Source organism: Haliotis rubra, unplaced genomic scaffold (genome assembly GCF_003918875.1).
Source record: "Haliotis rubra isolate DU_JTF1 unplaced genomic scaffold, ASM391887v1 Scf255, whole genome shotgun sequence".
NCBI classification, from domain to species: Eukaryota; Metazoa; Mollusca; class Gastropoda; order Lepetellida; family Haliotidae; genus Haliotis; species Haliotis rubra.
In genome coordinates this window covers 876042-948130 of record NW_025766614.1, presented here as the reverse complement: position 1 = coordinate 948130, position 72089 = coordinate 876042, and the positions used below count along the sequence as shown (strand labels likewise).

At 40.5% G+C, this 72089-nt stretch overlaps 4 protein-coding genes across 4 annotated transcripts; 3 read left to right on the top strand and 1 right to left on the bottom strand.

Annotated features, from left to right (window-relative positions):
• Window positions 1–14717: 14717 nt before the first annotated feature.
• On the bottom strand, window positions 14718–20448 carry LOC124279721 (uncharacterized protein C3orf14 homolog). The gene is made up of 4 exons (XM_046715582.1): window positions 20238–20448; window positions 18999–19131; window positions 16014–16088; window positions 14718–15123 (listed from the first exon to the last, which is right to left on the bottom strand). The coding sequence occupies exons 1-4, from the start codon at window positions 20324–20326 to the stop codon at window positions 15040–15042; spliced, it is 381 nt and encodes a 126-aa protein (XP_046571538.1). The 5' UTR covers window positions 20327–20448; the 3' UTR covers window positions 14718–15039.
• A 1206-nt stretch (window positions 20449–21654) lies between these two features.
• Window positions 21655–43293, top strand: LOC124279720 (neprilysin-4-like). Its single transcript, XM_046715581.1, has 24 exons — window positions 21655–21716; window positions 21900–21937; window positions 22447–22494; window positions 22804–22836; window positions 23229–23390; window positions 23642–23725; window positions 23820–24019; window positions 24424–24603; window positions 24913–24999; window positions 25463–25596; window positions 25926–26019; window positions 26380–26508; window positions 26747–26845; window positions 27067–27141; window positions 28166–28269; window positions 30043–30101; window positions 31591–31642; window positions 32099–32169; window positions 32378–32508; window positions 32601–32666; window positions 33725–33823; window positions 34324–34400; window positions 34882–34998; window positions 42979–43293. The coding sequence occupies exons 1-23, from the start codon at window positions 21667–21669 to the stop codon at window positions 34979–34981; spliced, it is 2172 nt and encodes a 723-aa protein (XP_046571537.1). The 5' UTR covers window positions 21655–21666; the 3' UTR covers window positions 34982–34998; window positions 42979–43293.
• A 4688-nt stretch (window positions 43294–47981) lies between these two features.
• Window positions 47982–52996, top strand: LOC124279718 (hyaluronoglucuronidase-like). Its single transcript, XM_046715578.1, has 10 exons — window positions 47982–48207; window positions 49802–49962; window positions 50100–50273; window positions 50602–50746; window positions 50983–51033; window positions 51180–51380; window positions 51558–51672; window positions 51793–51905; window positions 52337–52480; window positions 52716–52996. The coding sequence occupies exons 1-10, from the start codon at window positions 48020–48022 to the stop codon at window positions 52864–52866; spliced, it is 1443 nt and encodes a 480-aa protein (XP_046571534.1). The 5' UTR covers window positions 47982–48019; the 3' UTR covers window positions 52867–52996.
• A 241-nt stretch (window positions 52997–53237) lies between these two features.
• LOC124279719 (heparanase-like) lies at window positions 53238–67720 on the top strand. Its single transcript, XM_046715579.1, has 10 exons — window positions 53238–53452; window positions 53866–54029; window positions 54286–54459; window positions 55031–55190; window positions 55771–55821; window positions 57671–57872; window positions 58729–58843; window positions 66196–66308; window positions 66943–67080; window positions 67520–67720. The coding sequence occupies exons 1-7, from the start codon at window positions 53277–53279 to the stop codon at window positions 58738–58740; spliced, it is 939 nt and encodes a 312-aa protein (XP_046571535.1). The 5' UTR covers window positions 53238–53276; the 3' UTR covers window positions 58741–58843; window positions 66196–66308; window positions 66943–67080; window positions 67520–67720.
• The last annotated feature ends 4369 nt before the right edge of the window (window positions 67721–72089 follow it).

Here is a 72089-nt window from a genome sequence, read left to right as displayed (position 1 = left end):
CACCATACCGAGACCATCTCCTGTCACTACAACACGTCATACACAGACCATCCCCTGTCACTACAACACACCATACCCAGATGATCCCCTGTCACTACAACACGCCATACACAGACCATCCCCTGTCACTACAACACACCATACCCAGACCATCCCCTGTCACTACAACACGCTATACACAGATGATCCCCTGTCACTACAACACACCATACCCAGATGATCCCCTGTCACTACAACACACCATACCCAGATGATCCCCTGTCACTACAACACGCCATACACAGACCATCCCCTGTCACTACGACACACCATACCCAGACCATCCCCTGTCACTACAACACGTCATACACAGACCATCCCCTGTCACTACAACACACCATACCCAGATGATCCCCTGTCACTACAACACGCCATACACAGACCATCCCCTGTCACTACAACACACCATACCCAGATGATCCCCTGTCACTACAACACGTCATACACAGACCATCCCCTGTCACTACAACACACCATACCCAGATGATCCCCTGTCACTACAACACGTCATACACAGACCATCCCCTGTCACTACAACACGTCATACACAGACCATCCCCTGTCACTACAACACGCCATACACAGACCATCCCCTGTCACTACAACACACCATACCCAGATGATCCCCTGTCACTACAACACGTCATACACAGACCATCCCCTGTCACTACAACACGCCATACCCAGATGATCCCCTGTCACTACAACACGCCATACCCAGATGATCCCCTGTCACTACAACACGTCATACACAGACCATCCCCTGTCACTACAACACACCATACCCAGATGATCCCCTGTCACTACAACACACCACACCCAGATGATGCCCTGTCACTACAACCCCGATACAGCATGTCATTGTGTAGCGTTCGTATAAACCGTTATTCTGTGACCGCGGAATCACGCAATTCCTAGTTCTCGCCAAACTGTCAATACATTTAACTCCATTTATGAACTCGATTGAAATTTGAAAGTAGCCCAAGTGGGATTCGCGATTCAGAACTTGTACCTGACGGAAGTCCAGGCTTGGCGTGTGCATTACGGGCGGTTTCACTCAAAATACCATATATTACTTAATGTGAAGCCTGGTTCCTCATCAATCAACATGCTTGTATTACCCCAACACTGCCAGCACTGTAGAGAGTAGTAGCAGTCATCGCGCACGTCTGTGGTGCTGCCGTCATCACTGTGTCACATATTTCACTCTGTATAAACAACTGTCTCATAGATCCAAGGGGATTATGTTGTGTAAATACTGCGGTCAGTTGACCTGAGTGGATGACCACATGTACGGATCTCAGCGCATGGCCGGACGCACAAATAACAGGAGGGTGTGTTTACATTATAGGCAGATAGAGGGTGATAATTAATGGTAATTTTATGCTCTATTTTCACTCTGACCTTTTGGGGTCAAGTCATGACCTCTCGTGACACTAGGAGCACAGCTTGGTATTTCATCACAGCTGCCAAAATACTTCGCTATAAAGCACGCAACAAGCAAACCGTAGCTCATATGGCTATATATAGATGGTAGTCGTATAACAGTGTTGTTACTCTGTGCTTTGTCGCGATGCACCTACTCATTATGGTCAAAAATGGATGTGTCCCCAATCTACTAGTACAGCTATCTCTGTCCAATACGCTCATGTACCCAATACTGTACAGACATATCTTTCCAATACGCTCATGTACCCAATACTGTACAGCTATCTCTGTCCAGTACGCTCATGTACCCAATACTGTACAGCTATCTCTGTCTAATACGCCCATGTCCCAAATACTGTACATCTATCTCTGTCCAATATATTCTCTTGTACCCACTACTGTACGGCTATCTCTGTCCAATATATGTTCTTGTACCCACTACTGTACAGCTATCTCTGTCCAATATATGCTCTTGTACCCACAACTGTACATCTATCTCTGTCCAATACGCCCATGTACACACTACTGTACAGCTATCTCTGTCTAATGTAGTGTATGTGAAATTACGACAGACACCCAAATTTATTAGACTCATGGATCGCCTTCAGTACACAGCAATCAGACACACATACACAATCAGTCATACACATTCTTCAGATACACGTCCGCAGTCATCAGACGAGCATAAACAGTCACCCGACACAGCCATCAAACAGATATGTAGTGGTCTGACACACTGAACCATCAGACGAGCATTCACATTCATTAAACACATACATAGTTACACGACACACCCATCAAACAGATATGTAGGGGTCTGACACACTGAACCATCAGACGAGCATTAACTTTATTAAACACATGCATAGTTACACGACACAGCCATCAAACAGATATGTAGCGGTCTGACACACTGAACCATCAGACGAGCATTAACATTCATTAAACACAAACATAGTTACATGACACAGCCATCAAACAGATATGTAGGGGCCTCTGACACACTGAACCATCAGACGAGCATTAACATTCATTAAACATATACATAGTTACTCGACACAGCCATCAAACAGATATGTAGGGGTCTCTGACACACTAAACCATCAGACGAGCATTAACAATCATTAAACACATACATAGTTACACGACACTGCCATCAAACAGATATGTAGGGGTCTCTGATACACTGAACCATCAGACGAGCATTAACATTCATTAAACACATACATACTCACCCGACACAGCCATCAAACAGATATGTAGGGGTCTCTGACACACTGAACCATCAGACGAGCATTAACATTCATTAAACACATACATAGTTACACGACACAGCCATCAAACAGATATGTAGGGGTCTGACACACTGAACCATCAGACGAGTATTAACATTCATTAAACACATACATAGTTACACGACACAGACATCAAACAGATATCTAGGGGTCTGACACACTGAACCATCAAACGAGCATTAACATTCATTAAAAACATACATACTCACCCGACACAGCCATCAAACAGATATGTAGGGGTCTGACACACTGAACCATCAGACGAGCATGAACATTCATTAAACACATAGATAGTTACACGACACAGCCATCAAACAGATATGTAGGGGTCTCTGACACACTGAACCATCAGACGAGTATTAACATTCATTAAACACATACATAGTTACACGACACAGCCATCAAACAGATATGTAGGGGTCTGACACACTGAACCATCAGACGAGCATTAACATTCATTAAACACAAACATAGTTACAAGACACAGCCATCAAACAGATATGTAGGGGTCTCTGACACACTGAACCATCAGACGAGCATGAACATTCATTAAACACATACATAGTTACACGACACAGCCATCAAACAGATATGTAGGGGTCTCTGACACACTGAACCATCAGACGAGCATTAACATTCATTAAACATATACATAGATACTCGACACAGCCATCAAACAGATATGTAGGGGTCTCTGACACACTGAACCATCAGACGGGCATGAACATTCATTAAACACATAGATAGTTACACGACACACCCATTAAACAGATATGTAGGGGTCTCTGACACACTGAACCATCAGACGAGCATTAACATTCATTAAACACATATATAGTTACACGACACACCCATCAAACAGATATGTAGCGGTCTGACACACTGAACCATCAGACGAGCATTAACATTCATTAAACACATACATAGTTACACGACACACCCATCAAACAGATATGTAGCGGTCTGACACACTGAACCATCAGACGAGCATTAACATTCATTAAACACATACATAGTTACAAGACACAGCCATCAAACAGATATGTAGTGGTCTGACACACTGAACCATCAGACGAGCATTAACATTCATTAAACACATATATAGTTACATGACACACCCATCAAACAGATATGTAGGGGTCTGACACACTGAACCATCAGACGAGCATTAACATTCATTAAACACATGCATAGTTACATGACACAGCCATCAAACAGATATGTAGGGGTCTGACACACTGAACCATCAGACGAGCATTAACATTCATTAAACACATAAAAAAGTTACACGACACACCCATCAAACAGATATGTAGTGGTCTGACACACTGAACCATCAGACGAGTATTAACATTCATTAAACACATATATAGTTACACGACACACTCATCAAACAGATATGTAGCGGTCTGACACACTGAACCATCAGACGAGTATTAACATTCATTAAACACATACATAGTTACCCAACACAGCCATCAAACAGATATGTAGGGGTCTGACACACTGAACTATCAGGCGAGCATTACCATTCATTAAACACATACATAGATACACGACACAGACATCAAACAGATATGTAGGGGTCTGACACACTGAACAATCAGGCGAGCATTAACATTCATTAAACACATACATAGTTACACGAGACACCCATCAAACAGATATGTAGGGATCTGACACACTAAACCATCAGACGAGCATTAACATTCATTAAACACATACATAGTTACACGACACACCCATCAATGAGATATGTAGGGGTCTGACACACTGAACCATCACACGAGCATTAACATTCATTGAACACATAGATAGTTACACGACACACCCATCAAACAGATATGTAGGGCTCTCTGACACACTGAACCATCAGACGAGTATTAACATTCATTAAACACATACATAGTTACACGACACAGACATCAAACAGAAATGTAGGGGTCTGACACACTGAACCATCAGACGAGCATTAACATTCATTAAACACATACATAGTTACACGACACACCCATCAAACAGATATGTAGGGGTCTGACACACTGAACCATCAGACGAGTATTAACATTCATTAAACACATACATAGTTACATGACACAGCCATCAAACAGATATGTAGTGGTCTGACACACTGAACCATCAGACGAGCATTAACATTCATTAAACACATACATAGTTACACGACACACCCATCAAACAGATATGTAGGGGTCTGACACACTGAACCATCAGACGAGTATTAACATTCATTAAACACATACATAGTTACACGACACAGCCATCAAACAGATATGTAGGGGTCTGACACACTGAACCATCAGACTCATACATAGCCATCAGACACCTACACAGTCACACCTTCAAAACAATCAGAAACTTAAAAGGCAGTACAGATTTCTTTAATAACAACTCTTGACACAACAATTCTATAAATCCATTGCTGCCTCATGTTTGGCCAAAACGTTCGGGAGAAAGCTGCACACCGTTCTTTACCGTTTCCTGGTTATCGTTCTCAGTGAATTGTTACAAATAAGTAAACAAAGAGTCGCTTTTCGACAGATTTTCTGGTCGAGCGAATTGACCCTAAAATGTTAATGATAATGGCTTGTCATGAATGATGAAAGTCGGACGCCAGTCCATCTTGCCAACCCAATAAACTCTATTGTCCAGTTCTGCCATGGTCAAGGGGGGGCCGCAGTGTCTTCAGCCAGACATGTGGTTATCTCTTTGACCAAACTGACCACAATATTTACACAAACATAATCCTGTTAATTTTATTATACGGAGTGAAGGGTTTGACGCATTTCGAGCGGACAGTGTCAGGGGTCATGGCCTCGCTTTGCTTTTCACCATTATCAAAAATATGATTGATATCGTCGTCTCGTCTCAATCATTGCTGAGCTGACAAAAATTAATTAGCTGTCTTGGTCTTGGTGTTTTGACTGCTGTTTGGCTGATTGCTCACGCTTTCGTCAGTGAAGATATCAGAAATTGATGACGAATTCTTTATCCTTTCACAATCAGAGTGCCATCGGCGACCTTGATGCCAACTGGACTATGTGCCGGGGTTGTAACCTTTAAATTGATTTTCCTGCGGCTCTGAAACGTGAAGGCTTTTGAATTTAAACACGGTATCAATTAAACAGATCATTCCGACCTGAATTAAACCGTCGGGGAGGCATTGGCTTTGAAGATAAGTGCATTGCGCTATTCCTGGGATATTGTCAACGGGGTACCTTTGAGTCACAATGGGTCTAAGCCATTGTTATTAGTAAAAGATCACAAAGAGACCCGTGTTAAAAGATGAACGACAATGCCAGTCTGTCTTGTAAGGTCATGACAGTTATATGTCCAATGTCTGCCGGAGATATGTAATTAGTATTATGAGCCTGTCGCTTCGGACAATGTCGTACCACATGCTTCAATGTGTCTGATTATAGCGGTATTACCGCAGTGGGGCCACCTTCTCCTTATACACGGTGGTGCTGGATCATGTCACGGAGCACATGCAGATTAGAACTGACCGGTCTGGCACGGCTCACAATGGTAAATAGTGGCACTGGTTATGCTGAATCCTAAGCATTACTTACTGTATAAGTTCTTTGTGGCTACCTTAACAGCGATCAATATATCATATACAAACATCATATTACTCGAGTCATTACCCAATTGTGCAATGTGAGGCAACGTCTGACTTGGCCCTCCATGTTTGCCAGAGCAGACAAATCCCTTGCTTTCAGCGCTAAGTGAGCTGCTCAGCATCACTCGCTCTACATCTATTGTGTGGGTCACATGCGGTTCAATCCTTCCGTTGATTGCTGCCTTTGACGGACAACACAGCAACTGAAGTTCGTGCAGTTGATTCGGGAACTTCAATTCCGGAAAGATCATCAATCGGGACTTCCACAACCGCCATCTTGAAATTTGGGGCTTAGGCACGTTTCATCTTTTGATTGGGGTCATGGCCTCAAAGGGGAGGTCATATGGCCCTCACAATTAAGATGATGATAAAATATGTGATTGATGATAGTGCCGTCATTTTATCGTAGACACGCTGTGAAAAATGCGGATTTCATACATCCTTGATGAGTGAAAGTATAGATGATGTGACATCATGGTCCCCGCATCCTCGGGGCTGTCGGATGCTGGAGTGATGACAGTGTGATGTGGGGAGGTCGCGGTTGATGGGGCCTTCCTGCTTACACGTGGTTATTACAGAGTGCTTTTGGTAACACGTGCTTGAATAGTGCATGTAGTTACACAGTGCTTTTTAATGTATGCTTGTGGTCAGGCAAACATTAGTGGTTAACCATAAAGGAGTTTGTGGTTTCAAAATGCTTTACCAACCAGGGCACCACGATTGTTGTGTTTCGTTGACACAGTTCCAGCTGTAAGATGTTCTTCACAATCCATTAAAGCAGAGACCATATAATATAAGGTCTCTGATTAAAGCTTGTTGTAGGGGTTTTACAAACGTTTTAAAAAGTTTGTTTGTGGATCTGCACAGTTTGTTGAAGACAGCTTGTGGCCCCACAATGATGATTGAGGACTAATTTCACAATGCTGATTGAAGCTCACTTGTGATTTAACAAAGTTGGTTAAAGAGCACTTTTGATTCCACATGGTTGGTTAAAGAGCACTTGTGATATCACATAGTTGGTTAAAGAGCACTTGTGATTCCACATGGTTGGTTGAAGATTGTGGCTCTTCGTGTTTGGTTAAAGGTTCCTTGTGTTTTAACAATGTTGGTTAAAGAAAGATCTTGAAGATTGCTTGTGGCTCTGTGCAGGTGGTTGAAGATTGCTGTTGAAGAAAGCTTGTGTGTTGCTGATTCCACAGAGTTGACTGCAGATCATGTTTGATTCTTCCTTTGTCTAATGAAGACCATTAGATCATTAGTGTTGATGTAAGATTGCTTCAGATTTCACACCGTTGACAGAACTGCGCGTTTAATTCTCAGTTTTGGTTTAAACTCGTGGTTTAGAAATGTTGGTTAAGATTGATCGAAATTGAACACAGATGATTGAAACAAGCTTGTGACGGTTGGCTACAGATTGTTCTACACATTCTATGCATTAATAAGATTTGTGTTTGTGCTGTGGTCTGGTCTGATGTTAACAGGTCGTGGATCAGGAGCTAAGATATATGGCAGGAGACCCTGTCGGTGGGTAGATTCAATGTCATTTTAGAAAGAGCCAGCAGATACATACACGCGAAATATGTTGATTCGTACTAACTTAAATTACACTGGTCTGATGGGACGGCGCACACGATTCGGAATGTTTTAGAGTAAATGCGTATTTAATAAGTTTCAAATAGTTAGATGTTTCATGACTTGAGTATGTTATGGTATGGGTCGTGATTGTACGACTTGCTTTACAACAGGTCTTGCTATTAAGCATTAGTTATGGCCGTGTAAATGGCGAGACATTAATATACAATTTGGCCTTGTATTTGTTCGTTCGTTCAGGCCACACTCGACAATATTCATGCTGTATTAAGGTGATCGGTTGATAATCGAATCTGGACGAATAGAGCTGATGGACTGGTTGGTTGCTTGATTTGGTTCAGACAATCCAGTGGTTGATATTATAAGCAACGCTGTCGGGGAAACATGACGCGCGATTAACCGACGACGTGACCGATCCGTGTGGTAGCCTACTGCGACTAACATTGGTTTCAATTCTTACCAAGAATATCTACGATGCCCATGATAATCCTTGTTCTAGTAAGTAAAGAAAGGGTTGATTGTGTGTCGGCTTGCCCAGGAAGTGACGACTGGTGTTTGTAATCTCAATCAACGGCTGGTGTGGTCCATATTACAATCTTTACAGGCCTCTGTCGTATTACTGGTAATCAGCCAGAAGAAAGTGGCGAGTTTCTGATGTAAGGGAGACAACCCCCGCCATAAGCGAAAAACATCAGCTGTCTGTGAATCAGTTTTTGCTAATACAATATACAATATTTCTTGCAATTTAAAGGATGAATTTGCACTGAACTTCAAAAGCCTGCTTTAAACGCGCATTACCTATTATCATGGGCAGGGAACCACTCACTTATCAAACATATTAACCATGCATTATTTTGCATAGTTTTTAAAGACTAACCATTTGTGTTTTTCCCTTCCATTGTGCTCTGAAGCTCACATTTAAGCCCTAACAATTCAAAGTGAACAAGTATGTGGTAAAAAATACAGGTAAATCATTCCATAAATAAAGATCTGGGCCCTGGCCCACAAAGCCATTATATTTCCCATACTTCAACATAGTCGGGTCACAGTTGTAGCCCTGGGGCTGTTTTATGGAACGCAGGGCTGTTATTGTCATTATTGTTCCATAGTCCTGTCCAGGGGAGGATACAGCTTTTTGAGACAGAGGGATGGTGGTGGTGGTTTGGGTGTGCATGCGTGCGCACTTCATTTGGTGTCGTGCCGGGAAGGCTAAAATTTATTTTTCGGATGTCCCGGGAAGGCTAAAATGTATATTTCGGATTTCCAGGGAGAGCTAAGTTCCAAGGGAGTTGGGGAGTACCGCCGAAGCTAAAGATCCGGTGCCGAGAAACATAATCCATGTCGGGGGGAGGGGTTAACGCGCCGAGTAGCTAAAGAATATTTAAGTGGCGATTGATTTTTACCACATACTTGTTTTTGTAGCCCTGGAGCTGTCCAGGGGTTATTGTCATTATTGTTCCATAGTCCTCTCCAGGGGAGGATACAGCTTTTTGAGACAGAGGGATGGTGGTGGTGGTTTGGGTGTGCATGCGTGCGCACTTCATTTGGTGTCGTGCCGGGAAGGCTAAAATTTATTTTTCGGATGTCCCGGGAAGGCTAAAATTTATATTTCGGATTTCCAGGGAGAGCTAAGTTCCAAGGGAGTTGGGGAGTACCGCCGAAGCTAAAGATACGGTGCCGAGAAACATAATCCATGTCGGGAGTAGATTTGGAGGGGTTAACGTTGGCTTCTGGCTAAGCCAGTATCGCCATTTATTTTTGAAACGTTAGAACTTTATTTAAGTGGCGATTGTATTTCAGATGTGTTTAATCATAAAAAAACATTAGAATAATAGTCACTAGGCACAATCCATGAGGAGATAGATTTCTTTTCAAATCATTGTTATAATCTTCACTTGTTTACGGTTCGGGTTACCGAAAGGTTGTACTCTACTTTAGATAATATTTTTGTTTTTAATGGATTAATTGATACACTTAAATCTAAGAAGAAAAAGTTATATAGTGTTTTTATAGACTTTCAAAAAGCCTTTGATAAAGTCTGGCGTGTGAGACTTTTGCAAAAAATTGTTGAACACTGAATTACTGAGTAAATTTTAAAGGTTATTTATAATAATTATGATAATACCAAGTGTTTCAACAGGTGGAAATGACTCTACCTATTTTGACTGTTGTAAAGGTGTACGCCATGGGAAAATTTATCGCCTCTCCTTTTTTCACTGTTTATTAATGACATTGAATCATATCTAGTGACTAATGTCTTTGATGGAGTAGAATTTGATGATATATTTGGATTTGTTGAGATTTTTGTACTGTATGCTGATGACATGGTCTCATTTGCTGAAAGTCCGGATGAGTTACAGCATAGTATTAATATTGTCTAAAGTGAAAGTTAATATTAAATATCGAAAAGACTAAAGTAGTCGTATTTGGCTTTGGAACTGCATGGTTCATTTTCAAAAACATTATCTTGGTGATTTACCTTTGAGCATGTCTGATACTTATACTTACCTTGGAATACATTTTCATAAGAATTTCTTTTCAAAACATTGCTATAATGTTATATTTAAGTTGCAGTTAAGTAGATTGACAGAAATGTGTTTTTCCATGGAAAATGATAATTTAATGTCGAATTAAAGACAATGCATAATGAAGAATAGACATGAAAATGAGTAAATAACTGTATTTATATTTGTATGTGTGCCCAGATGAAAGAGCGTCCACGTTAATCCTGTTTTCTTTGTAATTTGTCAGAGCCTCCGAGTGAGGAGCGCCGTGTTCATTCAGCCATAACATTGCATTGCAAGTACCGAGAAGCGTCGCGATTTTAGCCTTCCCGGCCATGAACCTTTCATTTCACCCGTTTTCACGTTTAGAAAGCAATGCAATATATGTACAAGTTGTGTTTTATCCTGATTGCTTCCAGACAATATATCCCGAGATTTCCCTTTCACCGCCCTTCCAGATGTTGTCAGGTTGAACATACACTGTCACCACCAACCTCCCAGATGAGGTAGGCCCTGGTCAAACACTGATGGTCAATATTGGCAAACTGTTTCACAGACGACAAATAAATATGAATTTATAAAACCTAAAAGAAAAAACAACAACATCAGAAAGAAAGCTAAACTGTGTTACAAATAATATCAGATTTATTACATATCTTTCAAACATGAGATCAAGAAAAACAACTATATCTTCACGATCAAATAAGTCATTAGGCCTGATGACTTGCTTGCTAGAATGTTGCTCAGTCCGATGATGGACAACAAACAAAACTTTACATTGACAGCCATGTTTTCCTCCCTGTTAATCTGTTACTGGTAACTGCCACACGATAAACATTTGTACTTCAACCAATAAGTTTCATTGTTTTGAGATGTACTATATATATACTAGTACCTCTAAAATACCTCAACCAAACATGTTTCATCATAGAGTGAGTGAATTTAGTTTTACGCCGCTATTAGCATTATTCCAGCAATAGCACGGCGGGGATACCAGTAACCCAGATAGCATTCGGAGGTTGGCCCAACGTTGGCAATGTTGGCAAAACCATTGCCAACGTTGGGCCAACGTCTGAATGCTATCTGGGAATGGGCTTCACACATTGTACCCATGTAGGGAATCGAACCCGGGTCTTCGGCGTGACCAGCGAACGCTTTAGCCACTAAACTACCCAACTGCCCCGTCATAGAACCAGCCTGCTAAGTTCAGGGTGCTGTAGCGGACACACAATTCTTCTCGCAGAGGTCTTAGGGGATTTTACACATCTTTTAGGTGGATATGAAGTCAATAAGCCAGCAAAAGTTATTTCCCTTACACCATGAACCCGATCTGGCGGAACAGAGAAAACGTTTTCCAGAGAAATTGCACAAACTGTAACTCGGCCACGGTCCGGTATTAAATTTGTAGAAACTCTTCATGTTCTTCAGATGGCAAACATTTTCTTAAACGTTTTAACGTCCATGTATAAAGATCGTTTAGTGCCATGTTCACATAGTATCAGTCTATTCTGGTAAAGACATGACTGAAGAAGGTTTTATGTCTGGACAACTGGGATCCATTACATGATTGTGATCCTTAATCCATGATCCCAAGTATGGATTTAATCACTGGATCAATGCATGCATATTACTTCTAGCTATGTCAAGTGAACTGTAGTGGACAGCATGGCCACCCATACCCACATCCACTGGGTGGCATGCTGCCATAGAATATTCACACCTAACAACACTGAAACTGTGTCAAGTGGCCAAATACACTTTCTATGCATCTAGTTTTACGATTGGAACTAATATTTGGAGAGATGTGTCTCTCCTGTATAGATGGAAAAAAATACAAAAAATCTACAGAGAAGTCACCATTTGACATGAAATATATATTTATATTAGCAGTTGCTCTTCAGAGTGATTCCTTCACATGGTACATGATTTATAGCTAGGCTGGAAATGACCAACAACAGAATCAGTCTCAATCTTTAAAATAGTCCTCAAACACAGTCAAAACATGGTCCCATGTTACATCACTGACTGCACATAATGACAGCGTTTCTATTTAATGTCTACATGACAGAATCACAACTCAACTCGTATCACATTCTGTATGTGTTCTGTTCAGTCAAACTGATTCACAACTGGCCACATCTTAAATAATGTCTGTTCTCTTACCTCAGTCAATGTGTCTGTACAAGCAAAGTTCACGACACATGACTAACGTTGCTGTTTGTGAAATGTAAGCTGGACATTGATTGGGTAATACACAGCAATTGCTGGCTTCCTTTCCACTGAAATTTGGTCACTTTGGTTAACAGGGATTACTCAGTAAAGTGGGCACATCTATTCAGGAGGATTATCCTGTACATGAACCAATGAAATATTGCATAATATGCCAAGTTTTTCAGGGATGGTTTTCAACATTTATCATCAAGTGTTGATTTATCTTATAAAGTATAACTGTAACAGTAAAAACAGCAAACCTTCTGTGAAAAGACTTTGTGTGGCAGTCACAGATGTGTGATTGTGTCACCTGAACAAAAGTGAGCACATTGGAGATTTAGTATCAATATTAATATCTGCATTTAGTAAATGACATTAGTTTTAATATGAGATTAGCATTTAGTTATTAGTATTTGAGTGAGTGAGTGAGTTTAGTTTTACATCGCTTTTAGCAATATTCCAGCAATATTACCACGGGGGACACCAGAAATGGGCTTCACACATTGCACCCATGTGGGGAATCAAACCCGGATCCTGGGCATGTCGAGCGCACACTTTAACCACTAGGCTACCCCACCACCCCTAGCCATCAGTACACTAACAAGCCACTGACAAGTTGATGCATTTACAAAATATTTTACTGTCAAGGTATACAACTAGATACATAAATATACATATAAATATGTTTTTTCATACATAACAAAATATAAAACAGATGTAGGCTAAATACTATATTCTCCATTCAGTGTGAGATTAAGTTGATGGCTTATTCTGGGGGACAGGCAATTTTTGGAATATGTTTATGAAGCTTTTATCATGCATATGGTAAATGTAACTAACTGTAAATGTGTAAACGTAACTGTAAGTGTGTGAACATTTATGACAGTGCTAGGATATCTGGCATTTTGTTGTGGTTAATGAGTGCCCAATGTTTAGATCTATAGATATGTATTCAATGTGGCACAAATGTGGTCCTCACACTTAAGAGTATTTAGTAGGGAAGCTAGTTTCATTGTACATTTAGTATTATTATGTTTCCGTGTTTGTTGGTATAATGATAATACACTGATTGGCCCTGAACATGTAGGGGCGGAAGATATATAACCTACATCTAGAGGCCATACTTCCGGTATTTTTATATGTAATGATATATTATTAGGTAGGTCGACTGTTTGTGATTTTACATGCAGTAAATGTGTTCATTTGACATTGATATGCATCTCCCCTATATCTGTCTGATATTCTCATGACAGTTATACATACACTCAGCTGTATGTATGTATGTGGTCTGTATATATGTCTGGCATGTCAGATGTATTGGTATTATATCATGTGTATTCGTTATACTTTTATGTGAATCATGTTACTATGTATTTCTAGGTGTGAAAAGAACACAAATGGTTATAACACAACTCTGCTACAAAGACTAGCACCTATGCTTGTACTTGAAGAGATTTGCGTCCACTCTCCTACCCAGAGTTCCATGCGGCAAGCCAGCATAGTACCTCTGCCACAGGCCAGAAAAATGTGACGATTCGTCACATCTTGCAATGTTCATTCATATAATGTACAGATTTCTTTTACTCTTTTATTTTTGACGAGTCTACACATCTAACTAAACAGCTTTAATAGAATGGTTTAGTTTCACTGACAAAATATCCAAAACCATGTAACACTATTTCGATTTGCGTAGCGATCCTTTGTTTACATAGGTTGTACGGCTCCACGTGCTGTCATCGAAGCCGACGGAGAGCAAACGATGCAGCTAGTTTGATATCTAAATATGTACTTTTATAGACCTAACTGTCGCAGTTGTGGAAGAATATATATGTAACAATGTAAAGCATTATAAAGAGAGCGCCGAAAAGCTTTCGTGAGTCCAGTCTCTTCTTATTATGAATATGCGCGTTTGATTACAAACAAGAGAAAAGTGCCACAGGCTAATGATATGCAAATTAGCCTGTGGCAGTGATGTTATGTTAAGTCATCACTGTGCCGAAGTGTGATTTGCGTCTATATACATTATACCCAAAGACACATCGGTCAGTGGGACTACTTGTATATCCACTTCAGTGTTCTCAATGTCTACTGACAGGTGGTATCTGAAAGGAAAGGGGGCTTAGGGACACTTTATGCTCTGTTGTTGACTTCGAAACAATTTTAAACTTTCTTAGGATGTATTGGACATTTCTGTTTCCAGGCCTGTATGGCAGATTATGTCTCCATGAACAATGTGTTGATAGGCCACACTCTTTTGTCTTTTATCTTCTTAATACACCTCTTGCTAATGTAGACATATCGTTGGCAGTTATGACAGATATGGTGTCTGCCACTATGTGGGAGGCCTCACACCTGCCTGTGCCATGCCCTCCTTCCATAGTGGCTCCATGCTCCTTATCATTGACCAGTAGTTACTCTGCAACACCAAGCTTAGACAGTTAGTTAACCATACTTAAACTGAAATAAATCAATTACATCAAGATTTTTACCCCATACTGTTAAAAAATAAATTCCTACAGATTGTAGACTGTTTGCGCCTGGGTAATGAGAGACTGTAGTGCCTAGTGGAGAACTAGACTGTCTGTACCTGCAAATTGAGAAACTAACTTGTCTGTACCTGAAGAATGAGGAACTAGATTGCCTGTACCTGTAGAGTAAGGTACTAGATTGTCTGTACCTGAAGAATGAGGAACTAAACTGTCTGTACCTGAAAAATGAGGAACTAGACTGTCTGTACCTGAAAAATGAGGAACTAGATTGTCTGTACCTAAAGAATGAGGAACTAGATTGTCTGTACCTGTAAATTGAGAAACTAGATTGTCTGTACCTGTAGAGTGAGAAACTAGATTGTCTGTACCTGTAGAGTGAGGAACTAGATTTTCTGTACCTGTAGAGTGAAGAACTAGATTGTCTGTACCTCTCGGTGACAAACTAGATTGTCTGTACCTGTAGAGTGAGGAAATAGATTGTCTGTACCTGAAGAATGAAGAATTAGATTGGCTGTACCTGTAGAGTGAGAAGCTAGATTGGCTGTACCTGTAGAGTGAGAAAATAGATTGTCTGTACCTGTAGAGTGAGAAACTAAATTTTCTGTACCCACAGAGTGAGAAACTAGATTGTCTGTACCTGTAAATTGAGAAACTTGTGTGTGTGTACCTGTAGAGTGAGGAACTAGATTGTCTGTACCTGTAAATTGAGAAACTTGTTTGTGTTTACCGATAGAGTGAGGAACTAGATTGTCTGTACCTGTAAATTGAGAAACTAGATTGTGTGTACCTGTAGAATGAGGAACTAAATTGTCTGTACCTGTAGAGTGAGGAATTTTGTGTCTGGAGGCTTCCCTGCTTCCTGTGCCAGTCTCCATTCCGTGTCACGTAGATCCTGTCAACACAGAATTTCTGTTTCTGTTCTCATTCTACATAATACTCATCTATTCATAATATTCTTGAATAATATGTATGTTAATTCACCGTCAATAGGAAATATTAAATATTGTTTGATAAAACACACTAAGGATGAAGTTTTACTAAAATAACAATGATTTTTAATTTATATTTGCAGACAGCTAATATGATATATGATTTCACCTTAATTAAAACCATGATAAACAAATCCAAAGCAACATAGTCACAACTCCTTGGAACTATCACCATGTAATAACATCCATACATCAAGCTATTTACTCATAATCCCTAAAGGAGCTGTCACAAACAGGAATTGCTGCCATCAGACAAATCTTACCATTGAGAATAAGTTGTAAAGATTAAACTAAAACTGTTTTGAATATCTTGACCCACATCCACAGTAGTGTTGGGAATTGGTTGAAATCTCATAATTGATGAGGTTCTTGAGAGGCAATTGATGCTTCATTACAATCATAAAAATAGCTGATAAGCATCATATATCAAAGTTTCCTGTGATGGTTGTTCTTAGTTCTTTTTTTTTATTTGCAAATTGCACAAAATGCATTTGCAAATTTTGTTTTCAACTTTAAATGATGCAACTTGCATCTTTAAATTCCCGATGACTAATATGTTAGGAACAAAAACATCCTGGGGTCTTTAAGAAAAATTCAATCATGACTTGGAATGAGCTGGTAGTGCTTATGAAATGTTCATTTAATGACAGACAAAAACAACCTTGGGACAAATATTTTGAGTACAAAATCGTTTGTGTCGTACATTGAGAAAGCATGATTGACTGGTTGGTTGTTTAGTCACTGCGATCGATCTTTGATTATTTCACTTAATCAGAGCACCACTAATCCAAAGAGCAGACATTTCTCTTGTGACCAAGAGAAATTACTTTGTATATTCAAATGTAGACTAATGTGGAATCTAGGAAATGGATGAATAGGGCATTTGTGTTAAATGATCTGGATATTTAGAAAAACCAGGTTAACAAAACTGAAATATGTTTTCGTCATTAAATCCTTCTTTTCACAAAGTCTTGGAGAATAATAAAGACACCTACATTGTTTTATACTCATTTTATAGTCAGTTTTACGGATCCGCCGGTTGTATTTTTTCAATAATAAGAAAAAAAAAAAAAATTAATTTTCCCCGCTCAAAAAATAAAATCCTCATGTTTTTATTGGCAAGAATTACATTCTTTGCCAATAAAAACTATGAGGATTTTATTTTACAACTTACAAAAAAAAATAAAATTACATTCTTGCCAATAAAAACATGAGGATTTTATTTTACAACTTACAAAAAAAAATTTTTTATTGTTTTTTTTGCCCCATATACACTTCATAACTTGCCAAAATAAAAAAAATACTTTTAATATGCAAAAGGAATAATACTTTGACTATTGATTGTTATTTTTTATTTTTTTCCCTCCTGCCTTTAGGTTTTCGGAGGACAAAAATCTGTAAAACAAGAAATAAAATTGGTCTGGCCTCACAATAAAATAAAAAAATACAATTCAAATTCAAATGTTTGTCTAATTTAAATTAAGTTAATACCATACATCTTAGCAGAGTTGTAGCAGGGTAAATAATAAACATAATTATGATTATCATAATCACATTAACTAAATACAAACAAGAAGACAGAGTAAGAGTAATTTTACTAGTTTCGTATTTTTGTCAAATACGAAACAAGTAAAGCTAAGGTTTTGTTTAAGTTTCATATCATAACTACAGACAAACAAATACTTTAAAAAGGGCAGGGGTTTTTTCAACACTGAAATGCCATATTAGTCATCTGCTAGAGGTGATAAATGGTCTGTGTTGTGAAGGCTTCTGTCAGTGAGGAGAAATAGGTGTATTACTCTTTTACACTTTTAAACAGAGGAGGGTGGCACCTTCCAAGACATTCAGGGTTTCGTATATCTTTGTGAGCAATAATATTTACCGACATCTTTTGAGCTGGTTTCGGACAGTTCTCCCTGGGCATTCTAGTCCTGTCTGTTCGTAATGTTTAAACCAGTGAACAGATCTCTTTGATCAATAACCGAGAGTCATATGCTGTACATTGAATCTGATTCTTAAGTGTTTTCTGTACTAGAAGCTGCGAACACTTCTACCAGCCCATGTTACCATATGCAAACATAGCACTTTTGTGCCTTCCTTGCTGTACATTTCATGCATGCATAATGTCTGCTTTTAATCAGTAAATACATACAGTGGAAGCCCTCTAAACCAGCAGCCCTCCAATCCGGCATGCTCTCAATATCGACACTAGAATTTGGTCCCAACAGAAGCTAGTTCATTTATGATTATTTACACGCCCTCTAATCCGGTGTCAGTCTATTTCATATTTCGACACAACAAAGACCGCCCAATTGACTGTTTGTACAGTAATTAACTCTCTCTAAACCGGCATGATTGTTTTTCGACTGCCTGCTGTAAAAACATGCCCATTTCTGGTCCTATTTTGAAAGAGAAAGCTATTCAGTTTGCTTCAGAATTAAATGTCAACAAGTTTAATGCCTCATATGGATGGCAGGCACGTTGGAAGACACAATACGACATCAAACAGTTCAAAGTGAGCGTCGAATATGATTACTATCAACACGTTGTTTAACTCGTATTTTACGACATACGGAAGATCGTTCTCAGGTTGAAAAGGGAAAGTTCTCTAAACCGGCACACCCTCTATACCAGCATTTTTTGTCCTTCCCAACGACTGCCGGTTGAGAGGGCTTCCACTGTATGTATGAGACATTTGGGAACACAAGCTGGAAAAGGGAAAATGTGTAAGTATGTACATAGTTATCATACACCTGGGTTTTGAAATTTTTAATAATTGATTTTATGACATATGCAGATATGTATGCCCTGACCTTTATCAGACGTTCATTCCTCACTGTGATCTCATCTATGGTCTGAGTGTTAGATGGAGCAGGGCCCCTCTTGTCAACCTGCTGCCGGAGGTAGGCACCAGCTGAGTGCAGGAGAGACTCTCTTTTAGCAATGCTGTCAACAAAAACAATAAGTTTCAGCTAAGTTAATCAGGTCATGGTTGGTGTTGCCCATATAAAAAAAAAACTCAAGTGATGAACATGGTGAATTATATTTACATGATAAATGTGAAAATGTGAGCCAATGCAAACCAGCTCATGAGCATTCATCATGATGTAAAGCACTTATTCCACACATATCATACAAAAAACACAAATCAGTGATGTCATGATGGTATTACTGAGTGGCATCAGCTTTTGTCAAAAGTGGCAATGGGCCAAGTCCAGCTAACCAGTATCCGGAACTGATGTATTGTATAATGAATTATATGTCAACAATGTAGAAAAAATAAGAAGAGACAGTATGGTTATGACAGATTTAATAGGTCAGTTCACATACAATCGATTAAGCATACCATGCTAACAATATTATAACTTGACAGCAGAAATTCAAACTTTTGCTACAGAGAACAACATTGTTGAGGTGATCTGATTCTGTCTTCCTTCACTCTTAGATGGATCTGTCATCAGATCACTTGATCTACATCTTCAGAATGGGGCAGGTTCTCAGATATATAAGGTGCATACAGTAAGCCTTTAAGTCAACAAACAGGTACCGAAGGTTTTTGTGCAACTTCAGTCCAGTGTGCTACTGAAAGGTTTCACAGGACACAAAATCGATTAATATTCAAACCACCCTTCTACTTTAGTGACGTTTACACTGGCATCCATTTTCTGGAAATACCTATTTTTGTTGTTTTTGTTTTAACAGTGTTTGTTGCGGATGGGGTAGGATGTAACTGAGATGAAAATCTTTTTACATGTTTATTTAAAAGGTGAGTAGAGGACGGCAACATATGACAGTTTAACGAAGACTCACCCACAAACATACAATGTCTACAATAATCCTCTCCCAACTGATGAGTTGGCTAGTCGTTTCAGGTATTCACTTTCTAGAAGTTTACAAAAGGGTAATACTCGTACATACATATGTCATCTCTGCCAAAACAAACTTTCATTACAAATAAACATTAGAGACTCTAATGAGAGTGTCTGTCGTGCAGATTTGGTGTTTTGAATGTGAACTTCCCTTTTGACCACAACAAAAGTACCGGCCCTTACATTTCCTCATGAAGTCTGTTCAGCTGCATTTCTTTCATGGTCCATTTCTCCACACGTGAGCCGTACGTGTCCTCTGTCATCGGGGGCATGACTTCGCCTCATATGTTTCATTCATTTAACTTTGCCTTGATGCTGAAGACATTTATTTGGGAGACTTCTTGTTCGTTGTCGACGACGCTTTCCTATAGATTATAGCCTCTAACAACAACTGTGATTTGAAAAACTCAAGGTACAGATTGGTGACCGCAAACGTATCTTTGAAACGTAAATATAATTAAACAATACATAGCTAATAATATCGCGATTTTAACAAACTTAACGTATTGAAATCAGTAACAAATTTTGTTTAAAACACTGATAAGTGAGAATACTAGTAATTAGTATTGAGGAAAGTACCTTGTATCATTACGAGCCTCATTAAACTGGGCCCCGTTTCGCGTATCGCAAGCAGCCGCAAGTTGGCGCGCGCAAAGGAAGCCAGGGACCAGCTTTAGCATTGATTCGATACCCCCAAGCTCCTCACAGCGCTAGGCCATTCGCGGAGCTCATTGTCACTACAGTTGTCACTGATTTATAAATACATAGTCACCATAGATCCCCTGTTTCAGATCGGGCCTTTACTTCATATCTCAGTCTTTTAGCATACATTGGGCGAAGCCAGAGTGTCTGATGCTCGTTCTGGAATATCCTCGCTACCACAAAGCAACAAAACGAAAAAATACACTTCCGAGCAATCGACTCCATTCTTGTCTTGACTGGCAGTGACATTCATGTGAGATATTTTAACGCCCAGTACCTGATGAATATAGTATTACGACACAGTGTTATTGTTACTGACGTAGTCCGCGTCAGTTATTTGTCATGTAAAAACTGTTTGTGTAGAGTAACTTATGCATACTTACGCTAACACCTCTCCTATTGAGAAACTAGTGCACAGGATGCAGTCAGATAGTACACGTGGTTGTATGTCTGTCAGTTGAAATATGAAATCACAAGAACTAAATGAAAATGTGTATATCTTTACAGATATATAGTGTCATATAATCGTAAGGATTTATATTCACCTTATGCGAGTTCATTGGGGTTTGTCGGGACTTCAAAGAGTGAAGGCCAACGTCGCATGACGACATCAGAGAGTTGGGAGCGTACAATTTGGCCTTCACTGTATGAAGGCTCACACTCCAATGAACTCACATAAAGTGAAGTCAATTATTCACTAAATGTTTGAAATTACACTTTTCACGGCACATGTCGAGCTGCTTCCCATCTCGTGTTGAGAATACTGATAGCCTTAGATACACACATCATTCACGTACTCAACTGCTGACATTTCCCCAAGTCAATTATTCTTGACATTTGAGAGTTAGTCTCCCGAAACGTCCTAGGATCCTGCCTTCGTTTTACAACCACCATAACAGTGATTGCCGCCATGTTGTCCTCTCTCGGAGTCGCGCTTGTCTTCCTGCAGAGCTGTGCAAGGTAGGATGTTGTACGTCTTGGACATTGAGAAGTCACCCATACTCAGACATGCACCAAACTGGCTCTTGTCCAGGACATTTTTATCTTGCATGATACATGGAAACATCACATATATCGGGCATTAAAAGTCGTTGTTTTGAGAAGTGACTCTTGAATCATATTTTTGTGTGGTATTTTTTTCAGTTTCCACACTGTTCATCGGTGTGTCTACGGTCCTCTAGGTAAGTTAAAAAAAGATCCGGGTTAAAATTGATCTGCAGCAACCCAGGTTTGTCGTAAGAGGCGACTAACGGGATCGGGTGGTCAGACTCGCTGACTTGGTTGACACTTGTCATCGTATCGATCCCAATTGCGTGGAACAACGCTCATGATGTTGATCACCGGATTGTTTGGTCCAGACTCGATTCCTAACAGACCACCGTCAAATAGTGTTAATATTGCTGATTGCGGCGTAAAACTAAACTCACTCACTCTAGGTAAGTACAGTGTGTAGTTATGCTTGTTATGAGGCTGGAACAGTGTCGCAAGTGACGTAAGACCATACTCATCCACGCATTTCTCGCTATAACGTGCCTAATTTTATTGTGAGCATATTTCTTCATGGGTTTGGGTTGGGTTTTTTCGTTAGAGTTAAGTTATGGGTCTATGTGTTAAGAAGTATGAACAAACGTGCCTGCCAGAACATGGCAAAGAGTGTTCATGTATGACTGTCCGATTGTTTCTCTGTCAGAGGAAACACGACGATTTGATGAAAGGCAGCGACGACAACACACTCCGGGTATGACACTTCTATATTTGTCAGGTTTTACTTGTTTATATAAATTTAACATAAACTTTAAATTACATTTTATCTTTATTTTATTAACTATTTCCGTCACCCATGTTTTCTTTTTTATGAAGTAGCTGCTCTCTCGACAGAATCAGATTTGGTATCGGTATTCCCATGTTCATCTTCGTTTACTATGATGAAATTCATCTGTCCAGTTACTCCTCATGGTATTACTGCTGCAGGCGATCTACTCCACTATCATAAAACTATCACTGTAGATGCTTTATTGATGATTTGGTTATTGTGTTGTTTCTTCAGGGATGTGCCTCACAAAGGAGTGTATACAACACGGTCAGTATATTTACTTTGCACGGTATGAATGTTAAATGACTGTGTCAGTAATATCTGTGTTAGTATTGAACTTTGGTTTACCAAAAAACAATTACGGAAAGAACTGTCACTTTCCCAGGCTTAAAGAATGTGTACATCTATATATTTTGCGGTTTTGTATCTGAAATAAAACGGATCTAATCTACTTTTGTAAGTTTCATTTTACCTGGATGGGAACTTCAAATTGCAGAATAGCGTAACATAGGTGTGTCAGGAAGCTATAATCCAAGTCCTTAACCTATGTACCTTTGGGGTATCCCTTCCATTTCCAACTGAAACCCATGATGTTACCAGAATACTGTTCAAGGCAACGTAAAATCCAATTCACAACACTCTCCTGGTTTGTTGGACAGCGAACCAGGTCTTGAGTCGCCTGAACAGAAGCGCCGACCCATGTGAAGACTTCTTTGAGTATTCCTGTGGGGGCTGGGTACGGAGCCACGCCATCCCAGATGACCGGTCATCCTACGACGCTCTGTCACGTCTCCACGACGTGGTCCAGCACCAACTCAGAGGTCAGATGCACACGTGGTTTATGTGCGGCATGATCTCGCTTTATTCTCCAATGGCCGACAGCACCAACGTGTCTATGAGTCGTTAAGACAAAAAACTAACCACATATTGCATTTTAACACAAAACATCATCTGCGCATATTCATCAACTCCACGAATGACAAGATCGTTCTAAAACGTATCCGGTGTAATGTGTACTCGTGCATTCTATTGCTTTACTAGCGTCATTGCAGTATCGACTCTTGCTGTTCAGATCTGATGGAGGCTGAAGGTTCTGTGGGAGACCCCGAGTCCATGCAGAGAGTGCGGGCTCTGTACAACACATGTGTGGATGAAGGTATTACCAAGCTAGGAATAGATAGACAGACAAACATATAGAAACACATACAGACAGATAGCAAAAGTATATATACACTGCCATATGTTTACAGATACAATTGAATCCAAAGGAACGGTCCCCGTTCTTCAATTCCTCAGCCAGTATGGCGGGTGGCCACTGCTGCAAAGGGGAGATAACCTGCCCATTACATTAGAAGAATTGATAGCTACAGCTACTAAAGATTTCATGAACGTTCTTGTCACCATAACAGTGTCAGAGGATTTAAAGAATTCATCACGGATGGTCATTTACGTGAGTTTTGGCAATTTAGTTACACTTTTCAGTTCCTTTATACCCGCCGAGGTGTACTGACGACAGTTTGTAACCTGCCGCAACTAAAAGTAGAACCCGTTACAGCCTTGTCATCAAATTTGATTCTACATCAACACTCAGCTCTCCAAGAGTTCGCAAGGACACAGACGGCAGTATGCCTTCTCGGCTTCCTGTATATCCTTGCCTGCATCAGGAAAACACGTGACCGACAGCAAGAACCAATGAGCCGACCTCCGATCCATTCTTAGGCGTAGGTTATCTGGGATCACCATGAGATTCCCCAGGATGTAGCGATGGTCATGTGCAGCTTTATGAAATAGTGTAGACTGCTTTAAATATCAGATGGTCGTCAAATGATAACCGCAAGTGCTATATGTTGCTAGCTGGACCAAACCTGGCTGGGGTTGCCCAACCGGCGCTATTACCTGAACGGTGTACAGGACAAGTACGTGGTGGCCTACAAACAGTTCATCAGGGATGTTGCCACTGAGCTAGGGGCTGCTCAAACCACCATTGATACTGATGTTGACGACTTGATAGACTTCGAGATGAATTTAGCTCATGTGAGTACTTACCAGAGATTCTGACGTTCTGCAGTATTTGCAAGTGTTCAGATATATATTTCATTGTAATAAACTATATACAGACTTACTTTCTGAATTATTTTCTTGAGAATTGTGTTTTTATATATGAAAATTGTGTATATATCTTTGAGAATTGTGTATATATCTTTGGGAATTATGTATATATCTTTGAGAATTGTGTATATATCTATGAGAATTCTGTATATGTCTTTGAGAATTCTGTATATATCTAGATAACATCCATGAGTTATTGGCATTCCACGCAAAATGTAAACAAATGTACTTCAGATAACAACGCCAATGGAACAGAGGCGGGATTATAATGTATTATACACCAAGAGGACTGTTGGGGAAATGTCGAGATTATACCCAGGGGTAAGTAGGTTTCCAACACAACAAAAACATCCTTTGACCTGATTTATGCACGTGTACAAAAACATCATATTACCTGATTTATGCACGTGTACAAAACATCCTATGACCTGATTTATGCACCTGTACAAAAACATCCCATGACCTGATTTATGCATGTGTACAAAAACATCATATCACCTGATTTATGCACTTGTACAAAAACATCCTATTACCTGATTTATGTACCTGTACAAAACATCCTATTACCTGATTTATGTACCTGTACAAAAGCATCCTATTACCTGATTTATGTACCTGTACAAAAGCATCCTACTGAATGCAAACTAAGATGTTTGACCTCGTAGTAATCAGTATACTCCAGTCCTTTGTCCTCCCGATAAAACAGACAGCTGAGCATATAAACATATTGTGTAGCCTCGTAGAGCCGTTGTAAACAGTACCACAGTGTTATATTTCTGTTCAGATCAACTGGCTGTCATTACTACAACTTGCGACGGGCAGTGCTGGAGTCAGTATCAGAAAAAAGGACGATGTTATAGACTTTGCTCAGAGTTACTTCCAACAGCTTGGTCCCTTGCTACAAAATACTCCGCATAGGTAATGCTTGTAGTTGGGTAATGTAATTCATTACTTGGGTAATGGCTCTGTAATTCACGTATTCTTAACATTTGTTGGGGAATTTTAAGCGTACGTTTGAATACGACTGTGCGTTACAATTTCCTCTCAAACTTTGCAAACTTGAGCGAAGGTCCTTGATGGTGATCACATTCACAGAGATCGGTTGAATATGGTTTCTTGGCAATGTTGGCAATCGTTGATTAAGTTACTGGACGAAATGGAAGAGTTCGATTTTGTACATACAGCCTTGTTGACAAACATGGTCTCTTCACGTTAATGAACAGCATCTACATGCATCTTTATTTAAGAGTGATCCAGAATTATGTTGTGTGGAGATTTATACGCAAACAGATGACGGCTCTACCGCAGGTTTTCCAAACTTATGAAGAGGAATTCAAAGAGGTTTGTATCCATCCCAGAAAATGACCATACATGGCACAAGTTCACTGACACCTGTCCATAAGTCTGTCAAACAGGCCTAGAAACATATTTTTCCAATCCAGTATATGGAAGTCTCTACTTTATATTTGGCAAGTCTAGATTACTGCAGCTTCAGAAAATGAAGAAGGTCACTTGGCTCTATTTTATTAGACTTAACTGTGATAATATATAAACTTTTTTTCAGTAAAATCTGAGAGTACATGTTAGTCTCTCACTTCATGTCGAGCTTGACATATCAATTCAACGATAGTGTAAACTGTGATGGTTGGGAATACACAATATACAATGTAGCCTAACGTTGTTGCGTTATTTCGTGTGCAGGTACTCACTGGCGTGACGTCACTTCCTCCCCGGTGGCGCTTTTGTCTGCAAGTCGTAGATGGTTTCATGCCCTATGTGGTCGGAAGGATGTTTGTACAAGAACACTTTCTGCCCAACTCGAAGAACGATGTACGTTGTGACTACAGATATGGCCGTTATACCGTCTGTGGTATCCTAGCTGATTGCATGTTTAAACCTTAACATGCCCGTCCTCTTCATTCATTCTGGTGTAGAATTGTTCTTATATCGTGCACAATGTGTGATACTTTTTGTATCAGTTAAACATTTTCTAAGTGGTCAAAAATATTTTGAATATTCCCAACACTAGTGTGCGAATCATCCCAAATTGACAATATAAACACTGCAGGTGGCCGCAGCTATACTGCACGTTAAAGCTGCCTTCAGACAGAAACTTGATGACATCACATGGATGGACGAACAGACGAAAGACGTAGCTAGGGACAAGGTAAGTTACGAATGGCTGCTTGCACCAGATACCATCACATATTCTATTGTGTCGAACATGACTGGATATTATGTGTCATTCGGGTCTTCAAGACTTAAGTAAACAGTTTTAACAATTAAGCATTATGGCTCTACAGAAAAAATGATATGGTTCTCGGTACATGTACGTGGAGCTACGGTTTTCCCATTTTCACAGAGAATATTTGTATGCGTTGCTTGCAGCTAGCAAGCATGACGAGCAAGATCGGATATCCCGATGAGATATATAACAACACGTACCTGGACAACATGTACCCAGTAGGTAGCTCAAACTTTCTCTCCTCGCGGGTATGAAACGTGAAGTAATCAAAATAATGTAACCAAACTGATGCTAGAACTTATGTTTTGTTGTATTTTGTAATCCTAATGATATGTCGTGTGATGGACCAGATGTCTCGCGTTATTTCATTATCTGTATGCCACACTATGGTAATCTGGATGAAGCATGATATTTGTAACAAAGTTAATGTTAGTTTATGTTTTAAACTAGTTATGAATAATTATAAATATGATTACATTTGTAATACAGAATCACACGTCATGAAATGATAAGGTCACACTCCGTGTGGAATGCATCAGCTGAAGAAACATCAGTATGTGATACACAGTGAATGTCCCATCCTGTGATACACAGTGAATGTCCCATCCTGTGATACACAGTGAATGTCCCATCCTGTGATACACAGTGAATGTCCCATCCTGTGATACACAGTGAATGTCCCATCCTGTGGTACACAGTGAATGTCCCATCCTGTGATACACTAAATGTAACAACCAAAGTGATACACAGACTGCACATCCATGATATACAAGAATGTGATACACTACATGTCTCATTTGTGAGATACAAAAAGCACGTTCTATATGTGATACACCAAATTCCCATGTGTGAGATACAATAAGCACGTTCTATATGTGATACACCAAATTCCCATTTATGAGATACAATAAGCACATTCAATATGTGATACACTAAATGTCCCATATATGAGATACAATAAGCACATTCTATATGTGATACACTAAATGTCCCATTTATGAGATACAATAAGCACATTCTCTATGTGATACACTAAATGTCCCATTCATGAGCTAAACTAAACACATCCTATATGTGATACACATGAAAGCATACTAGGAGCAACTGAACCATCACTGACATTCCAGATGACAAGTGACCCATGATCCACAAATGCAATAACTGGTCCATCTGAGACAGTATTGAGTGTATAGTGAGAAAATACATTTGAGTTTTTTAGCGCTGTCGTTCTCCCACCCACAGTTTGAAGTCCAGGAGGGAGAATATTTCCACAATGTTGTGGCTGGGAAGAGGATGCGAACATCCATGGAATGGCGGAAACTGCTGAAACCGACAGACAAGTCAGTGTAAGTAACTGCTGCACTGTGGACAGACGAGGAGGACTCATTCCAAGCAATACAAATTCAGTACAAAGGTACCACTGTGGCAGTCCTAAATATACAGAGTGGTTATTGGAATTCAGAGGCAGTATGCCATAAGAGCAGTGATTACAGCAATAAGACAATGATGGGAATATTCCCCTCTCAGTGACAGTAGTCCAGCTTGCAACGAGGTCTGGCAGGGCATACTGGTCGTTACACATAATACTGGTCTTCTGGTAATTTGTAATTTAATATGTAATGTGAGATGAGAGGCAACAGCTAGAACCTATAAATATATACACAATAATTTTTTATTTTTTGGGGGGTGGGGGGTTGGGGGTGTTAAATAATATGTTGCCAGAAACTTCTATGATGTTCTCTGCATCCGAGGAGGGTTCTAGTACATTCCAGCACCCTGTCTAAATATAGTACATGTCTAAATATAGACCCCGACTTTACAGGTACAATGTATAACAGGTGAAACATCGTTGTAGAACGTATAACACTGCATCATAACATGCTTGCAAATAGACCAATTGTGTCAACGATGGGGCAGAATTTGCTGACTTAGTGTCATCAATATATGTGAGAGTAATTTACCAGCACATGTTCGTGACATAGTCTGAATCGTTGAAGCAACTCTCCTTTTGACAGAATTTTTTTATGAACATGGAGAAGGTTTGTCGATGTTTTTAGCCCTACTGAGACTAGTTCTTTCTTTAGGCCTGGGTGACCTATGTCATTACAGAGGTGTTCGGGATCCTGGTTTTCGAGGTGATGGGTCTGCCACAAAAAGATTCAGCTTGTTACATGTCCAGCTAGTGACACTTGAAACTAGTTAATCAATATTATCATAAGCGTGCCAAGTGTAAGACGTACGTCATGGCTGTACGTCTTTGGTCGGTCTGCGGACAAGGCCAGCCAGCTGGTCAGCAGAAATCAGGACTCAGACCTGACTATTTATGACAGGAGACTGGAGAGTACACCAGGCAATCAAGGGATGCAGTCGGAGAGCTAGCCATTTACACTTTATTTATATGTCTGGGCCCGAAAGATCAAATGGTGTTTCTGGCTCCAATGTATTATGACATAAAAATTCTCATTTGTTACATTTCTTGACCTACCAAGGGAATTTAAATTATATCCGACTGACTGCAAGAACCGTGCTTAATATACAGTGAGAGTCTGTCAAACCGAACTGGCTTTCGCTATTGAAATCATTCGGATTGGCGTGTAGCGGGTACTATGTCATACTGACTATTTTTTTATGGCCTTAATAGTTGTTTAATATTTGTGAATTCAATACACATTTCTTCATTTTAGTTGTTGTTACTTATGTCATATTTGTCTGAATACCAAATCTCCGACTTATATCATGTGTTTTATTCGTTAGGGGGGAACGAAAGGCCCATATGTGTAAGTTGCAGCAAATCGCTGTGAAGATTTGTGTCCAGTGACCGTGTAAGGATCTGGTTATTCGCTGATGACCCTCACAAAACTCTTGCTGGTTATGATGGTGGTATGTACAACATTGCACAAACAAACATCACACTGACTACACCACTGCTTCATCTGCCAGGGACAGTGATAGCTTGTGAATGAAGCGCAAACCCAAGGGCCGTGTTCGATTCCCTACATGCGAGTGATGTGTGTCCAATTCCGCTATCTCACGCAGTTATAGTGCCGGAATATCACCGGAGACGCGTAAAACCACACTCACTCACATATGTTAACATGAATGGTTTACATCATTTTCAGATGGATGATGTCTCCCTCGACGGTAAATGCCTACTACAACCCGTCCAGTAATGAAATGGGTAGGTGTTCGCTGCACGGAAATCCTGTAGATCTATATTTCTGACTGGTTAGACTGCTTGTATGTTAAAACAGTCGCAAGTTTCAATAACTGAACATTAATGCTACCTAGTATTCCATTACGGTGGCGGAACATCAATGTTTGCCAAACACTGAAATCAAGCCATTGAAAAACGGCGAGGGAACGGTACAACTACTGGATCGGATCACTGAGGCAAGTCGCTTGCAACCGCCGACATTTATGACTGTTAAGGTTTTTAGTAAAGCGTTTTTAAATGTTAAGGTTTTATATATCTTTGGGTAGGAAACACTTTCTGAGTTAACTTAAAAGTAAATAGAGAGTATTGGGTAAAACTAGTATTAAGTTTTGATCATGGATGTTACTGTGCTGTGACTGAACTGCCCCTGCACGTGTACCTCTAAAGTAGACGTACTGTTACACGTGGGCAACAGACCTGAGACTGACAGACCTTCAAGATGTCTTGACTTTGTGCACGACATTCCAGATGGCAAGAGACTCTTTAACCACGGACAGGTGCCTTGCGCTGCCCCAAACCTAGGATTTGAACCATGCCGAGATGCAGCTGGACTTCGACCTTCCAGTCAATATTTCAGTGGGTAAAGAATTCAGAAACACACAAGAACTCATTCCTTTTCACTGAAAGGACATCCTCACAGGTGGCAGGAGAGAGAAACTTCGTCTTGTTCAGTTGAAACAGTTCCTGACCTTCCAGGAAACCTTGACACGCCAACATCGAGAATCTGTGACCTGGACTGACTGACTTAGTTTGGTTTTACGCCGCTTTTAGCAATATTCCAGCAACATCACGGCGGGGGACACCAGAAATGGGCTTCACACATTGTGCCCATGTGGGGATTCGAACCCGGGTCTTCAGCATGACGAGCCAAAGCTTTAACCATTAGGCTACCCCACCGCCCCTGTGACCTGGAGGAAGATCTTATGAATCATCTCACGTCGACAACCCATTACACATGTGACTTGATACATTTACAGCGAATAAACAGAAACATGTCAAGCTCCTGTGGACAAACTGAGCGCAAAATGAAGCAAGATGACGATAAAAATTAGATCAGATGTTATACTATTGAAAAAAGATAATTGAATAGGCAAAGTGACGTGGAGATCATTGCCGAATTGTTGATATTGAATTAGGATGTAAAACTTAGTGTACATACATGTCTGCAATCACACTGGCTACTGTAAAAGGTGTTCTTTCTGCATATACAAGCTATACTTGTTGGTACTACGATGTCCTGCTACCTGGAATTATTATATTCAATCACCCACCTCAGGTTCCTGGACAGGACATCAAGTCTTCCCTACTGCGGTGCAGATATTCTATGTCACAGCCCATGTCACAGCCTATGTCCTACCAGTGCAAGTGTCAATGACCTTGTACATGGTTACACCGTTGTCATGGCGATGGTGTGTTAGATGCTACCTATAACTGTGTGTTGTTTATATTTCAGTCCTGATGGCTGCCCTGTTACAGCCTCCCCTCTACTCCCCGGGCCTGCCTAAGTAAGTTTCCTTTCCTCTGGTAGGCCTCACCCTTCTTCATCTCCCTCAGATTGTGCTATGTTTTCCGCAAAAGGTACTATCTGCCCATGTTAATGTCATGTTGATTGAAAGGAACATCTTCATTAAATAAGTAAGCAATTGTATCGCTAAGATGGTCGTTACAGCCATAACTACAACACTAGCTATAGTAGTGTTATTGTAGTGTTGAGGGACCGGTACTTGATCATACTTATTTTTCTTAATTAGTAACAATTTTGCACTATGAAATTCGAGGATTGTCTCCCCTTGTATTTCACCGGAAGTTGGATGTTTGTCCAAATAAATATGTAACTACGTTTGCAGATTGCATAAGACGTTTTCTCCTGTAAATTGAGGGAGAGTTGTGTCACGCCTATAAAAAAGAAAATCTGCAAATTTATGAAGCCGTGAGGGTGAAAGTTGCTGACACTGTTTCAGGTACGTGAACTACGGGGCCTATGTGACAAGTGTACTTGGACACGAGTTGACGCACGGCTTCGACGACGTAGGTAGGGCGACAGGGCTTCCTGGTCTATGCAAGTTTTTAATCTCACGTGTCGTATGAGACATAAGTGGTGCACTTTTACCCAACATCTTCCGTGCTCCCTGGAGACGAAAACTGAGCATCATATTTAGATGTATTTTAGCAATCCGCTATTTGTTGTTACCTCAAGGGATTGCCGTGAAATGACTGACCGTGGATTTTGTATCCCAAAGGCCGACTTTTCGACAAGAATGGCAACCTCGCTGAGTGGTGGAGTGCTGATGTCGTTAAAGCCTTTAAAGATAAAGCTCAATGTTTCGTAGACCAATACTCTCAGTTCAACGTGGCTTCAGTCAACATGTCGGTAAGTAGCAAACATGAACAAGAAAATGTTTAAGGTTTTAAATTTTATGGCTGAGAATGCGGGAGAACATGCGACTTCTCTGTGTCTTGTAGGTGAACGGGATCAACACACAAGGTGAAAACATTGCTGACTGTGGTGGAATAAAGCAAGCTTATCGGGTAGGTGAGGTTGATGCAACCAAGGTTGACTAGTCAGTGAATATATGCCTCTTTCCTCAATATTTGAGCTCTGTGATGGAGACATGTCAATCATAGGCAACACGAACTACGACCCTCACAATTAATTAGCCATGTCAGAGAGTCTGTTCATTCGCGGTCAATCTATGTAGTGGTTGGCTCGAGCGGTGGAGTGGCCTAGTGGTTAAAGCTTTGGCTCGACACGCCGAAGACCCGGGTTCGATTCCCCTCATGGGTACAATGTGTGAAGCCCATTTCTGGTGTGCCTTGTCGTGATATTGTTGGAATATTGGCGTAAAAGCGGCGTACAACCATATTCACTCTGTAGTGGTTGAGTGGTTGGGGTTGAGCATGATTTCCTCTGTAAAGTCTGTTCCCGAAAATACTGAATAACAGCTAGTATGTTTGCTTGCAAGCTCCACCCACACCCACCGCCCTTTTCCTCTCAGACGAAACTGTGAACTTCTGGTAGCACTGGCTTAACAATAACCTGCCTAAAACATCTCCGACCGCCAACTATCCATGATTAAATTGTTGATCCCTAAAGTTCCTCATATTAGGCGTTTTTTAGGACCAATGATCCCCAGTGACACATTAGGCTGAATGTGTGTTGAGCGTATTGCACAAGGTGTGTCCACAAAGTGGGGATGTCAAGACGGGTGTGTTTCAGTCACTAGTGATCAGGACACATTCCAGATTCAGGATTTCGTGTCAGTGTAATTATAATTACGTTGACGATTTCTTTACCACGCGACTAACTCCCCTGTGCCTTTCTGGTTTGGGAAATATACTGAGGGAAACAAATAAGGGAACACCACTTAATAGCAGTGTTCTTCATTTATTCTCAGATTTCCTCCCACAGCGCTATTCAAAGCTGTGCTAAAAACTGGAATATATTAAAGGAACGCTCAAATTTTCCTGTGTTCCTTTATTTGTTTCTGTCAGCATATGTTAGACACCGATAATACCGTAACTATAAATTATACCAGCCTCTCATTTATTCCGTCTTCAATACAATGCAATACATTTTTCTGACGCAGGCATATCGCAATCTTGTCCACGATCTCCAGGAAGATGAGCCCCTGCTGCCTTTCCTGGGCCTCAGTCAAGACCAGGTGTTCTTCATCAGCTATGCCCAGGTAACATGTGCAGCTCTTCTTAACGTCGCACATACAATATTTCTATATGTGGAACTAACAGACTGAGTGTTCTCAGCAACCGGGAATTCATCCGTCAATTATAAATCTTATAATGGCAATGTCACAATGTTTCCGCTTAATGAGACTAATCACGTGGATCAGATAACGCGACTACGTAATGGCCGTCTTCCATTTGGTTCAGGGTGAGAATGAATCATACTTTATTAGGTATAGCGGGAAATATACTTATCGTTTTCTCGTGGACGTGAATCTAATATTTCCCTGTCCATCACATTCATGCTTAGGCAGTGTTCGTATATAACTAGAGTAGCACAGTATATCAAACATGACGGAAAGTAATTGTTGATTAACTGAGAAAACAGCCATATTTACCGAAGATAGGTACTTCTTGGTTGTTGAGATAGATCATGTCATATAGATTACTCATCTAATACGCCCACGTATTCCCCGTTCTAAAGTCTATGGTGGTGTTTGGACAGTCATGGTGCGCCAGCTACAGGGACGAGGGTCTGGAGGCTGCCATCAGGTCGGATGTCCACAGTCCTAACATGTACAGGTAACGCCCACCACTAATGCAACACTGGACACTCAAACCACCAGACAGACAGACCCACAGAAGTTTATTCGTAATATCGGCCTCATGGCCTATAATACAGTCTACAAGTATTTGGCAGTTTGGCAGTTTCGTGAAACAGTGGTCATAATTTGTATTGGGATCTTACTTTAAAAACATAATGTAAAAATAGTGCTGTGCAGTATACAACTTGGGGGTTTTTGGATTGCAAAATTGACGGCAGAGTGAGTGGGCCTTTGTAGACATTTTGTAATTGTTCGAAGTAACTGTCTCTGTACCGCTGATATTTGTCACCAACATGCCCTTACTTGCCAACACATAAGGCTATATCTCATGCAGAGCGTACGTCGGTTTTATATTAATAATTTCCAGTTCTTTTTGTGTGTAATATTTCTCTTGTCATGCGGGTCTATTTTGTTCACCTAATTGTCCGATGTTTAATCATTTTCATTTTCTTTTACAGAATCATTGGCGCATGTCAAAACTCAGTTGAGTTTGCCGAAGCCTTTCACTGCCGGGTTGGAAGTTACATGAATCCCCGCACAAAGTGTGAATTGTGGTAGTTGTTCTAGCACTAAACATTTTTTATTCACATCAGTAGGTACATTCACTTTTTACAAAAGTCATACATGTTGACAGGTGACATATCTTGTTACAATCGTTTTATACGAATATCATCCAAACAAAGTTGTATAATTGCGGATCGTCTAAGCTTGAGCAATTAGGTAAGTCGGTGCTATCAGTAATATTGCTTGTTTGCTCCTGGGTTCATTTTCATAACAGCACCGCATCCTTCTGGGTAACCAAGAGGTAGAAACATTCATACATTATTATATAGATGTCATGCCTAATACAAGCTTGTACATGTTGACAGTTCACAACACATCAGTCTTCAAACATGAGTAGATACATTCAAGTATTACTGCACAAAGATCATAGATTGTATACATTGAAGAGTCATAACACACCAGACCATGTTGTGTAATGGGTGCCCGCTTACTCCACATTCGTCTGGCTGGTTTTTCATTCTGGCAACATATCTTTCAAAGAAGCGATGGAGGATTTTAGGGTCAATATTAAATTTTTAATACAGCTTATGCATTAAATATGTATATCTTTTCCCATCCTAGGATTGACACATATTGTAATTCGCGATCTCAAAATTCTACTTTAAGCATGTTGAAGAGTCATGACACATCGGTCCATGTTGTGAGTAGTGGTAGCCATTTACTCATACATTCATTTAGTTGTTTTTTTATTCTAGCAACATATCTCTCAACTTGAAAAATATCTTTCAAGGTAGCAGTAAAAGATTTGAAAGATAGAGAACCATTTCTAATACAACTTATGTATATATATCTTTTTCCGGCCAAAAGAATGTGGTTCACCAGTTTGAAGTTTGCGGTCCCCTGGATACCAAAGAGGATGGATTTAAGATTAAACTGAATCTCATAACACAGATGTTGTCTCAAAAATTGTTCCAGATTGTACCAAAAATGACTAACCTGTGGACATTCAAAATATACGTGCACAATCGATTCGTTGTCATTGTTACATCTTTGACAAATACTCTTGTCGATCAGCTTCATTTTAAATAATTCCTTTTTGGTGTATATAATGCGATGCAAAAATCTATATTGGAAATCTTGTAGCTTGATATCCCTACAGCATTGTTTAGGAAGACTAAATATTTCCTTCCAGTTTAAGTCAGTTAAGAACATTTGTTGCCATTTACTACAAATAATAGGGAGATAATTATTTTGCACAAGTATATCATATATCTTCCGAGATCCCTTTGCTGGTTTAGTCCATTCCATTAGAAAGTTATTCATCCTAAGATCGTAGACACATATAGGTTTAGAATTGTCTATCACCTTTATCCATTCTTTAGGGAGATTACTAACAACTCGATGATGGTCCAGATAAGTACCCTTGAGGTTGAATTTTTTTTTCAAGTCTACAAAGGATAAGAGTCCATTCTCATCACATAGGTATCTTATATAATGCACTCCTTTACCGAACCAGTTTTCTATAATAAAATTTGAGTCTGTACACTAGTGATTAAACCATATCGGTTCAGCTAGAATAGCCTGAATATTTCTTGCATCTGTCAAATGAGATCTATAGTATTTACTCCAAATATATATCAAATCCTGCCAGTAGGGGTTATCAATTTTACAAAGTCTGTAAGACGATACATGGGCACCCAGTTGAAAAAGGAGTTTTAAAGGAAAGTGGCTATTATAGAGGTTCTTAAACATGCTTTTTTTCAGGATACTGAGCTTCAGCGATGATATGAACACATTTATATCTACCATTCTCAATCAACCATTTTCATAGCTTCTTGTCAAATTCGCCCGTTTAATTTTATCAGGTTTAGAGTTCCAAATAAACTTTAAAAAATTGAACTTAGTTCATCAACAAATTCTTTGGGTGGTTGCGGCAGAGCAGAGAATATGTGAACAAGAGTAGATAATGCTAAGGTTTTTATCACAGTTATTTTTCCAATTAGTGTCAATTTACGTTTACGCCAATTTGCTAGTAATCTCTTAATGTTTTCTAGTCTTTTTCTGGTGTTGATAACCCACAGTTTTTCTAAATTTGCGTTTAGTTGAATACCAAGAACTTCAAAGTCACCATGAATCCAATCTAGATTAACATCTTCGCACACTTTAATATTCTTTCCAATCATTGACCAAGCCATATTGCCTTAGTTTTATCTGAATTCATTCTTAATCCTGAATAATAGTAAAAACTTTCCAAAGTATTAAGTGCAGCTCTTAGGCTTTCTTCTGAGCCGTCCAAAAAAAGCTGTGTATCGTCAACATACTGCCCTAATTTATGTTCTATGTTTATTAAATAGATGCCTTTAATCGTACTATTGTGTCTAATCAAAGTGGCCAGTATGTCGGCTACAAAAAGGAAAAAACAATGGGGAGATTGGGTCCCCCTGTCTACAGCCTCTACCATTGTCAAAAAATGAAGAGAGATGGCCATTTTGTATGACACAGGAGGTTGCATTGCTTATCAAAATGTGTACCCACTTTATCATCTGAGGACCAAAGCTAAACCTTTCCAGAACTTTAAGTATAGCTATTTTTGACACAGAATCAAAGGCTTTTTCAAAGTCTATAGATAGTAGCATACCTTTCTTATTCTTAGATTTTGTTTCCAGGATGATATCGTACATTAATCGTATATTATCCGCTAAAGATCTCCCTGGAATGAATCCTGTTTGATTTTCGTGTATCAAAAGATCTCAAACAGTCTTCATTCTCTTAGTGATACATGTGCTAATAATCTTGTACAGACAATTTCAAAGGGTGATTGGTCGCCAATTTTTAAGATAAGATCTATCCTTGTTTCCTTTAGGCAGACAAGTTATAATTCCTCTGTTAATGTTCAAACTCAAACAGCCGTTATAAAGTGATTCACTGATATATCTGTGCACCCAAACCTTTAGTTCTTTCCAGAAAAACTTAAAAAATTATATTGGAAAGCCGTCTACCCGGGGGCTTTTGTTATTTTTCATTCCTTTTACTGCTTTTGAAATTTCATCCAATGTAATTTCTTTTTCCAAATTGTCTCTTTGTTGTTTATCTAAAGAAGGAACTGGAATTTTTGAGAGGAAATCCTGAATTTCCTTTTCTGAAGCTCTATCACTTTGGGAATACAGATTTTTATAAAACTGTTTTTTTGTTCTTCTAGGATTTTTTTACCATCTAATATTATTTCTCCTTTATCATCTATTAATTGATTAATCAACTTGCTTGTGTAATTTCGGTTTTCCAAATGACAGAAGTATTTTGTCGGCTTTTCACCTTCCTCATACCATTTTATTCTGTTCCTTATTTGAATCCCTCTAGTTACTTCTCCCCTTAACTTTTCAATTTCTTCTTGAAGTTTTGTAAGTTCATTTAGTTTTTCTTCCCTTATATTTTAAAAGTTCCCCCCTAGTTTCGTTTTCAACTTCGCATATTCTATCTTCCAACTGTTCAATTTTACGGCACCGGTTTTTCTTCAGAGGTGAAGTGAAATTGGGTTTTACGTCGTGCTTGAGAATATTTCGCTCATATGACGACGTGCATGCATGTGCATGTGTATGTGCGGCTGCTTGTACTAGCCCAGACTTAAGCTGGTTTTATAGTGCTAGCCCACTGAGATACCATACCGCAGTGAAGCATGAATACCCCACTCAGACACATTATACTGACTCCGAGCCGATCAGTCCTTGTTGTACCCATTAATGCCGAGCGCCAGGCAGGGACCAACAAGTACCATATTTTAACGTCTTTTTGGTATGACGCGGTCGGGGATCGAACCCGCGACCTTCCGCTCTCCGGGCGGACGCTCTAACCACTACACCACGGAGGCGGTCTTTTCTTCAGAAATGAGGACATAGATATGGATTCGCCTCTAACTTTCATAAGAAATGTTTCCAGAAACAAAGTGTCACTAATGGTTAATTCAAGGTTTTTGTCGCTAATATCTTGTATTTCTTGATATATATTCCTATTGAGATATTCTTGTTTCATATCTTTCAAAATTGTATTGACTTTTTGAACATAATCTTTATTGAGTAATAAAGAGGTATTAAATTTCCAATAACCCTTACCTTTTTCTTTAGACAAAGTATTTGATATTGATATTATAACTGCTGAATGGTTCGGATTTGTATTCTGGGAGAATATTGCATTCTATTGTAAGATTTGCCAAGTCTTGTGATAGTAAAAAGAAATCCAACCTAGCCTGCTGTCTAGGATTTTTTTCCACCATGTAAAACATTTAGAGCCTTGGTTATATTGTCTCCAAATATCAAACAAATCGTAATTTTCTATCATATCTAAGACCACTTGCCTGGCTTTAGGGTTATTAACATGCCGATAGTTCTCTAGATCTATTGATGGTTCAAGTACGAAGTTCCAGTCTCAACACAAGACCAAAGAATCATTTTCAAGGCTATCGATATTTCTAAAAAAATTCTTATAGAAAGTTGGGTCATCATTGTTTGGGCCGTAAATATTTGAAAGGGTAAATTTTATACCATCAATTGAGATATCTGCAATAATAAAGTTGCCATTAGGATATCTTATTGTTCTATGTATTTTGACTTCAATATTGTTATTAAAAAGAATGGCAACCCCTCTTGCATTAGATCTATAAGGGGCGATAATACACTCTAATCCCCATTCGTTTCTCATTAGTAGTTCATCTTTTTCAGCAACGTGAATATCTTGTAAACAAATAATTGAGCAACATTTTTTTCTCCATATGTTCATTATTTCTCTACGCTTGTTTTTCTCCCCGAGGCCCCTGCAGTTTACCGACACTATTTTAATTTTATTATCCATGGTCATGTTTGACAAAGTCAAAGGTATTCATAAGTATTAATACGTCTATGGCAACATGGTTATTTTTGGAAGTGATTAACGCATAGCATGAAGTACCTACAAATGTGGAATTTCTAGTTAATAAACAGAAGTAAAAAGACAGAAAACAAAATGTATAAAAACAAAGAAAAAGCCTGGAGGCGATGTTGGTCAACCTGGATTCACCCTGCCCCCATAAGTTAAAAAAGCATTATGCAGTTGTATGTGAAAATGGATGATATTCGTTGAACACATTGTTACTTATACAACAAAGACCTGAGAGCAGTGACAACCTGTTCTTCAAAATAAGTCTACAATGCACCATGGAAGTTGGAAGTTACTTTCACTGAAATTGCATTAAGGAATTGTGTATCAAACAATCTTCGTTGTAAATTTGATTCGTGTTATTTCCTTAACGAAAAACAGGTGTCACCCAAATTTACTTTGTATGGTGCAAAATAACAGAGATAAACATTTACATTCTAACAGCAAACCTTCGCTGGATACATTGCACTTTGTCAATAAAGCAAAGTGGCATCATATTCATTGGTGTGGAGCTACTGTGTCCACATAATTACAAGTGACATAAGCATCATCAGTCAAGAATGCCTTATAAAATAGTGTGTCTAATAATGTTTAGTCTGTAGTATTGAAGGTAAGCATCGACTAGTTTCCAGTTCGTATAATGTGAAAAAGCAAAGAGACACCATTCAAAGTTCTGAAAACATACATTACAGGAATCACTGCACCTTTAGAACATAAGAGATTAAGGAACAATATTATCAGCACAAAGTTATCCTGCCCATACAAAACTACACTTGAAGTGAATTGTAATTGCGTTATGGAATGGAAGATCAAGTTTTCCACTGGATATCGTGCAACGCCACAAAAAGAAAATATCTTTCGGCATTCTCATAGCAGATTTTCACTAAGACCATTGGAGTTTATCAGTAAATAAAACTTAAGACCATTGTTCAACCTGGAGTTATCTTGCCCATGTAGCTTAAAGGATGATTTCTAATTTGTATGATACAACAACAACAACAAAAAAATACCTTTCTACGATTTGCCGAATAATATTCGCAGAAAACATTGTTACTTGTACAACACAACTTGAGATCACTGACAACCTGATCATCAGTAAAAGGCAACATTGCCAACAGAAATTACAAATTACGTGTATTGAAATTAAATTATAGAATTGTGTATCAACTAAAATCTTTGTCGTAAGAAATCTTTTATATAAGTTTGATTCTTAATATATCCTTAACAAAAACGGGTATCACCTGATATACAAGAATCACTGTACCTTAAGAACGTAAGAGATTAAGGAACAATGTTATCAGCACAAAGTTATCCTGCCCATACAAACTACACTTGAAGTGAATTATAATTGCGTTATGGAATGGAAGATCAAGTTTTCCACTGGATATCGTGCAACGCCACAAAAAGAAAATATCTTTCGGCATTCTCATAGCAGATGTTCACTAAGACCATTGGAGTTTATCAGTAAATAAAACTTAAGACCATTGTTCAACCTGGAGTTATCTTGCCCATGTAGCTTAAAGGATGATTTCTAATTTGTATGATACAACAACAACAACAAAAAAATACCTTTCTACGATTTGCCGAATAATATTCGCAGAAAACATTGTTACTTGTACAACACAACTTGAGATCACTGACAACCTGATCATCAGTAAAAGGCAACATTGCCAACAGAAATTACAAATTACGTGTATTGAAATTAAATTATAGAATTGTGTATCAACTAAAATCTTTGTCGTAAGTAATCTTTTATATAAGTTTGATTCTTAATATATCCTTAACAAAAACGGGTATCACCTGATATACAAGAATCACTGTACCTTAAGAACGTAAGAGATTAAGGAACAATGTTATCAGCACAAAGTTATCCTGCCCATACAAACTACACTTGAAGTTAATTATAATTGCGTTATGGAATGGAAGATCAAGTTTTCCACTGGATATCGTGCAACGCCACAAAAAGAAAATATCTTTCGGCATTCTCATAGCAGATGTTCACTAAGACCATTGGAGTTTATCAGTAAATAAAACTTGAGACCATTGTTCAACCTGGAGTTATCCTTCCCATTTAACTTAAAAGGATGATTTCTAATTTGTATGATACAAAAAAACACAAAAGAAATACCTTTCTACGATTTGCCGAATAATATTCGCAGAAAACATTGTTACTTGTACAACACAACTTGAGATCACTGACAACCTGATCATCAGTAAAGGGCTACATTGCCAACAGAAATTACAAATTACATGTATTGAAATTAAATTATAGAATTGTGTATCAACTAAAATCTTTGTCGTAAGAAATCTTTTATATAAGTTTGATTCTTAATATATCCTTAACAAAAACGGGTATCACCTGATATAGTGCAAAATAGCAAACAGAAACATTCCCTTATTCTTAACAGCAAACGTTCACTGGACAAGTACTTTATAAGTGAAGCAGGACGTTCCTCGGTGTGGAGCTACTGTGCCCAAAGGAAACAGGTGACATAAACATCATAAATTAAACATGCCTTATGAAATTGTGTATCGGATAAAGTTTGGTTCATAATTTTTCTGTATTAAAAATGGACATCAACTGGTTTCTACTCTTTATGATACGAGATGGCAAGGTTATGTCTTTCTGAGCTCTAACAACAAGCATTACAGGATACACTATCTTGGGACGGAAGAAATTGAGAGCAGAGTTCATAGAACGAAGTTACGCTGCCCATGCAAAATTGCAGTTGACATGATGAACATGGATCATAGTAGCGTTATAGAATCGAGGCTCAAATTATTTGTGGTAAGTTTGGTTCATGAATGAGAACAGGTGTCATTAGAATTTCGTTTTGTATGGTGCGAACGGGCCGAGGCGTTATAGCTTACGCTAGGCACAAAGTGAAAGTCCCACCGGAAGTATACTGCTTTGTCAACATCCGGCCACTACACTCAAAGCGGATTGCGCTCTGAGGAGTGAGAGACCAGTCTAAGTGTAGTCGAAGACTTACACATATACGTATTTGATATAGTTTTTCAGTGAAAAATATATATATTATTCCACTGCACACCGTTATCCCTATAAATTAGGGTTAACATGAATTAAAAATGCGTTATAACTGACTTTGTTGTATGTTTGGTTTATAATAATTCCCTGATGAGACTTTGGTGGATGTGTGTGTCTACACGACTTGTAATGAGCTGTGGTGGTTGTGTGTGTCTACATGACTTGTAGTGAGCTGGGGTGGATGTGTGTGTCTATACGACTTGTAATGAGCTGTGGTGGATGTGTGTGTCTATACGACTTGTAGTGAGCTGTGGGGGGTGGGCGTGTCTACACGACTTGTAGTGAGCTGTCGTGTGTGTTTGTGCCTACACGACTTGTAGTGAGCTGTGGTGTGTGTTCCTACACGACTTGTAGTGAGCTGTGGTGTGTGTGTGTGTGCCTATAGAGCTACGCTAGAGGTGTGTCTGTATGACTTGAGGAGTAGAACGTGCCAATGAATCTCACCAATCTCCATCTTTACGTTTATTCCACTAACCAAATGGCCCCAACTGTCATATTCGTAAACGTTCTAATAAATGATATCGACCATTATGTTTTATGATAATATACAATTAAAACATTCAAGGACGGGTGGTCAAAGCAAAGGACGTTATACCGATATTTAAGAAGCAAAGTCCGATATACACTTTTTGTGATAATCATATTCATGTATATAATATGATTACTGACTAAAATAGCATTAAATTTCATTTCTGTCAGAGTTTAATTGATTACAGAGCACATGATCTCCATGCAATGGCAATGTACAGTAAACCATACCGTGTAGTTTCTTGTTCTGTGTATCCCTATTGCAGACAAATGTGTGGCATTGGCGGATGCGCCAGTTATTAAAGTCTAGTAATATCGATGAAGATATTGACTCAACAAATCTGTGTAAAAGCGCCAGTATATCAAATCGGGCTGACAACAGGATATCGAATTACGATCAGAGATAATACTATGCAGGTAGAGATCAGTATTTGCTATTGGAAGACTGCGAAGTCAGTGGTCCGCTGGCAAAGCGATTGTGGGATCACACTCCCAGCGTTATGACTAGCACTGGAGGTAGTGTGAAGAATGAAACCGTTGTATATTTTGCATGTGTAGTGATGGTTCGGGCACGGGTGACGTTTTGTCAATGCGTACACCACCCCTTCTTCTTGTCACCTCTAATAACACAGTTTAGATACACTTATACGTAGAAAATCGATTCGAACTTTGAGCACGAGGACTTGATGACAATAAGAGGTTCATATCCCGTGATTATCCTATCAATTTACTTGATAGTAAACATTTCAATCCACTAAGATTTGGAAACAACATCCTGCAAGCTCACTGTGATGGTCACGTTGAAGTTCACTGTCACTTTGCTAGAGTTATTATGAGGAGGAGAAGTTAGGGTTTAACTGCCCGCGTAGTCGTGATTACTGAGGAAGTTGATCAGCATTGGCGTGGTTACAAGTACTGGAACCCACTACCATCATATACTACCATCAGGTTCAGTTCATCAAGTGTACTTACACTTGGCAGTCTGGAAACGTTAGAATAACAGTAAACGTTTTGTGCGTTTAGAACTATACAAATGAGCATTAAATAAGTGCTACCTGATTCAAATCCAATTCCGCAAAATAATGTCGAAAAAAAGGGACCTGTAAGCAAGTCGGATTATTGTACTGTCGCAAAGTGAGAGCTGGAGAACCTACATGGTACGTTACATGGTATGTTAGACCGTATGTTACATGTTATGTTATGTCTCATTTTATGTTACGTGTTATGTTACGTGTTGTGTTACACGTCATTGTAGATGGTATGTTACATGTTATGTTACGTGTTATGTTACACGTCATATAGATGGTATGTCACATGTTATGTTACGTGTTATGTTACACGTCATATAGATGGTATGTTACATGTTATGTTACGTGTTATGTTACACGTCAGTTTAGATGGTATGTCACATGTTATGTTACGTGTTGTGTTACACGTCAGTTTAGATGGTATGTCACATGTTATGTTACGTGTTGTGTTACACGTCAGTTGAGATGGTATGTTACGTGTTGTGTTACACGTCATATAGATGGTATGTCACATGTTATGTTACGTGTTGTGTTACACGTCATATAGATGGTATGTCACATGTTATGTTACGTGTTGTGTTACACGACAGTTTAGATGGTATGTCACATGTTATGTTACACGTCAGTTTAGAAGGTATGTCACATGTTATGTTACGTGTTGTGTTACACGTCAGTTTGGATGGTATGTTACGTGTTATGTTACGTGTTATCTTACACGTCATATAGATGGTATGTCACATGTTATGTTACGTGTTGTGTTACACGTCATATAGATGGTATGTCACATGTTATGTTACGTGTTGTGTTACACGTCAGTTTAGATGGTATGTCACATGTTATGTTACACGTCAGTTTAGATGGTATGTCAGTCGTCATGTTTTGTTACGTGTTGTGTTACACGTCAGTTTAGATGGTATGTTACGTGTTATGTTACGTGTTATGTTACACGTCATATAAATGGTATGTCACATGTTATGTTACGTGTTGTGTTACACTTCATATAGATGGTATGTTACGTGTTATGTTACACGTCAGTTTAGATGGTATGTCACATGTTATGTTACACGTCATATAGATAGTATGTCACATGTTATGTTACGTGTTGTGTTACACGTCAGTTTAGATGGTATGTCACATGGTATGTCACATGTTATGTTACACGTCATATAGATGGTATGTCACATGTTATGTTACGTGTTGTGTTACACGTCAGTTTAGATGGTATGTCACATGGTATGTCACATGTTATGTTACACGTCATATAGATGGTATGTCACATGTTATGTTACGTGTTGTGATACACGTCATTTTAGATGTTATGCTACATGTTATGTTTACAAAGTACGTGTTATTTTACATGTTATGTTAGATCGTATGTTACGTATTATGTTATATGGTATGTTAGACGGTATTTTACATGGCATGATAGGTGTCATGTTGGATGTCACGTTAGAAGTTGTGTTTCATGTTTTCTTGATGGTACGTTAGATGTTTTATATGTCAGATGTTGTGCGCCAAACTCTACATGTGGCATAAAGCATAAACCATGATGTGTTGAAGCGAAGTGTTGATGACGTATACGGTGTTCCCGTCGTCACAGCAGACACAGCCTTGTTACAGCAACACCTCATACCCTGGTGCCAACCGAAATATGACTTCACCGAAATACAGACTTATCTGAGAATACTGTGACCTCGCCCTAAGATCAAAGCTATCTTGTTACTATTTTAATAGTGCCCCCGTGGACAACAAGTGCGATACACCTGTTGGAATCTGGCTGTGTCAGCTATTTGTTGCCCATATAAATTACCTGGAGTACAACGTGTTTTATTCATGTTTCAGTGTTCAACGTGAGATCATTTAACATCAATAAAACACGATATAATTATAGTGTTATCATATGCCGTTATACCCGAGTCATCAATAAAACATGATATAATTATAGTGTTATCATATGCCGTTATACCCAAGTCATCAATAAAACATGATATAATTATAGTGTTATCATATGCCGTTTTACCCAAGTCATCAATAAAACATGATATAATTATAGTGTTATCATATGCCGTTATACCCAAGTCATCAATAAAACATGATATAATTATAGTGTTATCATATGCCGTTTTACCCAAGAAAATAGCATGTGTATAATGAAAATGCATCTGTATACACAGACACAAAAGTAACTGGACATATGATCACGTTACGTAATTGCTCAAGGGGATCTATCTCTTCAACGAGGTTGTCTCATTCCGTCAACTATGACCCTTTTGTTGGCATGAGACGGTTTACCAGTTGATACAGCTGCACGTGTTATAAGCCTGGGCAACCGCCTGTACGGAGAGAACTTTGAGACAATCTGTATACGCATGTACGCATACGGAAGAGAGCATGTTAATATGTTTTTCAATATAAACAAAATGATACGGATGCCCATCGTATGCCATTCAATGGATATGTCGCTGATGGTTACTGTCTTGTTTTAAAGAATAGTAACCCGTATTTCCGATGATCAGATGGCTGAGCTTGGTTTGGATCCCATGACTGTGTGTTGTACCTTGATATGTAATGGCTATGTGGCTGTCGTCCAGGGAGAAGACATTACGCTAACATACACACACAAGAGAGACAGCAGGACAGGAAGGTATAACACAAAGTAGTTATTTGACGTGAAACACGCCTCTCTGAAGATATATGTAAACAGTTTCACCAACAAATATTTTAACACACAATTATCAGTCAGAGTAATTATTAAATAAAAGAAGCGATCGCATGGTAAATATTTTCACTGTCATGTATGTCTCATCAATATCATTCAACGTGGCAAAAGTACAATCATTATTCTATCCTTTACATTTCTTGATTTATTAATGAAGGTTATTTTTCTTTTTAAAAAAAATAAACAAAACCATTGAGAAAAGGTACGCAGTCATGAGGGATATCATCTTCTTTATCAGAAAATATCCCTATGTGTGTAGACATCTTAAGACTGATCACTATTTTCCAATATTCAACATTTATATTTAACTTCATTGATGGGCATTTTAGAAGTTGAGTTGATGAAGAAAGATGACAATTTTTATGGATATACAACTTCTTTTATTCTGTGAAGGTGACGTTTTCCACATATATTCTAATTGTCACCACTCTTCATTAATAAGTAAGTCAACTGAATTTCAGGTTAAACTTAGTTTAATTAAGTCTAACATAAACGGAGAAAAACACACCGAGGCTGGTTTCTGTTGGTATGCATATCTGTGAAGATAAGGAATTCCTTTCAAGTTTAAAGTACAAACTGTTGGCGCTTTAAGGTACATATATGGTCAATAATATGGCAACCAATTTCACGCTAATCTTATAAAATATACCAAGCAAATATCTTTCACATTTCAATTTTATAAACTAAGTATATCATATATCCATCACATCATATCACATGTACGACATTATATATATTGTATTGACCTATTGGCACACATGAACTGATAAAAAGTGTTCAACCTTGACCTTGTGTTACATTTGATAAGATCCGAGGTCAATAACGTTTAACTTCAGCGATTTCTTCGCCCACCAAAGTCTGAAATGTCAGCTTTGCCAGCTTTTGCCGTATTTTGTATATATTTTGTGCAGCTAGTGTCTCTTCAGACACCTAAAATTACCATCAATGTTGATGTAAGTAAGGTGATCCAGGACATTGATGAAGATGTGTTTATGGGTGTGACGCTGGACTGCTACTTGATGCAGGATAACTGGGAAGGATTTGACTTCAGGTAAAGTTCACAGTTAACATACAGTCCGTATAGCAGTCTACACGGCTAAACAAACCTATGCCACGAATGTCCAGGAGCAATGGCACCCGCCTCGTTATTTTCAGTCAAGTTAGTTCCTTGTTCCCCACTATTTTGCTTTTAAATTGACTTTTTAAGCAGACATCTGAAGTAATCTCTCGAGACATAAATGTATAGGATTTCAAACTTCAGTATTCACTGATTGTGGAACAGGAAGTACAGAGACTTGAACATATCAAGAATTACAGTAACAGCCTCTTCACTTCTCTTGTCGATTTTCAGTATTGTCACTGTGACCGAGGTCTGGTTTGACGTAGTGCTGGAGCACAGTAGCGGATGAGGTGACCGCAGGTGTAAATGCATCCACATTTGGATTGAAACTTGGATTGATTCCAGGAAGTATCAGATTGTGTAACTTACACCAGTGCCATTGGAAACTCTTATATCCGACCACTCATCTTTTCGACCGCTCAATCTTTGCGATATTCTGTATGGAGATATTGCTCCACATGGAGGTACTGACTGCTCCAGTCATGATTGGGGGCGCGGTGGGTGAGCTGTCTACGGCGCCAGGCTTGTAATCCTGCGAGCTTGAGGTGCCGGGATCGAGCCCTCCTGTGACCGGGTGTAAAAACCTTGAAGTCAACTTTGTGTGCAGACTCTTTCATTGTTGTCACAACCCCTAGCCTACAGTACACAACCCTGTGTACTTAAAGAACCCACGAATCCGTTGGTATATGACCAGATGGCGGCCACATGAATACGTGAAAATACCTTGTTGCGGGTACAGCAACGTGCAGTGAACTTGGACAAAGCACTGTGACCATGTGTCCCAGTCCACCCAATTGTGAATGGGTACCTCGTAAGGATGAGAAAGCCACATTAACTCGGTGCGCCTAGTGGCTGCAAGAGTTGTATGGTCCCCAGGGAGTTGAGATTGATAATACGAAGTGCCGTTGAGATTGACATCCTATGATCAAGGGAAAAATAAAGCGCCCGTGAGCAGCCTAGCTGGAACTCGGCGCTATATAAATAGATTATATAATTAAAAAAAAAATAATAACATAGTGGGAGGGAATTGAAGTTTATTCCATAAGTCGTCCGGAATTTGGTTGCAAGTTGGCCACAGCGCCTTCACCATGCTGTTATGGTGGTTAGTGGTCACACTGAGTTGTGATCATTTCAAGGGTCTTCAGTTTGGACATCCAGAACTTCGTGATGCCATGATGGAGATATCGTCGGGAGATGATAATACCAGAGTTTGTGTTGGCAGTAAACAGATGACCCTTTTACTTGATGTCCTGATACACTAAAGGGCGATGGAGTAATTTGTTCGGAAATTCGCGCAGATTACATCAACCTCAACTACATTTCAAACGTTAGTAACACTTCTACCTACATTACACTACTTACATGGTATTCATCTCTTAACTATTTAGTCATATATTTGTCTACAACATATCAACTTACAGATATTGGAAACAGCATTGGCTTTAACTGTGTCCATTGAATGCATGTACCTCTATTGATTGTCCGGCACCAGCCTACTCACGACACGTAAGGTTCTTTACTCCAGAAATGGACGAATGCTGAATCTTGCCAAGGGAATGGCTCCGTCATTTCTGCGTATTGGGGGTACGGCATGCGACTCCCTCACCTTTGACCCCAACAGGCTCGAAAAGAAAGATATTTCCAAATTGGTTCGCCCACCCTTCACAACAAACTTCACAATGACAGGTAATTCTAGTGTAAGAATTGTCCAGTATGTAATGGGAGCGCTGACATCCATATTCTCATACATGCCTCTGTTCGTGTATTTAGCTGAACAAATTTCTGTGTTTGCATCAGTAAATATTTCTGACTTCCTCCCAAAGCGGAAGACTGGGACAATTTCAACATGTTTGTAAAGGAGGTGGGATGGAAGATGATCTTTGGCATCAACGCCAAGAAACGAGGTGGAGCTGAGTGGGATCCCACGAATGCTATTGTGTTGCTGCAGTACACGGTGAAAAAAGGATATCCTATGTATGGATTTGAGCTTGGAAACGGTAGGTGTTCGTTCATTTACTCACTGAACTGTTCTACATGTCAGACGGCCTTCGCATTACTAGACTCTTCATAATGTACCACGATGGTTGAGTTGGTTGCTATGCTTTTCAACATAAACCCATCGAGGTCGACAAAGAAGATGACGTAGAAACATTAAGTTTAAGCATTTGCACACGAAGATACGAATGGTATGATAGCATTACCACGCTACGCATTTTGAAAAAAAATCCGGAAACTCTCCATTTGTTAACATGTACTATATCGTTGACGGTGGTAGATGTGTGAGTTGTCTGTACGGTGATAGATGTGTGAGTTGTGTGTACACAGAGCCTGATATCTTCCCGAAGAAAGTGTCTCCGCAGCAGCTGGGCGAAGACTTCGTTACTCTACAGAACGTGTTGAAGTCGCTGCCTTTTGAGAAGTCATTGATCATCGGCCCAGATACTACCGGTGTCGGGCAGTACGTGGACGAGTAAGTGTGTGTTGTCTACATGGTGTTCTTCAAACGAAGATGTATGTTCAGTGTGTTGTAGATATGAGGCAGCGTTTTTTATCACCTTTATTTAGTGATTGATCGTGATGGTAAATATGGATTGGTCTATTGGTAATACCCAGGATGCTGTTCGGGAGACATCTCTAAAGTGAATAAAATGTTTTATCGTTTATGTTTTATGTGTTGTAGATTAGTTCTGTTTCCCACTGTTGCAGTTTCTTGAAAGGAGATGGTGGAAGTGTTATAAACGCAGCTACGGTGCACCAGTAAGTTGTCAAATGTCAAATTCGAATTATTAACATTATCTGTACAACTTTCATATATCATTCTAAAACCTTCGATTGATGCTCCTCCAATTACAATTATTTTTTATTTGTATTTTATTTATTTGTTTCTCTCTTCTCAACAACAGTTACTACTTTGATGGTAGACATTCCGTGCTGAGTATGTTCTTGGACCCAAACATAATGGACAGCCTCAAGGCCAAGATCGAATCTTTTCTTGCTGTGGGAAAAGCCGACATTCCCGGGAAACCAGTGTGGCTGGGCGAGACGTCGTCGGCCTACAACACAGGAACTCCAGGGATATCTGACACATATGTTGCAGGATTTCTGTGCGTACATACTACGTCTGACCATAACTAGACACCGTGTTATTCACGTACAGTGATAGACGACAGCCAGGAGTCGCTGACAAGAGCACTTTTACTAAATGGAAGAGGTTTCAGTTGTATAGTGCCAACGAAGGCTAACAATACAACACTAGCTCAGGTGCTCGTTGTTTCTTTCAGGTGGATGGACAAACTGGGTCTCAGTGCCAAAATGGGAGTGAAAGCTGTTCTCCGCCAGGATTTCTATGGAGGAAACTACAGTTTGATACAACAAAACACCTTCTTCCCCAACCCTGTAAGTAGTGAATTACTCGTATCTCCCAAGCTAGAATCCCTGTCTTCATCAAGGCTGATACCAGTGCATTGTATATCCATGGCTGCCAGGTTTGCTAATGGACGATATTGTCTCTTCCAGGACTACTGGCTGACTGTGCTGTACAAAAGACTGGTTGGAAGTCACGTGTTCAACCTGACATCTACGGCCGATAAGTCTGTCAGGGTGTATGCCCACTGTGCCAAGCGAACAAGGTGAGCGCTTCACTCTGTAGTAGCATTTCAGTTCACAACGAATACTCCCCAGATGGAAAACGAGTCATGTAAGGATGCACATCTTCCTGTAGGCGTGTATATACACAGGAACAGTAATTAAACACCGCCTACTTGTTTATAGATTTTGAATCAGGTGATGCTTGATTAACGTTCCTATTTCCTTCCATTTCAAAACCAGACTGAACGGTTCAAGGCACTGCACCAGGCAGAGGATCCTGATGTTGAAATTCATTGTGTTTTTAAAAAGTCGTATTGAAAATGGATGTTGGAACGAACTTTCATAGAAACATTTCACATTTAATGTACTGTATACTCGCATTAAAGTTATATTATCATTATATATAAAACATGTTGGTGTAAAATATATGACAGAACGAGCACTAAGGTACCATATCTTACCTTACCATCAGCGTGTACAAATATGGTGCAGGCAGTGTTGTCGTGTACGCCATGAATCTGCACGAGTCTGACGTCAACCTGACGTTACCCCAGTTTGCCGGCCAGTCCCGAGATGTGTACTGGCTGACCCCACCCAACAACAATCTCACAGCCACGTAGGTCTTCTCATTAATCACCTCATGTTTAAGCTGAGGCACTACATGAATGTAAGGATATATACAGAAAACTGTGAAAAGTATCCCTGAGCTCTGTTTTAAAAGCTAGCCACAGCCATATTCCCTTTCAGCTTGGTAAAGTAACTTGGTACCTTTCAGCACACTTAATGGATGGATGTAAAGAAACAACCTTGAATACTGACTAGAGAGTAACCTAATATTCTGATATTAATAGTACCGTGAACCTTAATGGAGCGCCCATCAACCTGATGAACGACGACCTGCCTCCCTTGACTCCCAGTAAGCTGACTTCAGACGTCACGGTGCCACCAAGATCATTCGGCTTCCTGGTATTCCCACAGGCTGGAGTTGCAGCATGCAAATAGTTCCACATGACCTTGACATTTGACCCCCACATGCCATGTGACGTGGTGCTCATAATCAGTTTTAAATAAATGCAGTGATGTATAATTCATTCAGCTACGTCATCTTGTAATTCAATAAAGAAAGACTAAACCTTCATGTTCGTTTCATTAAGAAGATTAACATTTATTCTGAAAAAATAGGCATTCAGTTAGGCATAACTGAAAGGACACAAAAGACTCTCTTGGCATGGGCTGCATCTTCCAGTCTTGTCCCACTTCTGGGCATGTAATTATTCTACCAGGTTAGAAACTGGCAGCTTTTCCTTCTGGACATATCTACTGTGTGTGAAGAAGTACAGATTGTGACCTGGCAACTCAGCAGACAGATAAGAATAAAGTCTTTTCTTTACCATTTGTCTGTCTCCGACAACATGTCTGTGTTTTGTGTAGTGTTTGTCCTGTGTTGGTACACCGTGACACCGAACACTGTTGTGGACGTGAATCTCATCACAGACAAGGTGATTCAGGAGATCAACCAGACAGTGTTTGTAGGAGTCGCACTGGATGTAGCCCTGCTTCAGAGTAACTGGGATGGACTGAACTTTAGGTAACTTTCAGTGTAACCACATACATAAACACACATAAACAACGACAACATATGTCCGTTAGTGTTCCTTCCAAGATAGGAACTTCAGTGTAGAATGGGATATTGGGATTATACGACAATAAGACACATGGTAACTCGTTTGTAACTAGAGAAATTATGCACCTTGACAGATTCTGTCAATGTCTTGTTTCGATCATTGTTGCTTGAAGCATTCTCGATACATGACATCAGTATCATTGTTGATATACCTTACAGGATTATCTTCTGTATGACAATGTATGAAGTTATTCAAGGAATTACCATGCTTTCTTGTCCGTCACAGAAATATTAGATTTGCCTATATATATAAAATACTTTTTTCTGAGGTTGAAAGTTCAAAATCATCATATTTAATTTCCTTTTACTTTATGAAGCAATGTTAAGGTCCTGACCCTGGCGAGGGGATTGTCCCCCTGCTACCTTCGTGTTGGAGGATATGCTGGGGACGCTGTAACCTTCAGCAGCAGCCCGTCTATGGTGAGATCACACGTGGCCAACAGGGGACTTCTCGACCCACCTGCAAACTTTACCATGACAGGTAAAGGATATTGCTGCATAAGTGAGTGAGTGAGTTGAGTTTTACGCGGCATATAGCAATATTCGAGCAACATCACGTAGGGGACACCAGAAATGGGCGTCACATATTGTGCACATGTGGGGATTCTGTTCCATAAGTAAATCAGCGTGCAAATCTGATCGTTCATGTTTACGTTCTTGTAAAATTTAATGCAAGAAGGAGAGAGTTTACATATATCTTCCGACAACTGTCATTCAGATTTACGGTTGCATTGCAGCAAGGGACTGGGATAATTTGAACGAATTTTCCCAAAGTGCTGGCATGAGCTTGATATTTGGGCTGAACGCACTGAAGAGGAATGGCTCCAACTGGGATCCGACCAATGCTCTTGAATTTCTCAGATATACACAACAAAAGGGGTACAACCTGGCAGGTGTGGAACTTGGAAACGGTATGTATGTGTCTCTGCTGTTACTGTAGTGTTGTTGGAATCAGATGGACGTTGGGCAGAGACAAATCAGAGGAATAAGGTGGATCAGGAAACTTCTCGATTGTAGCGAACTCATTTGAGTGCTGGTGTTCTCTATATCTCTCTACTTCTACACAGAGGTTGTTATTCCAAATTCTCTAACTGAATATTCCGGTTCATCGATTACATGATTGCCTGTTTTTTTTCCAGCCCGCCGTTGCATGGCCGGATACATGTGCGCCATCAGGCAAAAAGATGCTTACATTTTCAGACAATATTTGTAACCACCTGGTGTCATCGCCGAGTTTCAGTGATCCATTCATAAAATTCTCACAGCTGTGTTTACCTTTACACCAAACGGAGTTTATTTCTGAGAATAGTCAAGACAGGGTATTCTTTGACACTGACGTTTTATAGTTAACATTGATGTCCGTTTCATCTTCTCATGCTGTGGAGACTTTACAGTGGTCCTCACCGTGTCCTGGCAGTTGACGTTCCACAAATAACGCTATTTAGGGTGTGAAATGGCTTCTATTTTATATCATTATTTCAGAGCCCGACGAGTTTCTGGGGAGATATGAAGTGTATGTCGATCCGGACCAGATTGGAGCTGATGCACTCACCTTCAGGAATCTCTTGAGAAATATGTCCTACTACAACAACACCCTCTTCATAGGCCCCGACACAGCCAAACCCTTCATATACCTCGATGAGTAGGTAGTACAAATATGTTAGATGTAGGTCATCAAGTGAATATTACCTATCAACGAATGAACAATATTTAAACAATCAACTCTAATCTTCGCATATTTGTAATAGAACTTATAGAGTAACACGAAACAGAGCGACAGGCCTTTAAAGGGCGATGGTTTAAGAACTCAAATAACAAGGTTTTTCTCGAAGAAGAGGCTGTGCATTCACATGATTGAAAACAATGTTGTTCCGAATATCGGTTCAAGATAGCATAACTGGCTGGTTGCGGTGCTTCCATGTGCATGAGTATCACGTCCCCAACAGCCACTCAGCATGTCCCCAACAAGCACACAGACATCCAAATTGTGCATCATGACTTTAAGATGCAATTTTTATTTCAGAATCATTCTTTTTTATTGAACTGTATTTGAGTTACATTTCCCGTTAGTATATATCGTCTTTCACGTGTGATGTAAATCGTGTTTTATGACTCATAGATGACCATTGCCCGAGCATGTGTCTTACATGTCCCTAGAACTCATATGACAAACTTCCAAGCAAGTAAGATTTCCTCTTAATGTATCTGATGTTTCCTTTCAGATATTTGGATACTGATGGGGGCGTGGCTGTGGATGCGGTTTCGTTCCATCAGTAAGTGGAATGGTCCACTGTCTAAGGCTACTTTACCATTGTCAGCGTTAATTTTGATTGCATATTTAACATGAATTTGGTATTTCTTGAGAGGGTGAAATATAGTTCCATACCACGCACAGGTTTCAGGTAGGTCAATGCGAATCATCAGATGATTTTTAATTAAGCGAAAGATTTAAAAGGATTCTTTGCGTATTCATGCAATGCACCGTTATCAAAAATGGTGGGGAACTGGTACACTGAGGTGTTCTGCACGTATTACTTCTCCCCGAGATGTATGAGAACTGATATACTGGGCCCCTATTCTCGAAACGTTCGTAGCCCTACGAACTTCTTAAGTCCATTCTTTACACATTGGCTACGATCAAAGTTACGAATTCTTAGGGCTACGAACGTTTCGAGAATAAGGGCCCAGGTGAGTTCTGCAGGTATTACTTCTCCCCCGGGTGGATGAGAACTGATATACTAGGGTGTTTTGCAGGTATTACTTCTCCCCCGGGTGGATGAGAACTGATATACCGGTGTGTTCTGCAGGTATTACTTCCCCACCGGGTGGATGAGAACTGATATACTGGGGTGTTTTGCAGGTATTACTTCTTCCCCGGGTGGATGAGAACTGATATACTGGTGTGTTCTGCAGGTATTACTTCCCACCGGGTGGATGAGAACTGGTGATGTTCTGCAGGTATTACTTCTCCCCCGGGTGGATGAGAACTGATATACCGGTGTGTTCTGCAGGTATTACTTCCCCACCGGGTGGATGAGAACTGATATACTGGGGTGTTTTGCAGGTATTACTTCTTCCCCGGGTGGATGAGAACTGATATACTGGTGTGTTCTGCAGGTATTACTTCCCCACCGGGTGGATGAGAACTGATATACTGTGATGTTCTGCAGGTATTACTTCTCCCCCGGGTGGATGAGAACTGATATACCGGTGTGTTCTGCAGGTATTACTTCCCCACCGGGTGGATGAGAACTGATATACTGGGGTGTTTTGCAGGTATTACTTCTTCCCCGGGTGGATGAGAACTGATATACTGGTGTGTTCTGCAGGTATTACTTCCCCACCGGGTGGATGAGAACTGATATACTGGGGTGTTCTGCACGTATTACTTCCCCACCGGGTGGATGAGAACTGATATACTGGTGTGTTCTGCACGTATTGCTTCTTCCCCGGGTGGATGAGAACTGATATACTGTGGTGTTCTGCAGGTATTACTTCCCCACCGGGTGGATGAGAACTGATATACTAGGGTGTTTTGCAGGTATTACTTCCCCACCGGGTGGATGAGAACTGATATACTGGGGTGTTTTGCAGGTATTACTTCTTCCCCGGGTGGATGAGAACTGATATACTGGTGTGTTCTGCAGGTATTACTTCCCCACCGGGTGTATGAGAACTGATATACTGGGGTGTTCTGCAGGTATTACTTCTCCCCCGGGTGGATGACAACTGATATACTAGGGTGTTCTGCAGGTATTACTTCCCCACCGGGTGGATGAGAACTGATATACTGGGGTCTTTTGCAGGTGTTACTTCTTCCCTGGGTGGATGAGAACTGATATACTAGGGTGTTCTGCACGTATTACTTTCCCACCGGGTGGATGAGAACTGATATACTTGGGTGTTCTGCAGGTATTACTTCTTCCCCGGGTGGATGAGAACTGATATACTGGTGTGTTCTGCAGGCATTACTCCTCCCCGGGTGGATAAGAACTGATATACTGGGGTGTTCTGCAGGTATTACTTCTCCCCGAGGTAGCTGACAACTGATATACTGGGGTGTTCTGCAGGTATTACTTCCCCCCGAGGTAGCTGAGAACTGATATACTGTGTGTTCTGCAGCTATTACTTCTCCCCTGAGATCGCTGACCTGGACCTGTTCACACAGCCCCGCTTCTTTGACGACTGTATCAAGAAGGTGGTGGACGCGATGGACATGGCCACGTTCCACGTGAAGACAAAGCCTGTGTGGCTGGGGGGAGACGTCCACGACCAGCGGGGATGGGGCACCGGGAATTTCCAACACCTACGTGGCATCTCTCATGTTCGTATTCATCCAGTCATTTGTGAAAGGTTCAGACGCAGCTATTCATAACCAAACCCAATGGAGTGAGTGAGTGAATTAGTGGTTGGGTGGGTGAGTGGGTGAGTGGGTGAGTGAGTGAGTGAGTGAGTGAGTATGGTTTTGCAATATATATTCCAGTAATATCACGGCGGGCTTCACACATAGTGCCCATGTGGGGAATCGAACCCGGGTCTTCGGCGTGACGAGCGAACGCTTTAACAATCAAGTTAGACTAACGCTTAGTTCCTGAATATATATAATTTTGATAGTAACAAATAACCCATTTAAATTGAAAAGGATCCCCAGTGAGTTGGGCGATCCAGGCCTGAACCTGGGGAAGTCTAGACTTGCTTCATTTAGGGCTTGAGCATTGCAGGGAGGGCTAGGCATAACGGGAAATACTGGGTTGGGGGACTGTGAGTCAGACTACGACCAAGGCTTCCCTACCGCCCCAATTCCAAATTAGGTCAGTTTGATCGGTAGCATGGCATACGCATGACGGAACGGTTCCCATGCACTTGTGACTTCAGCCCTACTGAGTAGAGCAGGAAACCATCCTGAATCTCAGGAACTGCGTCACTAAGTGTGATGATTGTAAAACGATTTCTTACTGGCCTCTTGCATGCATTTCCAATTAAAAGTCACTATTCTACCTTGGTGCCTAATTATTTAAAACATTCAGCGTATTATGAATGCAACAGAAGCATAACTTTCATACATCTGTCTTGAATTAAGATCAGCATGTTTGAATGGTAAGGAAAACCTTGCCAACCTGTCAATACCCAAACGTTAAAGTTAATGACAATTGAGCGGACATTTCTTTTTCAAATTGCAGGTGGCTAGATAAGTTGGGGGTGGCTGCGAAGTATGGCATAAAGACTGTTATACGCCAAGATCTCTATGGAAGTTATAACAGCCTGATACAGCCAAACACATTTGACCCTAACCCGGTAAGTTTCATGATGGGAATCAATATAGACTGCAGTGGGTAGGGACTGAGAAGCCAGTTTGGTTGTTCACATGATGTTACAACTGCGCATTACCAGAGGCAGTTCATGACGCTATGAGTGCGATAATGTTCTTTGTTATTTTTGTCTTGAATATATCACGTCGAAGTTTACTAATTGATATCAATGATACCAGAGCGACAACACAGTGTCCCTTAAACCTACTTAATGTTTTTGCTTAGGAATATGAGCAGCTCGCATTTCTACAGAAATCGGTTTGTCGTGTTTCATCGAAATTGATTTGTATCAGCCATCATCTGTAGATGGAAACTGTCCTACGAACTAAAAATGTAAAGACACTCATGTGATTGATTATTAATTACACAGTCTATATTTTCATCAACTGTAATGAGAAAACAAAAAACAGATGTTAATAACATAGCATTAGTCTTGCAAATGATACCGTAAAGCAGTTTGGTCTTGCACAATTGTACACAGACAACCGATCATATATCTGCTGGTAACAGCTTTCGATCATATAAACTAGTGCTCAAAAGAAACTATACACCTCTTACTATTACATAAAAATCACAAAAATAAAACTATTTAATAAAACCATACTAAGCCATGTCACACACGCACAGACGCATCCTTTCTGGGAACAAAAGGCAAAAACAAGTTAACTAATCGCCAAAACGTCTCAATTAATCCAAAACGACTTTTTCTTATGTAACACGAAATGCACGCGCATACTGGCGGTATGAAACAGTCTACGCGACACGTTAGCAACACAGTAGTAAAAAGAACACAAAAACTATGCCACGTTTGAGGCAAATCAAAAGGAAAGAGCTGTCGGAATGTACTCCATCATCGCCAGAAGCTTCGGCTGCACCCGAGCAACTGTCATCAGACTGATGTACCGACAAAGACAAACAGGCAACACGTCAGACAGGCCTAGGAGTGGTGATGATCGCCACATTCGGACAATTCATCTGTTTTTGTAACGGCGACGTCAACGGCAGCGACGGTACTACGACGCCGTATCAATCGACATACAGTGTACCGACGACTAAGAGAACATGGTATTCGAGCATGTCGACCCTACCGCGGAGTGCATCAGACTCTTCAAAACCGATGTCGTCGATTGACATGGGACAGATGAGTTTGACGTTGGTAGATGCGTGATTGGCGACGTGGGATGTTCACCGACGAGTGTAGGCTTTGCCTGCACAGTAATAACGGCCGGGCTCGTACAGACGAGTAGGTGAACGTTTAGCGCCGAACCATTAGTCCGAACGTTTGGAACGAGATGGTGTGGGGGTGATCTGTGGCGATCTTAAAACGAGACTTGTGATTATTCATGGCAACCTGAATCTTCGAAGATACAGGGATGAAGTTTTGCAACCAGCTGTGCAAATATATCCAGCAACAATCACGTGGCATTGTCTACCAACACGATAACGATAGCGTGAATGTTCTCCCTACATGAATCCGATAGAACACTTATGGACTACCTCTATCGACCAATCAGAAGACTACAAACGCCACTTGTCACCGCTCAACAACTGGAACAATGTCTCCTACAGAATTGGCAACGGATCACGTCTAACGTCATTCGTCGTCTGACAATGTCGTCATTGAAGAAGACGAGGAAAATTTCTCCATCCCTGGAAAACTTCATTGTACTTACCTGGCTTCAACTCATCCACAAGGACTTGCCACGTCTGGTCAAACAGAGGTACGGGATGGATCTTCGGTCCAGAACGCTAGCCTCCTTGAAACCGGAGATTTCACAAGCATTAACATCCCTGTTAGATGAGCTTCACTCCACAGAGGATGTCAAGGTTATGAGGTCCGCGGCCTCCCGGTTCTACTCAAGGTCGACTCACCAACAACTATCTCTATTCAAGCCCAGATCATCCCCTCCTCTCAAAGTTTGTCCTTTTTGCAAACACAGCAGGGAGAATCAACACAGAACACTTCCTGAGTCAATGCTCATTTCTGCCGGACCATGACAAACGGTATATGGCGAAAGCCCGGAGAATTGCTGACATCCTTGATACTCCAGACTGTGACATCTCTGAAGAACTTGAAGACATGGAGTTGCAGTGTGCTATCGGACCCGCACCCCAGGCTGCCGTAATGCGGATACAGGTCGGACATTCGCCATCAATGACTGCTTTCTATGGTCACCAGGTTGCCAACATAACTATCGATTGTGGTGCCACAGGTAATATGATTCGTCTGTCAACTGCGACATACCTTGGAGTTGGCAGATGGCATCTCCCCCCATAAAGTCTCTGGCGAAACACGCTTCTCAGTTGTTCGAGATGGTAGAGAGTTCCAGTTTGAAGGTTTAATAGTGGAGGATCTGGACGTTGATATTCTCGCAGGAATCCCGTTCATGGAGTTGAACGACATAACTGTTCGTCCAGCCAAACATCAGGTCATACTGGTTGACGGTACTACTTACTTGTACAGCTCATCAAAAGACTCGCCTTCCCAACACAGCATGAGAAGAACACATATCCTTCGTTTCCCCAGCGAAATTACAACACTTTGGCCAGGAGAGTTCATCGAAGTTGGCCTCCCAGAGGAAATGAGTCAAGTCGACTCTACCTTTGCCATCGAACCCCGAAGAGATCTCGGCAAGAACTCCTCAAGTGATCTTCAGTGGCCTAGCTTTGACATGGTGACAAGTGTGGCAGGAAAGGTACAAATACCAAACATGACAGACAATCCCATGATCATCAAACGACATGAGCACTTTTGCCATGTTCTCACCACCTCGGTAACCAGCCCCCTGGATTCAAGTTTAATGTCAAAGAAATCACCGCCGTCTCCGCAGTTCAAATGACTGTAAGTAACCCCTCAGCCATCTTCTCTACCGCTGTACAGCTGGATCCTGACATTTCCTCCGGAAATCAGAGAGCAGTTTAGATCGCTTTTGCTGGATTATGACGATGTGTTTGATCCCACTATCAAGGGCTACAACGGTGCGTCAGGCCCTTTCAAAGCTGTTGTCAATATGGGTCCCGTCCAACCCCCTCAGCACAAGGGTTGGTGTCCTCAGTATTCCAGAGACAAGCTAGTAGAACTCCAAGAGAAATTCGACAGTCTAGAGAACCTGGGAGTCTTTGTGAAGCCAGAAGATATAGGCATCACGGTGGAATACGTCAACCCTTCCTTGCTCGACTAGAAATCTAACGGAGGTTTTCGCCTTGTGACTGCATTTGCTGATGTCGGTCGCTACAGTAAACCGCAACCTTCTCTCATTGCGATTGATTGCTTCGTGGAAGTACATAATTACCACAGATCTGACGTTAGCCTTTCACCAGATCCCTTTGGTACGGGAGTCTCTCAAGTACTGTGGAGTCTCCACTCCCTTCAAAGGAGTCAGAACTTATGCTAGGTGCGCGATGGGTATGCCCGGCTCTGAGACTGCCCTAGAAGAACTCACGTGTCGTGTACTGGGCGATCTGTTAGCGGAGGGTGTAGTTGCAAAACTCGCCGACGACTTGTACTGCGATGCAGATAACCTTGAGGACCTACTTCACAATTGGCGACGGGTATTAGATGCCCTCCAACATAACAATCTGTGCCTCGCAGCACATAAGACTCTCATTGGACCAACGACAGTGACCATCTTAGGATGGATATGGCAAGAGGGCACCATCAAAGCCAGTCCACACCGAATAGCCACCCTCTCCTCCTGTGCTCGTCCAACCAAGGTGAGCGGATTACGTTCCTTTATCGGGGCGTACAAAAACCTTGCAAGGGTAGTTCCACACTGTGCTTCACTCATTGCCCCACTAGATAATGTTCAGGCCGGCCTCTCATCACAAGACACCATACAGTGGACTGACCTCCTCATATCAACATTCCATCAGGCTCAGAAGGCCCTAACCAATGCTAGGACCATTACTCTACCGAGACCAGAGGTTCAACTGTGGATTGTCACAGATTGAGCAGTGAAACGACATGGTATCGAAGCAACCTTATATGTCACTCGCAACCAGAAGCCACAGCTGGCTGGCTTTTTCAGCGCCAAACTCAGAGGTCGCCAGATCACGTGGTTACCATGTGAGAGTGAAGCCCTGTCCATTGGCGTGGCTGTTAAACATTTTTCTCCTTATATCATACAGTCCCAACACAGAGCCTGCTTGCTGACAGACAGTAAGCCTTGTGTCCAGGCAGTTGAGAAGCTTTGTCGCGGAGAGTTTTCCGCCAGCCCCAGGGTATCTACCTTCGTCTCTGGTGTCAGTAGCTACCAAGCTTCGGTGAGCCACTTATCAGGCTCTGCAAACATCCCGTCAGACTTCGCAAGCCGCAATGCCAAAGAATGCCTCCACCCAACGTGCCAGGTTTGCTCCTTTGTTCAGAGAACCGAAGACTCTGTTGTTTCACGTTTATGTGTCGAGGACATCATGAAAGGCGATGCCAAACTACCGTACACCAGTCGTGCCGCATGGTTGGCGCTATAGGCAGAATGTCCTGATTTGTGGCGTACACATGCCCACCTCACACAAGGCACACGGCCATCGAAGAAACAGACTACCGTGAAGGATGTGAAACGCTATCTCAACGTAGCTACAATATCCAAAGATGGTCTTCTTGTTGTTTGTCGTTCCGAACCTCTTTCACTTACCAGAGATTGCATCATAGTGACACGAACAGTATTTGAAGGTCTCCTCACGGCCATCCACATCCAGCTTGACCATCCATCAACTAAAACAAGTAATGCATCGTTACTTCTACGCACTAGACATGGACAAAGGTATCGACCATGTGACTCGTATTTGCCATCCCTGTTCGTCACTTGCGAAGGTTCCACACTACCTTCACGTCCAGTCAAGCAGCGCGCCCCCAGAAGCCATTGGGGTGCTCTTCGCCGCTTATGTCATGAAGCGGGAACGCCAACTCATACTTGTGGTACGCGAGTGTGTAACCTCCTACACAACTGCATGCATTGTGGAAGACGAAAGACACCTTACTTTGCGGGATGCTCTGCTCAAAATGTGCCTCGAACTAAGACCTCTGGATGGTCCTCCCTCTGTGGTACGTGTTGATCCAGCTCCAGGTTTCACTGCTCTAGCTAAAGATTATCTCTTACGGCGCCACAGATTAGCTGTAGAGGTTGGAAGATTCAAGAACGTTAACAAGAACCCTGTGGCAGAGTGGGCCATACAGGAGCTTGAACAGGAACTCTTGCGCCAGGACCCTTAGGTGGTACGTGCACCCCCTGACACTCTCGTTAGCTGTCGCTAGACTCAACACCCGCATAAGATGCAGAGGGATGTCCTCAAGAGAAATGTTGACACAAAGGGATCAATTCTCCAATGTGCAGTTACCAGTGTCTGACAGAGATCTTGTGACAAAGCAGCATCAACAGCGTCTTCGCAACCACCCGCATAACGAACACTCCAAGTTCCCAGGAGGATAGGTCTACTCCCCAACCAACATATGTATTGGTGATCTTATGTATCTCTTTCTCTCAACGCCAGGAAACGCTACCTAGTTGTTACGATTGATGATCCATGGTGCAACATAAGAAAATTCACAGGCAACCAGCTCAGAAGTACATCGTATCGGGTGAAGCTGTCCGATTGCTACAAAGTTGACGATCAAGGTCTGAAATTGCCAACTTACCCCCATAACTGCACTGATAATGACTCTGATGATGGCCCTACACCAGTTCTACCCGAAGTCCCAAGTGAGATTCATTCACCAGAAACAGCACATCAAAATCCAGATATGCCTCAACACCAATCTCCTGAGAAACCCCTGCCTGAGACCCCTGACCAGCTGTCTGTACCCCAGATAACCCTGCCTGAGACCCCTGACCAGCTGTCTGTACCCCAGATAGCCCTGCCTGATACCCCTGACCAACTGTCTGTACCCCCCCTGACTGAGACCCTGTCTGTACCCCAGATAACCCTGACCCTGACCAATTGTCTGTACCCCAGATAACCCTGCCTGAGACCCCTGACCAGCTGTCTGTACCCCAGATAACCCTGACCCTGAGACCCTGCCTGACCCCTGACCAGCTGTCTGTACCCCAGATAACCCTGCCTGAGACCCCTGACCAGCTGTCTGTACCCCAGATAACCCTGCCTGAGACCCCTGACCAGCTGTCTGTACCCCAGATAACCCTGCCTGAGACCCCTGACCAGCTGTCTGTACCCCAGATAACCCTGCCTGAGACCCCTGACCAGCTGTCTGTACCCCAGATAACCCTGCCTGAGACCCCTGACCAGCTGTCTGTACCCCAGATAACCCTGCCTGAGACCCCTGACCAGCTGTCTGTACCCCAGATAACCCTGCCTGAGACCCCTGACCAGCTGTCTGTACCCCAGATAACCCTGCCTGAGACCCTGACCAGCTGTCTGTACCCCAGATAACCAACGATGACTCTCCCACTCGCGAGAGTAACCACTGATGATCCCAGATAACCCTGCGCCTACGAGGGAGGCGCCTACCAGTAAGATTTGCTGACTTTTACGTGAACTTTTAATTGTACTGTGAAGTTCCCCCATGTAATGTGTTTAATTTGCTGGTACAGTTAATTTTGCAACATAATTTCTTTGGGTACTTAATTGAGTGTTCCATATTTCTACTTTCCATAAAGGTAAAAGTTAAGGGAAAACAAAGAAGAGGTCACGCCAGTATGACTGTAATTAGTTGTACATCGTATAGCATTGCTCGCCTCTCTGTTAAGCCTACATCCGGTGTCCAGTAAAACCACCGTTTACCAAGAAGCCGTGTTGTTGTCGTTCCTGATTGTTATGGCCATACTGGCGCAGATGTTCATTTAACTATATGCTTGTCCTTTCTTTTCATATTTTGTCAAACACACTGTATACTTTCTTTTGAGCACTAGTTTATATACATAGGTAGATATATAGATATACAGACAGATAGGCATTGGGGCCGACAATCACCTCTTGCACAAAGGCAAAGTCACATTTGCGGAAAAAGATGCAGGTTAGTATTGACATAAATTTGACTGATAACATTTCACTCTCAACCACCCACAAGAGAAAAGAGGTTTGACCATCATTCCTTACAGCAGTGTCTGCCATATCTCTGTCCACTAAGGCGACTTAGATGACAACTGTTGACAAAAGTATCCCGCCTTGAGGTCAATGTACACTTACGTACAGGTCGGGTGCACTCGGTAAGCCTGACAAAAACAAGCGCTCAGAGCTCGTTTTGCTCCTCTCGTGTTAGAACATGGCTGACTGGGCATATGTATGGGACCTTTGTGTGTCCGCCACTGAAACTGCCAATTAGTTACAACTTATGAACGTCTAAATGTAGTCTAGTTTGAAATTGATACGTGTTTTGTATTTCAGGACTACTGGGTTACACTTCTGTACAAAAAGCTTGTGGGCCCACGGGTGTTCAACCTGACAACATCGGCAGATAACTCTGTCCGGGTGTATGCACACTGCGCCAAACAGTCCAGGTAATATATGTCGACACATCGTTTCAAGAATATTATCACATATGTTATATTTGGCATTACACTTTCTCAGTAAAGTACAGATTCTAATACTTTTGATGGATTTAATCCCATACGTGTGTACCTCTCTGAGAAGTGTAATGCCAAATACAACTTATCTTACATTTGACCACTTTCTAAATGACATTGCGTATTCACAGCTTGCGTATTTACACTTGTCAGAGGGGCACACAGAGTCCGTGGTCTGGAGTACCAGTTGCTCGACCTTTTTGTGGAAGCCGCGATGGCTGAGTGGGTTAGATGGCTGACTTTGTGTGCTGGCGATTAGGTGCCTGGCTCTGAGAGCGTCTGTTCCAATCCCGGATGGCACTCAACCCAACGAAAGTTTTAAAATCTGTACTTTACTGAGAAATTTAAACCCAATATAGCAAGTGTTAAATTTCAGCACTTTCGCGATGGCATTATGTATTCAAAGAATATTGTCCTTTGTTGAACACATGTAGGAGCTAGCCATACATTACCCTATCCCAAAACAACAAAGTACATACCTACTTGAAGTTCGAGATATTTTACCTTTGAATATAAATATATATTGCAGTATACATTGTTGTGTGTTGATGGTACACTGTTTGTGTAGAGACTATGGAAGCGGAAGCGTTGTCCTGTACGCCATCAACATCAACCAGAACAACATCACTTTCAGTCTGCTCCAGTTCGGGGACAGACACCTGGACGTGTTCTGGTTAACACCTCAGGGAAACAACATCACGTCAACGTAAGGCCACCTTCTGAAGCATGGGTACAAGCTTGACCCCCACATTAATATTCATGAATAATATACAAGCATTAATTATTGAGATGTTTGTTCAAAGAATACATTATTTTGTAGAAAGATGTAAACAGACTGTTGTGTGGCGCCTCTGTCGGCAACAGTCCAGCTATATGACGAGGGCTTGTTTTTAAATCGGGCCTGAACCAGACAATCCAGTGATTGATATTATGAACAACGGCCCAGGACGTCGGGTTACGTTGACACACCACCAACCAAGCCACCAAGCATGATCGCCCGATCCATTGTCACCTCTTACAACACCCTCCTGGTTCATTTCAACTCTCGGATAGCCATTTACAAGTGGAATACATGTCTGTGCAATATACGCAATCTGAGTTATACAGTTATGACGTTATCAAGTGTTTTCGTTTCCGCATTTCAGAGTAGTGGAGCTGAACGGTAGTCCGCTTCATCTGATTAACAACACCTTCCCCGCCTTCACCCCACTGAATCTGACGTCCTACTTGACGATACCTGCCTTATCCTTAGGATTTGTTGTCATCCCCGATGCCAATGTTAAACTGTGTGTGTAAGACATATATAGTGTATGCTTGTCAATGTTTAATAAATTAAACATCAAAGACACTCTTTGTTATCGAATTCTATACTTCCTATATAGATTTGAAAAAAATCCGTGATTAATAGACTAGTTAGAAACAAATACCATTTGTGACATGGGAATGCCCAACACAACGTTTTCTCATTACACGATGACAAGTAATGTTACACCGCCCAAATGGTAAGGTTAACGAAAAGCTATTTAAAATCCAGGATAACTAGTTGATTTGAGTAATCCCGTTGACTGTGGTATAGTGAAGTGGGCCAAAAGATTGAGATGAGATAGGGAGAGGGGGGTATTTTGTTGTTCTCAAGGGCATCTTACAAAGTTCTGTCATGCAGCTTCCGGTCGACGATCTGCTGTCATTTGCAATTTATGTTTCAAAGTAGATGATACTCAGATACAACAACATGTCCCTGAGTCGTTTGGGAATTCGACATTTTGGTAAAATACCATTTTAACGAAACAATTAACAATTAATTAATGGATTCTGGTCAGGTATAACCTGCTGTATACATTGAAACAAACTGTGACGTTTTCAAGAAATCACACGATCAGAACATTTTAAGTCAAATTTCAGCATAAAGTCTGTGTCCAAGTGTTAGATCTCAACATAAATTATGTGACCAAGTGTCAGATCTCAGCATAGAGCATGTGTCAAAGTGTCAAATCTCAGCATAAAGTCTGTGTCAAAGTGTCAGATCTCAGCATACAGCCTGTGTTCAAGTGTCAGATCTCAGCATGAAGACTGTGTCCAAGTGTCAGGTCTCAGCATAAATCATGTGTCCAAGTGTCAGATCTCAGCATAAATCATGTGTCCAAGTGTCAGATCTCAGCATAAATCATGTGTGCAAGTGTCAGGTCTCAGCATAAATCATGTGTCCAAGTGTCAGATCTCAGCATGAAGACTGTGTCCAAGTGTCAGATCTCAGCATAAAGTCTGTGTCCAAGTGTCAGATCTCAGCATAAAGTCTGTGTCCAAGTGTCAGATCTCAGCATAAAGCCTGTGTCCAAGTGTCAGATCTCAGCATAAATCATGTGTCCAAGTGTCAGATCTCAGCATAAAGCCTGTGTCCAAGTGTCAGATCTCAGCATAAATCATGTGTCCAAGTTTCAGATCTCAGCATAAAGTCTGTGTCCAAGTGTCAGATCTCAGCATAAACCCTGTGTCCAAGTGTCAGATCTCAGCATAAATCATGTGTCCAAGTGTCAGATCTCAGCATAAAGTCTGTGTCCAAGTGTCAGATCTCAGCATAAATCCAGTGTCAGATGTCAGCATAAATCATGTGTCCAAGTGTCAGATCTCAGCATAAATCATGTGTCCAAGTGTCAGATCTCAGCATAAATCATGTGTCCAAGTGTCTGATCTCAGCATACACCCACCAAGGTGTCACTGTACATATACAATAATCACACTCTTCCAAATGATACACGTATTTCAAGGTCAGTTGTAGGCAAGTCTACTTCCACCACCTAGTATATGGGTCAATCATCAGGTTAGCAGCTCAATATGCAATGGTCGTCATTGCAGGAATACTTTGATCGTGACATTCAACCATAGTCACGCCACATAAAGTAAAAAAACTATTTATAAAACTGTAGGCCGCAAGTTATCTGTATGGCTGATGCATTTGTTGTCGGAATTACATTTCACTTCAACAGATCGATGCTTCAATACCCGTATGTCCATCAATCATGAAACATAATTACTTCCTTGTTACTAATTACTTCCATGTCCTACATGTAGAGTTCAGCGTTCATAGTTACGCGTTATTGTATTTGGGATGGACCTGAGATGTCTTCAGTTAGAGGGCCTGTATAAACTACCCATTTCTCACACCATATCATGAATACTTTATTGCGAAAGCCATTTCGTTTTGCCATAAATCCTATCCCAAAATGACACGGTGAAATGTATATCAAGTATAATGTGTGTAATATACGCCTAATGATGCTCTAACTTGGTATCTGAATCAAATACAAAAAAACTGTAAATGAATATACATGTACTTTTGAATGACGAATGAATCACATAATCACATATATTTTTTTCAAAGTCAACTTCTATCTATTGAAATCTGGGCTCCAGATGTTACAGGTACAATACAATATATATTGCGCTGAAGTTTTTATATTTCTTCAAAAGGTTAGCATTTTCACCTGAAAACCCGATGGTTCTGCACACTGTGTAGCCAGTATAGTTCCATCAAACATATCACATGGTGAGTCAATTGATTTTACCTTGTTGCATATCCATGTGCTCGGGAAATGTGTCTTCGAACGCTCGTTAAGAAATTCATTTGTTTGCTTCTTTGTCATTGGACAAGTTCTACCACCCTATGCACGGCGCGTGTCATTCGAGAAAAAGGAGTTTCTTTCACTAAAGAGTTTCTCAAATCAGCAATCACTTACAACAAGTCCACCATGGCGAACAGTAAATGCGTCTTACTTCTTGTGTACCTCCTATTGTTCTCAGAGGCTCGTTGGAAAATCCTGACTGAAGGTGGAACAGAGAGTGCAAACAAAGGTCTTGCACCAGAGACTACCATGGCCATACCCTGGGTTGAGACATTACAGTCAAACACATTGTTTATGGAAGGTAAATATGTAATGATTGTATATGTGTGTAGCCTGTTTTCACAATACTACTGAGGACAACTTGCAGTTGATGAAACAGTATACAGATGGCCGCATCCTGCTGCAAACAATAAGTTTCAGTGTGACGATAAGATAAAGCCATCATATCAATTCTATCAGAAACATATAATACAGACTGAACTCTGTCATTGCCAAATTAATACAAAGTAAACTGTTTTCTTCACGCAGGAATCTATGTATCATTATTACCACTGTATTTAATTCGGGGATTTTATGAATCCGTGTGTAATCCTCTCTAAACATTATTTCTTCATCTATGTATTTTGCCCAATTAACTCAGTCACATAATTAAAACGTCCAATAGTTTCCAGCATCGTTAACCATACAACAAACACATTACTCTGGTTCGTGGTCCATCGTTCAGGGAAGGTTTGTCACTTGACCTGCAAATATCATCTCCCTGGTATACTTTGTACATTGTACAGATCTGTTGCTGTGGTATATTTAATTTCACATCAAAACAATGGTTGTCTTTAATTAGGGTAATTTCCTGCCGCTATTCAGATAGTATCTAGACAAACTAATCGTTGATCTCAACTGTGGATACTAACAAGCCAGGTGTGTCGGATAAATGGGGCGGAACCCTCTAACGGACATTCACACGATTAATAATCCATTTGTTTCCAAAGTAATTTAGTATCAATTACTGAGAGGAACAGCCGTGGAACATAGACGTCAAGTGTTTACCTTGAATGCAAATAAGTAAGGATAAGTTCTATGGATGAACAACTTCGTTATTCAAATCAAATCTCTTTATTCCATTACTGAAGAGGCCACAGGCCTATAGTACAAAATATAAAAACAATAATGGCATACAATCAAAATGTTTGCAACGTTATTTTCTTTGTTCAAAAGCATGGTGGATATACATACCAAGTTTACGAATATAAGTTGTATTATTAGAGTTCATTATCAAATTAAATTTAAACATGGTAGTGTGTGAATAGTAATATTGTGGTAGATATTTTGTCCTTAAATCAGCATAGTTAGGACATACCAGCAAAAAGTGGAATTCATCTTCAATTACATTTAGTGAACAAAATTTGCACAATCTGTCTTCTCTTGGAATATTATAATATCTGCCCTTCCCGATCATAAGATCATGTGAAGAGCATCTAAATCTGGATAATGAAACGTGGAATTTTCTAAGATTAATATCGTGTAGGTATTGCTCTGTATGGAAAAAAGATTTCAAAGTACTGTAAAAAGTGGATTTGGGCGACTGTAGATGAGTTCCAGGTCTGAATGTACATATCTTTTAATCTTTGCGATAAAGCATTATAAAATGACTTTGGGTAGGTAATCTTTTGTGACAAAATTACATCACTAAAACCACAATGATTTAGTAAATTTCTAACATTCGTCACCCAATTTTATTTTCCGTTGGTGTCAAACAAATACATCATGTTATAACATATCTTAGGAAATCTTGATGCAGGCATACTCAAGAGCTTTACCCAGTATTTGATAACTTTTATCTGTGCTTCTAGATAAAGTGGGAAGCGACCGCATTCACCATAGATCATCACATTTGGGGTATTTAATTTAACTCCTAAGACTTTTTTACACGCGTACAAGTGAACCTTTTCCAATGCTTCCAACCGAGAAAACCCCCAAACTTCTGCCCCATATAGCAAAATTGGTTTAATTTTTGTATCAAATATTTTGAAATATGTTTTGAAATTTACATTGCCCAATTTCTTTAAATTACTGTAAATGCCCATAAAAACCTTCC

Excerpts from the sequence above, each read along its gene's own strand:
- LOC124279721 (XM_046715582.1), bottom strand. The coding sequence starts at position 20,326 with ATGCCCCCGATGACAGAGGACACGTACGGCTCACGTGTGGAGAAATGG. Across the intron at positions 19,132-20,237 it reads AACAGACTTCATGAGGAAAT|CATTGCTAAAAGAGAGTCTC; the intron begins GTAAGGGCCGGT and ends TTTTGTTGACAG. Across the intron at positions 16,089-18,998 it reads GGAATGAACGTCTGATAAAG|GATCTACGTGACACGGAATG; the intron begins GTCAGGGCATAC and ends CTGTGTTGACAG.
- LOC124279720 (XM_046715581.1), top strand. The coding sequence starts at position 21,667 with ATGTTGTCCTCTCTCGGAGTCGCGCTTGTCTTCCTGCAGAGCTGTGCA. Across the intron at positions 26,846-27,066 it reads AAGACGTAGCTAGGGACAAG|CTAGCAAGCATGACGAGCAA; the intron begins GTAAGTTACGAA and ends CGTTGCTTGCAG. Across the intron at positions 32,509-32,600 it reads TGGCTTCAGTCAACATGTCG|GTGAACGGGATCAACACACA; the intron begins GTAAGTAGCAAA and ends TGTGTCTTGTAG.
- LOC124279718 (XM_046715578.1), top strand. The coding sequence starts at position 48,020 with ATGTCAGCTTTGCCAGCTTTTGCCGTATTTTGTATATATTTTGTGCAG. Across the intron at positions 49,963-50,099 it reads AACAAACTTCACAATGACAG|CGGAAGACTGGGACAATTTC; the intron begins GTAATTCTAGTG and ends TTCCTCCCAAAG. Across the intron at positions 52,481-52,715 it reads AACAACAATCTCACAGCCAC|TACCGTGAACCTTAATGGAG; the intron begins GTAGGTCTTCTC and ends TGATATTAATAG.
- LOC124279719 (XM_046715579.1), top strand. The coding sequence starts at position 53,277 with ATGTCTGTGTTTTGTGTAGTGTTTGTCCTGTGTTGGTACACCGTGACA. Across the intron at positions 53,453-53,865 it reads TGGGATGGACTGAACTTTAG|CAATGTTAAGGTCCTGACCC; the intron begins GTAACTTTCAGT and ends TACTTTATGAAG. Across the intron at positions 54,460-55,030 it reads AGGTGTGGAACTTGGAAACG|AGCCCGACGAGTTTCTGGGG; the intron begins GTATGTATGTGT and ends TCATTATTTCAG.